At 52.4% G+C, this 69,150-nt stretch overlaps 2 protein-coding genes, 1 long non-coding RNA gene and 1 other non-coding gene across 26 annotated transcripts in view; 1 reads left to right on the forward strand and 3 right to left on the reverse strand.

The window, feature by feature from the left end:
- Nucleotides 1-5,419: 5,419 nt before the first annotated feature.
- MMAB (metabolism of cobalamin associated B) lies at nt 5,420-23,689 on the reverse strand. 2 transcript variants are annotated; one of them, XM_009426213.5, is made up of 10 exons: nt 23,558-23,689; nt 21,864-21,925; nt 18,985-19,078; nt 15,296-15,353; nt 11,958-12,030; nt 11,594-11,695; nt 11,421-11,507; nt 11,218-11,282; nt 9,261-9,320; nt 6,862-7,301 (listed from the first exon to the last, which is right to left on the reverse strand). In XM_009426213.5, exons 1-10 carry the CDS (start codon nt 23,671-23,673, stop codon nt 7,293-7,295), a joined length of 726 nt encoding a protein of 241 aa, XP_009424488.1. In that variant the 5' UTR covers nt 23,674-23,689; the 3' UTR covers nt 6,862-7,292. The 2 variants fall into 2 exon arrangements, with proteins under 2 accessions (XP_509512.1, XP_009424488.1); XM_509512.8 differs by lacking the exon at nt 11,421-11,507 and having other exon boundaries at nt 5,420-7,301; nt 11,598-11,695.
- LOC112205200 (U4 spliceosomal RNA) lies at nt 18,194-18,334 on the reverse strand. Its single transcript, XR_002939038.2, has one exon. It is a non-coding gene; the product is annotated as a U4 spliceosomal RNA (small nuclear RNA).
- On the forward strand, nt 23,478-47,447 carry MVK (mevalonate kinase). Of its 22 annotated transcripts, XR_010147753.1 has the most exons (13): nt 23,508-23,917; nt 24,999-25,090; nt 26,192-26,339; nt 29,992-30,136; nt 31,591-31,746; nt 36,208-36,311; nt 36,942-36,987; nt 40,962-41,052; nt 41,433-41,549; nt 43,201-43,471; nt 44,945-45,089; nt 45,214-45,367; nt 46,609-47,447. XR_010147753.1 is itself a non-coding variant. In XM_009426212.5 (12 exons), the coding sequence occupies exons 3-12, from the start codon at nt 25,013-25,015 to the stop codon at nt 46,758-46,760; spliced, it is 1,191 nt and encodes a 396-aa protein (XP_009424487.2). In that variant the 5' UTR covers nt 23,531-23,911; nt 24,710-24,865; nt 24,999-25,012; the 3' UTR covers nt 46,761-47,447. The 22 variants fall into 22 exon arrangements, 19 of the variants coding, with proteins under 19 accessions (XP_063640967.1, XP_063640965.1, XP_009424487.2 ...); XR_010147752.1 differs by lacking the exon at nt 43,201-43,471; XM_009426212.5 differs by lacking the exons at nt 43,201-43,471; nt 44,945-45,089 and adding an exon at nt 24,710-24,865 and having other exon boundaries at nt 23,531-23,911.
- An 18,173-nt stretch (nt 47,448-65,620) lies between these two features.
- LOC134807508 (uncharacterized) overlaps nt 65,621-69,150 on the reverse strand; it is a 9,816-nt gene continuing 6,286 nt past the window's right edge. The window contains exon 2 of the long non-coding RNA XR_010148153.1: nt 65,621-66,127. This is a non-coding gene — a long non-coding RNA (uncharacterized LOC134807508). The remainder of the gene's footprint in view (nt 66,128-69,150) is intronic.

The raw sequence follows: 69,150 nt of genomic DNA on the forward strand, positions 1-69,150 counted from the left end.
TCTCCACTCCCCGCAACCGTGAGAGTCAACATTTCTCTCTCCCCGCTGAAGTCAGCAGGTGGAAAGCCATAGGCTCAGAACTCTTTCCAGCTGCTGGGATCCTGCAGCTGGACCCCCGAGGGCCATAGAAATACAGTTCTCTCTCTTCCACTCCCCAGTCAAAGCACCTTGAGAGAGTCCCTGGCCGGCCCGGGGCAGGGTCCTGAGGCCACCTGGCATGCCCACTCGCAGACCTTACCTCCTCCCTCTCCCTGTGCACGCCTGGATGTCTTTTCTCAAGGCCTGATGCTCACACCTTGTGGCAGGGTAGCAAGCTTTTGAGTTATAGTGAACCTTATTTCCCTCTACAGCTCCCACGGAGTTAACAGATGTACGCACGTCTGAGGCAGTCATGCGGCAAGAGACTTTGGGCCCAATCCTTTCTGTTTTGACAGTGTGTAATCGAGGTGAAGCCATAAATTTTATAAACAAGAATAAACGACCCTTAGCAACATATGTCTGCTTGACCCTTCCAAGGTGATTGTAAATAAAGGCACCTGCTGACCAGTGAGGGCCATCGGCACTGCAGATGGCCAGTGATGAGGGCCGAAGGACCGGTGCCTTGGGAGCTTGCACTGGGAGGCATTTCGGCAGTGAGGGGCGGGGGGAAGAGGTCACCTTGCCCCCCGCTCCGGTCCTGAGTCAGTTAGACACCTTCATGCTACTTATGCACTCCGTTCTCCAGGGTGCCTTTGCCCCGTGCTGCCTTGAATTGGCATTTGCTTCTTACCCTTCCTTGGAGAGGACACTTGTAGCTGTGGCAACTAAGTTCCTCCTGGGGGTTTGTTTTTGAGACAGGGTCTCGCTTTGTTGCCCGGTCTGGAGTGCAGGGGCACGATCACAGCTCACTCGGCCACAAGCTCCTGGGCTCAAGCGATCTTTTCACCTCAGTCTCGAGTAGCTGGAACTACAGGTGCGCACATCAATCCTGGGCTTTTTTTTTTTTTTTATTAAAGAAACAGGGTCTCACTATGTTGCCCAGGCTGATCTCAAACTCCTGGCCTCAAGTGATCCTCCCGCTTTGGCTTCCTGACATGTCAGGAGTACAGGCAAGAGCCACCGCACCCAGCCTCTTCCAGGTTTTTGGTAGTCCCTTCACTTCCCCAGAGAAGAAGCCCTGACCCACTTGATTGCCAGTCACGCCCTCACTGCCAACTGTGCCAGGGCAGCCACCCCACGGGGACCTGAAGAGTAGGGTCCTTGTCTTGGCTTTGCCGCTGCCCACAGGGAGCATGCTGGAGACAGGCAGATCCGAGTTCAAATCCAAGTTGGACTTCTTCCTCTCTGCGTGACACCAGCCAAGGTGCCGTCTCCCTGTGCCTCGGTTTCTGAGTCTATGACGCAAAGGTACTAACATCCACTTGGTGGGGTTGTTATGGGGAATACATGCCAAGCATGCAAGGAAGGTGCTCTCCAAGGTTAGCTATGCTGAGATGGTTTAAAAAGCTCTGGTGGTAAGGAGAGCTTAGTAAGTGTCAGCTGTTGACAATATCATTATACCCAGTGTCACCCCCGTGGACACTGTGTGACTTTGAGCAAGTGACTTTACCCTTTGAGCCCCCGTTTCTTCACCTGTGAAATGGGGGAGGATAATTATATGTACCTTGTAGGGTTCTGAGAACTAGAAAGACATGAACACCCTGGCACTGTAGTACAATTGAGCATAGAGCTAGGTGTTGAGGAAATGCCTGTCATGGTGCTTTGAGGCACAGAGCCCTGATTTAAAGCCTGGTTCTGCCTCCTAGCTGTCTGACCTTGAGAAACTCCTATCTCCTCTCTGGGCCTCAGTTTCCTCATCTGTAAGTTGGGGGTGATAATAGTTCCACCTCCATGAGCTCTTGACATAATTAAATGAACTATTGAATGTAAGGTTCTTAGCAAGATGCCTGGACATAATCAGTGCTCTATGTGTGGTCCTTATTAAGATTTACTTATTAAGTTCTCTCTGCTGGGCAAGGTGGCTTACACCTATAATCTCAGCACTTTGGGAGGCCAAGGCAGGTGGATCACTTGAGGTCAGGAGTTCGAGACCAGCCTGGCTAACATGGCGAAACCTTGTCTCTACTAAAAATACAAAAAAAAATTAGCCAGGCATCGTGATGCATGCCTATAATCCCAGCTACTCAGGAGGCTGAGGCCGGAGAATCACTTGAACCCAGGAGGTGGAGGTTGCAGTTGAGCCGAGATCACGCCATCGCACTCCAGCCTGGGTGACAGAGCGAGACTCGGTCTCAAAAAAAAAAAAAAAAAGGCCGGGCGCAGTGGCTCACACCTGTAATCCCAGCACTTTGGGAGGCCGAGGTGGGCAGATCACCTGAGGTCAGGAGTTTGAGGCCAGCCTGGCCAACATGGTGAAACCCCATCTCTACTAAAGATACAAAAAATTATCTGGGCATGGTAGCATGGGCCTGTAATCCCAGCTACTCAGGAGGCTGAGGCAGGAGAATCGCTTGAACCCGGGAGGTGGAGGTTGCAGTGAGCTGAGATCATGCCATTGCACTCCAGCCTGGGTGGACAGGGTGAGACTCCATCTCAAAAAAAAAAAAAAAAATAGTTCTCCTCTCCAGGCCTCAGTTTCCTCATTTATAAAATGGGAGCAATGATGTCTGAGACCATGTTCAGCTCTCATTGTTCTGCAAGTCACTCTCACTTTCACTTTGGCCCTGTGTTCCTGGAGCCACATCCCCACCTTCTCATCTGATTGTGCCTGGCCACCTCTGGAGGCCACCTGTCTCCCCCACCCACTCGGCAAGCCTGAGGGGCCAGAGGTGCTGCCATGCTGTCCTCAGCGTCACCTGGGGATGAGCTTTTAGAACGTGCTTTGAAAAGGGTCAAATATGATTGAACAACAATAGCTATTTTTTGGAGCTGCTATCATGTCTGGGGCCTGTGGACTTATTTCTGAACTCTTGGAAATTGGTATTATTATCCTATTATAAAAGATAAAGAGGCTTTGAGTGGTTAAACCATTTGCTTAAGGAGATGCTGGAAGTGACAAAGATGGAATCTGAATTCAAATAGTAGTAGTAATAGCAAACAACTGTAATAACAGGAGCTAATATTTGCCAGGGGGCAATATTACTCTTTTAAGTATTACCTCATTAAACAATCCCAGTGACCCATGGGGTGGATGTTATGATTCCCATTCTATAGGTGGAGGAGCAAGACCGACACAGATGGAATGACTTGCCCAGTCACCAAGGCAGGAGGTGACAAAGCTGGCCTTGAACCTGAGCCTGCCTGGGGCCAGTGCCCAAGCCAGCTGTTTGACAGTCCTTCCCTGCACCCCACAACCCTACAAGCATCAAAGGTCACCCAGCAGCCTCTCCCAGCCAGCCCCAAGTGCATCTTCTCACCCTTCCAGGCTGGGGCTATCTGACCCTGAAACAGGCTGCTGAAGGCAGCCTTGGGAATCCTGACTTAGCTCCCGAAGAGGGTCGCATGGGTTCTCTTAGAAAAGGGATTCTTACCGGGAGGTTCCATGGACTTCCTATGACTGGATGCAAACTTGTGAATATGTGTGTGTGCATTCCAAAGGTGACAAACCACAGCTTGAGAAGTTTCTGATTCTGTGGAATGGGAGAACACGAGGGATGTCCCCAAAGTTTCTAGGTCTCCGCAATCTGCCTGTCCCTGCCTCTGTTGGACTTTAGCACTATCTTCCAGGAGGACTCTGAGAGAAGAAAAGCAATAGGCCAAGGCAAGTTAAAACTGTGCCGCCTTCCTCTAGCTGGACTGACTGCAAAGATGCATTTATTCCAGCTTGTGTCAGTATTGCCAGAAGATTCCCAGGCCCCGCCAGAGGGGAGGGATGAGCCACAAATCCTTCCAGGCACTGATTTATGTAGCATTCATGTGGAATTTATTATACAAAGAATTTTATTCAATTAAACTTGAAATGCATCTGGATTCTTAAAGGTTCAGTAGTGATCACTGGGACAGGGCGATCATAAAACTGAATGGGCTGTCGGAAGGTGTCGAGGCAGCAGCAAGGGTGACATTGCCACTGACGGGGGCTTCCGAACTGGGGACGTTTCTCATTGGGATGTGTTACAAGTTCGGGCTGTGGAAATTACTCGATGAAAAACGCACATTAACGATAGCCATGAAATATTAGTTAAGGGAAACTAGGTTGAGAAATGAGACAGCAGGATCTATCAGAGCCTGGCATTGTAGGCCACAGCCCAGGTAGTGATTAAAACGACTGTCAAGCGGCAGTGGGTGGGAGCTGAGGAGCACGGGGCTGTGAGTGACGAGGCCGCGTCCGGGGCCCACATCTTGGCACTGACTCCCCAGGACAACTCGGTTCCCCACCCAATGCCTCCTTCCAGGGCTGCTATGGGGTTCAAATGAGATAATGTCTGTGGAACACTTGGCTCAGGGCACTGCACATAGCAAGCCCTTCCACAGTGCGGGCTGGTGTCACTGTGACTGTGGGCTTCTCTCTGACGGAAGAGCCAACTGCCAGCTTGTCTCTGGAAATGACACTAAACACCCCATTCCAGGGAGCCTGACCTGGAGGCGGACGAGGCATTTTCATGGGTGCAAAATGTAAGGAAGTGCCCACAAACTCAGGGATCAAGTAGTATTTGTGTGCAATATTTTCCAAAATCAAATTATGAAAAAAATCTACGATAAGCAAGGGATCACGACTTTAAATAAAAACAGGCTGCTGTTTGTTTCAAAACCCCGTGTTCCTGTGCAATGGGACTGATTGTTTCTGAGAGTTGCCAGTGGTGTGCAAACACTGGGGCAGCGGGGGCTTCGCAGTCACGTTTCCTGACTGTAGGGCTTTCATTAACTTTTCCCACCTGGTTCAAAATATGGGAGGACATTTGCTCAGTGTACAGAGGGGTACACATCTTTTCTTTTGCCTCGGGCTCTTGATAGAGCTTTTGAAAGGCACTGCAGAAGAGCAAATGTTTTAAACACCCCATCCTTCCAGCCCCCAAAGCAAGCTTTCTCCATTTTTCCCAGGTTGGTAGCACAGGAGAGAAACACCTGCTGAGTGGTGGCATCTGCCCTGCACCCAGGTGGTTTCTCAGAGAAGTGTTTGCTGGTGAACCGGGAGACAGATACAGAGGCGGGGGTCTGAGAACGCGACTGTTAACATCCAGGCTGTGACACCCGGTCCTGGAAGGACAGGACTTGGCAACAGGTGAACCGCCTTGTTTCAAAGATTGTCACTTTAGGATGTTGTTTTACTCAAAAAGCTTTCCTTATCCTTTGGAGGCTGTGCTTTCCCATGGCTAGGCATGCAGGGCTGCTGTGTTATTTTATATATATATATATTCCAGGAAGATTTTGAGGTGTAGACAGAATTGAGTGATTCGCTGCAAGCTCTTTGAACGTACTCCCTGACCGAGCCTTAGTGATTGCGTTTTCAGGGTTTTTTTTTTTTTTTTTTTTTTTTTTTGTGACGGAGTCTCACTCTATCAGCCAGGCTGGAGTGTCGTGTCACGATCTTGGCTCACTGCAGCCTCTGCCTCGTAGGTTCAAGTGATTCTCCTGCCTCAGCCTCCTGAATAGCTGGGATTACAGGCACCCGCCACCATGCCCAGCTAATTTTTTTTTTTTTTTTTTTTTTTTAGCAGAAATGGGGTTTTACCATGTTGACCAGGCTGGTCTCAAACTCCTGACCTCAGGTGATCTGCCTGCCTCGGCCTCCCAAAGTCCGTTTTCAGCTCTGTTTTGCAAACACTGAGCACCGACTCCATACCAGACCTGGTAGTGACTATGGGGGCAGGGAGGCACAGAACAAAGCCACCTCCTGGAAGGCATTCACACACTCCTGGTCATCTGCACCTCACCCACCCTGCCCAAGGCTCAAGAGGGCCATCACAGCCTGTCAGCAATGAAAGGACCCAGAAGACACAAGTGAATATACCTGGCCCTCCTGCAAACTTTGCAGGCAAGGTGGTAAGAATGAAGGCAAAAATATGCACGTGACTGAGAAGGTAATGTTTGCTGACTTGCCAGCAAGAAAGATGGCCGGAAAGACCAGCTGTCCCGAGCCTAGCGCGGTGGCCCATGCTAAACAGCCACTCAGTCAATATGTGATGGCTGAATGGAGTTCGCCAGGCATTTCAGCCCTGAAACTGGACAAGAGCCTGCCCTTCCAAAGTCATTTCCTGCAATTAGCAGCCTGCAGTCTTTAGGTTCTTGGGGCTGCCTCTTCTGCCCTTCATAAATATTGCCTTTCCCAAGGACACTGCTGGCACTGGCAGTGTCGTTTCATAGCAGGAGGGAGCAGCAGTGACAACTGAAATAAATACAGCCGTGGCACGGATCTCATAGGCATAAGCCAGCCAAGTGCAACATCGGAGAAATCAGTCTGGTGGATGTCAGCCTTGCTGGAAACTGACAACCTCATTTTCTCAAGCTGAAGATGCTGCACCGCAGACCCTTGACTCAGTCCAACCAGACAGGGAATGTTCACCTTCAAGTGGTAGTGTTGTTCTCATCAGCATCTCCATCCCTTTCAGAGGGGGTCCTCTAAGCTGCACCCCTATCACACACACTTCAATCTAAGCCAGGAGTTTCTGAGCCTCGCCTGTCAATCTGCAGCTATCCTTCCCCCACACTTTGGCGGTGATGGGTGGCTCAGAGGTGACTAAACTTCCAAATCTTGTCCGCCTTCCCCTTTACAAATGTGACATTTAAAGCCCCTTTGGCACAGGTAAATCACAATTACATTTTCAAGGGCCTCTGGTCCCATTCCAAATCTGTGAACAACCTGAGCTGGCAGTGGGAGGGCTCTCTCTCTCTCTCTCTCTCTCACACACACACACACACACACACACACACACACACACACACGGCTCCAGCCTTTCCCATTTTTATTCCTTTTCCGCACAGCTCCTTCTCATTGCAGAAATCACTTTACCTGTCTTTCCTGCAATGCCAATTCATTCCCACATCCCTCCAAGACCCAGGAGAGCTTGGGGAAGCAGGGTCAGGGACAGAATCCCCAAAGGGTCACAGTCCCTTGAGGAAGGTGGCAAGAGGTGTAGATCAAAGCTGAGCTGGGACAAAAGGCTGCTTTGAGCCTCTCTGGGTGAGCTCTTCAGGAACCAGGACCCCAGAAGGGCAAGCTCCTCTCTCCACGGCCATCGCCATGGAGGGATCCTCCAAGCTCCCACTTTCTGTGATTTCAGAGTCCCTCAGACTCGGCCGATGGGTCATTTTTCTTGTATATTTTCTCTTGATTCCCCTCCTTCATGGCTGCATATCTGGCTAGCGTGAAGAGATAGTCACTGAGTCTGGAGGGGCAGAGAGAGAGAAGCAAACAGAATGGTTTGAAATGAGAGATCAACGCTAACTGGGTCTTCCCATATCCGCCTACAAGGAGGAGATATAAATGACGCGCTCTGGGCACATTGTGCAGGGAGGGCGGGGGCCCAGCCATCTTGCACTTGATGGATGGCACACGAGGCCAGCTGCTGTGAATGCCAAGGACTCTACTCCAGTGTCAAGGCTGGGGCCATTCCTGCAGGATGAGGCCATTGCCCCGGCCCTACCCCATGGGGCAGATGACTTTGGACTCCTCTCTGAGCCGGTTTTTGCACCTTTGAGTGATCAGGGCTCAGGTGCGTGATCAGTTTGGGCGTTTCCCAAACTACAGTGTGCACAGGCATCACCAGGGGATCTCAGCGACGTGCAGATTCTGACTCAGGAGGGCTGGGCTGGGCTGGGCCCGGGGCTCTGCAGGTCTAGTTCCTGCCCTGGCTGATGCTGACACTGCTGGACTAGGCCCTACTGACATTCTGGATCATTCTGTGTGTTCGGGGCTGTCCTGTGCATCCTGTGCAGTGTAGGATGCTGACAGCACCTTTGGTCTCCACCCACCAGGTGCCAGTGGCACCCCTGCACCCAGTGTGACAACTAGTAATGCCTCCAAACATCGCCAAAGGCACCGGGTGAGAAGCACAGGCTGGAGCACTCTAGAGACCAGAGCCCAGCCCCTTTCCCGCCTCCTCCTTTGAACCAACAGCAATGGTCATCTGTGCATGAGGCCTTCTGCAGGGGCAGCAGTGGAGGGAACTAGAGGACGACGCCACGGGCCCCAGAAGGCGCTTACGCTGTCAGCTCTTCTGCCTTCTGCTGTCCGCACCTTTTGCTGTTTCACTCCCAGCACGAGGCACCACGTTCCTCCCTCTCTCTCTGCCCCAGTCTTGCCCTCAGAGGCCAGCTCCACACCACATCCTCCTGAGTCCTCCCCTGACTCAGGCCCCCTGGGCCCCACGGCTGGCTCTCAGGAAGAGCGAAGGGGAGGTTGTTCAGGGTATTTTACCCCTGGGCCGCATGCTCCTGGAGGGCAGTGGTGTGCCTGTTGCTTGTTGGCTCTGTGAAGCCTCACTGAGGAGATGAAATGGCCTGTCCCGTGCAATGCTATGGGACCGCAGGGTTGCTGCATTGAAGGTGAAGTAGACCTGCTCCTCACTCCCGGCGAAACCCCCCTCCCAGAAGGAAAGGAGCTGCTCAGGACCCGTCAAAGCGCCATGTCTCTGGGAGGAGTGGCCACAGTCAAGGGCCTGAGGTCACTTTCTAGACACCCAGGACAGCTCCTGGGGTGCAGACCTGCTCCCCCAGCTCTCTACCTGCCCCCAGGCTCTGGCCTTGCCCACACTGATGCCACAGAAGCCAGGGCTGGGGCAGGAACCAGCAGAGCAGGCTTTGGGCCAGGTGTGGCTCCAGCCTCATGGGCCGGCCGCGAGGCAGAGGAAGCCCTCCCTGGGCTAGCCTGGCTCACTGGGGCCTGCATGGGGTCCCCTGAGCGCAGCTTGGCCCGGCTCTCTTGTTGGTTCATGCTGCCCCAGGCCCTCTCGGGGACAGGAAACTGGCTGAGAGAGGGCCTGAAGCCTGGCTCCCTGGTCAGTCACCACTGAGAGGCCTCCCCTGAGCACCCAGCCTCTAAGAACGCCCTTTGCCCCCGCAATGCCACTTTGCACTTAGGTTTTTCTTCCTGGTTTTTACAGCAGCCTCTCCCAATAAGATCTAAATCTTATCGGGACAGGCACAGGGCCCACCTTGTTCACCACTGCCTCCCCTGTGCCCGGCGTGGTGCCTGGAACAGAGCAGACGTTCATAAACACTAAGGGAATGAAGGAGGGGGTGCGGGAATGCTGCCCCACACTGCTTCCCGGACCGCTGCACCGCTGCTACTTCCCACAGATGAGCCTCGGCTTTCAGAGAGGAACCCCCAGGTTCCACGCGAGTACCTGTTTAAGAACTTGGCCACGTTCGCATCGGTCTCTCCCATCTGGACAAGAGGCACCACACTAGAAAGGGAGGAGACACTGAGTCACATGACATTATGGGGCTCAACAGGCTCTGACCTGGGGCCTAAACCTTGAGCAGCATTTCACATCCTGCCACCGCTCAACCTGAACCTGCACAGGCTCGGCCGGCAGTGGAGATGACAAATCCATCACAGGTGGCTTTACACAGGCCATCGGCCCCCTTTCCACCAGCACATCGCAGGACGGCCTGGCCAAGGAGGGATCAAGGATGGCTGGTGAGTTGAGGGAGCCACCTGGCCTACACCACACCCCAGCCAGCCAGCTTTTGTACCACTGGACCTGGGTCTGGGTGGGGTGAAGTTGGGGTGGTCTGCCTCTAGCCTTCAAAGGAAGTGGGGGCCTGACCCTTAATTCCCAATGGGCTAAACTCTAAGCCCCTTGTACATCATGACTTAGAACAACTTCACAGGGGAGAAAAAGACCCAGGCAGACCAAGATCCTGATTCCGCAGGATTCTGGATTCCTGGGGTCCATGCCAGTCTATTTGCAGATACATTAGACACTGGACGGCCATCTGCTGGGCACCAGTGTGGTGGCGGGCCCTTGCCGAGCCTTTCCCAGGTATCACCCTGTGGCATACCCCTTGTTGGCAAGCCAGCTACCCAAAGCCCAGCCTCAGGGTTCTCATCCCCACCCAAAGCCATGCACCTGGCTAGCGGCCCAGCAGGGTGTGCACCCAGGCCTGTCACAGAGCTCCAGGCTGTCTCTAGTGGGCACCGCATGCTCAGCGAGGAGCTTCCTCACCCGAGGTGCCCCAGGTGTGTGTCCCCACCTCAGGACAATCTGCACCTTGCCACTGCCATGGCTGCGTAACTCTCTGCTGCATGGAGGACCTATCAGCTGCTCTGCCATGCCTGTTTTTGGGGCCTTTGGGTTGTTTCCAGTTTCTTGCTATTATGAGCACTGCTGATGGATGGCTTTGTACAAATGACAGTTTTTTCTTTTGAAGCCAAAGCTTATTCTGTTACCTGGGATCTCTAAGGAGCTATCTGGGCCCGAGAGCCTTTCATAAAGAACAAAACCTTAGTGGTGTGGGACCGTGGAAGAGCTCAGGCTTGGCCCAGACAGACGTGGACTCCAATCTGGATTCTGCTATCAACCATGTGGGGGACCGTGGCCATGGTGTCATTTCTCTGAGCCACAGCTTCCTGACTCCTGTAAAACAGAGGCCACCACCACCTCTCTCCCAGGGCTATCAACAAGGAGTAAATGAAATTATGAACGTAAAGTGCCGGTCCATTGGATCAAAGTAGGGCTTGCTTTCTCTTCTCTGTAAAGCTGGCTGGCAGCCTGGTCTCTGAGTGGTGTAGATAGAGACTTTGCTCATTTTCTTCTAAAGATTCCTTGAAAAGGCTGTCAGTAGCTTTGGAGGGGGTGGTGGCTAGTCTGCTGACAGCGTCCACCTGGGCTCCCCACAGCCATGCAGGCCTTTCAGGAGCCTTATGCACCCAGCAGCCAGCAGGGTCCTTTCATGTCTACCCCTGTCCCCAAGATGGCTGAGGCTGAGAACCCAGCAATAACTTCCTGCTGTTCTCAGAATACAGGGCTCACAAACAAGGTGCAATTGTGTTGTCTGATAGTCTATTTGGTCACATGTCACTGTCTCCACTCCACAACATGGTGCTCTGAGGACAGGGACTTGGTCTGTCCTGGTCCCCGTCTGGCACAGTGGAGGGGCCCAGACAAGGTCTGTTGATGTGTGGCTGGATGGCTCAGAGATGGCCCTGCTGTACCTGCTTCCTGCCCGCTGTGCAGAGGCCCCTCTCCCTCTCCCCATCTCCATCCTCCTCTCCCTCTCCCTCCTCCCTCCCCCTTCCCCTCCCCCTTGTTCCTCTCCCTCTCCCTCGGGCCCTCTCCCTCTCTCCAGCCCTCTTACCGTCTCTCGGCCCGGCGGCACACGGCCCGGCAGAAATGCAGCGCCGAGCTGATCTTGCCTCCCGACTGAAAGGAGAAAGGGACATTGCCTGAGCAGGGTGGGAAAGGTGTGCCCACTGCGGCCAGGAGCTCCTCTGAAGTCCAGCCCTGCCCCCCAAACCAGGCAGTGTTCTGCCTCCAGGAGCCCTGCCACGGCACACCCACCGGGCACGCTGCTCCAGAGTGGGCAGGGCTGGGAGGGACCGGTGAGGACCTGGAGGGACTTGGGGAACTGGAGGACAGCGTCTGTCACTGTGAAAAGAGGGATTTATTCAGAGCCCATGTGTGTCTGTCACTGAACCTGCCTGCAGCCGCCCCCGGTTAAGCCTGCCCAGTACCTACAGGCAGGATGAAGGCCGTGAGCGGTGGGAGCTGGCTGGTGTACTTGTCGATCCACTGCTCCAGCTCCAGGATGGGCCCCGCCTTGAACGCGGTATACTCTGAGGAGCCAAGGAGCAGAGGGAACTGCCATGAGGCCATCACCCACCAGACCATGGCGGGAACCACCCCCGCCGCCCTTCCACCTGGGTGTCCCGCAGACTGCTTCCACTGGCTCAGAAGGTACCTTCCCTCCCAGGAGCTACGAGCAAGGCTAACTGACCCACCCGTGGGTCCCTGGGGGCCTGGGATCCCAGATGGTGACCCTAGGAGAGTCCCCTGACCCTAGGGCCCTCTGAACACCCACAGGAGTTTGAGAATTACTTAAGTGAGCCTCCCGGGCCGAGGAGCGTGGTGTCGCCAGGGCCGAGCCAACGTCCTGCAATGTGCACTGGATCTGGGGGGCGACAGAAAGTGACAGTCAAGATCTATGTGAGATGGGCTGGACAGAGACAATGTGCAGAGGCGCCACCTAATACGCCGGCAAAGCCTGTGCGAGCTAGCTCATGAAGGGCTGTGATATGGTTTGGCAACGTGTCCCCATCCAAATCTCATGTTAAATTGTGATCCCCAGAGTTGGAGGTGGGGCCTGGTGGGAGGTGATTGGATCATTGGGGTAGTTTTGAATGGTTTAGCACCAGCCCCCTAGTGCTGTCTTGTGATAGAGTTCTCATGAGATGTGGTTGTTTGAAAGTGTGTAGCACCTCCCTCTTCACACTCTCTCTCTCCTATCAGCCATGTGAAGATGTACCTGCTTCCCCTTTGCCTTCCGCCATGACTGTAGGTTTCCTGAGGCCTCCCCAGAAGCAGAAGCCTGTACAGCCCGCAAAACCATGTGCAGATTAAACTTCTTTTCTTTATAAATTATCCGGTCTCAGGTAGTTCTTTATAGCAGTGCGAGAACGGACTAATACAGGCTATCAGACCTTGAATTGGCTGACATTTGAAGGCAAACTCTGAACTTTCAGCACAACATCTTCATTGGACACCCAGCCCTGCTGAGGGGGACCTGGTGTGGCTCTTTTGCAGTCTGAGGGAGGAAAAGGCTCCCATGGGGGCAGCAGCTGGGTTAAGCAGATGACACGCATCACACACCCAGGGACAGTCAAGAGGAACCGTCTGGGCTCTGTCCACGTCTCCTGTGCACCTAGGCCCTGTGAGGTTTTCTTCTTTTCTCAACATTTGACAGCTTTGGTTTTCTAACCTGTAACAGCTGGGCCAAGAGGTCAAATGTGACAGTGCTTTCTAAACTCTAAAGGACAAGGAGCTTGGAGAATGTAGTCAGCTGAGGCGTGTGGGGATTCTGGGAGCAGGAAGCCTGGCTGGGTGAGGCCTGTGCTCTGTCCAGGTGGGGAGTGGGTTTGCTTGGAACAGAAGTGGTCTGTTAAGGTCTGCTGCAGGACTCCAGGCCCCTGCATGACAAATGTCCAACAGCTCTCATGCATGTGAAGACCACAAGTACCACCTCTGACTTTGTGCCCAGCCAGGGTCCACTCAAGCTGGATGGTGGGCTACCAGGAGGGTGAAGGTCTGCGACTTCTGACCTCTCCTAAGATGGCCACTGTGACAGCATTCAAGAAGCAGGCCATGGTGTGTGAGAGCAGAGGCTGCCCATCCAGCACTGGGCTAGAACCTTCCCAGGGCTTCTGACCAGCAGACCTTGGGCAAGCTGCTTCCCTGCTTGGGGTCTCTGCACTTTCACAGTCAAAGCGGGAGTGATAATACTACCCACTTGGTTGGCCACGTGCAGCATGTACCCCAAGGGCTGGGGAGAAATGGCACCAGTTTGGGAATCAGATTCCAGCTCTACTGATGCCTGGCTGTGGGGGCTGGACAAGTCAGCCTTTCTGAGGCTCAGTTTGGCTCCCTATAAGCTGTGGACATTAATTTCCACCTCACGGGTGTCTGTGAGGGTGAAATGGGTGATATGAGGAGAGCAGTGGCATTGCTGCCCGGCCTCATCCACAGGCCCTGCGAGCGGCTACCAGGCCAGGCGGGGCTCCCAGGTGAACCAGACACTGTCCCCGCCCTCACAGTGCCAAGGCTGGGTGGGAGGCGGATGGGTGAACAGGTTAACACCCCTTGTGATGCCTGTGGTTAGAGGATGTGGAAATCCAGGAGCAGTGCCTAACCCAGCTGGAGATTAGGTGGCCAGGGAAGGCCCTTGAGGAGGTGACGTGACAGCTGCGACCCAACGCGTACAGCAGACAGAAATGACCGCTGCTACCGCGGCTCCTCAGGAGGTTGAAAGCCTTCCTCCACCACACAGAATGTTCTGGCAGCTGAGGCTTCCTCCTGCAGCCACAGCCTGTGGCAGCCCCACCTACTCCCCTCCGTCTGCTCCCAGGGGCCTGAGCAGGCTCCAGCCTGGGCTTCAGAACGGAAGTGGGAAGGGCTGACCCTGCGGGGAGCGGTTTCTGGGGACCTGGGTCTGTGTGGAGGTGGAAAGTGCGGCACCCTGGGCATTCTGGGGTGGTGACCCTGTCTCCGTGCTTGAAGTTCTCTGCGTGGGTCAGAGGCCCCCTCCTTCTTAGGGAACAGAACAGTGACACTGTGACACGTGAGTCCCACGGGCTGAGGGCTCACTGCAGCTAGGCTTCCCAGGTTCCCTCTGCATCGGGCACGAGCGAGGCACTTCACACCGGCTTTCTCAGCCTCGGTGCTATTGCCATTCAAGGCCGGGTCATTCTTCGTTGACGGGGGCTGTCCCCTGCATTGCAGGATATTTACATGCCAGCAACACCCCCCACACCCAGATGTGGCAACCAAAAATGTCTCCAGATATTGCTCCGCGGGCCCTGAGGGGCAGAATGGCCCTGGGTTGAGAACCGTTGCATTTTAAATTCCCTCATTTAGTACAATCCTCCCCACTCGCCTGTGAAGGAAGATTATATGTCTCCAGTTGTTTGTTTTGGAGACAGAGGTTTTTTTTTTTTTTTTAAAGACAGGATCCCACTCTGTTGCCCAGGCTACAGTGCAGTGGTGTAATCACATCTCACTGCAGCCTCAACCTCTAAGACTCAAGCGATTCTCCCACCTCAGCCTTGTAAGTTGCTGGGACTATGGGTGCATGCCACCATACTTGGCTAATTTTTAATTTTTTTTTTTTTTTTTTTGTAGAGACAGGGTCTCCCTAAGTTGCCCAGGCTGGTCTTGAACTCCTGGCTCGAAGTGATGCTCCCACCTTGGCCTCCCAAAGTGCTGGGATTACAGGCTTGATTGAACCATGGTGCTCGGCCTGAGACAGGGTCTCAATCTCTTGCCCAGGCAGGAGTGCAGTGGCATGATCACAGCTCACTGCAGCCTTGACCTCCTGGGCTCAAGAGATCCTCCTACCTCAGTTTCCTGAGTAGCTAAGGCTACAGGCATTCACCACTATGCCTGGCTAATTTTCAAATATTTTGTAGAGTCAGGGTCTTATTATGTTACCCAGGCTCCTGGCCTCAAGTGATATTCCTGCCTCAGTCTCCCAAGTAGCTGAGATTGCAGGTGTGAGCCACCATACCTGGCCTGTCCGCATTTTACAGATGAAGAAATGGAGCTCACAGAGGGAGAGTGACTAGCCCCAGGTGACACAAAGAGGAACTGGTGGCTGGATGCTGAGTCCCATGATGGCCACCAGGGATGAAGATTCCCAGCTTGGGTGAGATGGTGTTACTCACTTTCTGAAGCTCTTCGGCAAATGTGTGGCCCTTTTCTGTGACTAATTCCAGAGCAAACCTATGAAGAAAAAGGAAAAAGAATTTGCCTGTAACGTAATGTCCCTAGGCCCTGTCTTGCCATAAACAATAGATTCTCAGGTGGCAGGCCATTTAGTTAATTTAGCTATAATAGCCATGTTATTTTTCTTGCTAACAATAAGAACATTATAGCCTTCCATTTGGGGGGGCGGTGGTATTTGTTTCTTGAAATGCCTTTTCGGATGCTCATTATTTCCAGTCAAGAATTCCTTTTGAACAGCTACTCTGGCCAGGCCCAGGAGAGTCAGTGGTGAACAGAAGCTGACCCAGGCTCTCTCCAGCAAGTTGGTGACAGGGTGAGCAGTGACAGCCTCAAGTGCTGGATCCTGAGCTCTGACCCGCAGCCCTGTGGTGATAGGTGAGTGGGAACCAGACAGACCCAGGTGCAAATTCTGCACCGCTGCTGAGTGTCTCTGGGACTTCAGGCATACCTTACACCTTCATGTTCAGGAGCGTGATATTCAGGAGTGTGATAGGTAATCAGATTAGACATACTCCTGAATGTGAAGGTGCAAACTGAGATCAGTGCTCTGAAGGAAAGAGCAATAGAAGCCTAATCTGACCTTGGCTAGAGAGGCAGGGAGGGCTTCCTGGAGGAGGTGATGCTGGAGGGGAGACTTTGAAGGCTGGGGAGGACTTCCCTCATAAGGCAGAGAAAACGAACTGCCCCCCGACACAGGTCAGGACCCTGGCTCTGCCTCCCTCAGAACCCTGCACTTCCCTCCTGCACCAGTCAGTGCCCCAGCAGGAGACAGTGGCGCGCTGCAGGGATTCCTGGAGGAGGGCTTTGGGAAGGGACAATTCACAGAGGTATGGGCAGAGTTTCAGGGAAATGCAGGAGCCTGAAGGGCAAGGGTCGGGGAAGGTACAACTCACCCTGGAGGGAGCTGAATTCTGGAGTCACTCAGCAGGGAGGGAGTTAGGTAGGGAGCCCAGCTGCCACCAGAGCCATGCACCACTGGGGAACAGGGTCACACACACTCATGAGCTCTCTGCACTCACTCTCCTATCACCTACTGGTGCCTCCCACTGGCTGGACCCACCTGAATGCCAGAAGACCAACGAATCGAGGTGGCACAGCCACCAGGTGATAAGGTCAGCCTCCCATGCATAAAGAGAAGGTGAAGAGAAGGGATTTGAAAGGGCCAATGGAGAATATCCAGCCCATCTTCCTGGCACATCTTACAGTTAGAACTAAACACACCAGTATGTGATTCCCGTCTGGTGTGTCTTCCCCTCTGGACCAAAGGGAGGGCTGTGCAGGCTGGGACACAGTCTGTCTCCATCATAGCGGATGCCCCATGCCTGCCTCACAGGAGGTGTGCAGAAGTACCTGCTTGCCGAGGGACGCCCCGTGACCAGGCCAGTGGCAGGCCCCACCCTGGGCACTTGCCCCAAGCCTGCTCCCACCCTCGTAGCTGCCCAGTGAGTGCTGCCTGCTCCCTGCACTCTGCAGCTCAGGAAGGCGGGGCTAAGGTTCTGCTCCCTGCACTCTGCAGCTCAGGAAGGCGGGGCTAAGGTTCTGCTCCCTGCACTCTGCAGCTCAGGAAGGCGGGGCTGAGGTTCTCTGTTGAGCAGCGCCTCGCACTGCAGATGCTTGGTCAATATCTGACCAAGGAAGAATCCACAACTGAGGTTTCTCCGACCTCCCGCTCCTCCTCAACTGAGAGACGATGGCTCGTGTTTTAGAGCTCATTAGAATAGCTGATGCGAGAACTGGCCTTTTCTCTCTTTGCCCACTTGGTCTTGTGTCTGCCCTCTTCTGGACCCCCTCCCACACACACCAAGGGGTTTGTTTGCCTTCTCTACCCGGCTGGCTGACTATCTGTACCTCCCATTATCTGTCCCGAAAATCTCACCTAGTCAGGCCCGCCATGGAGAAATGGTAGCTAGGAACAGGTAAGTGTTAAGAATAGTAATAATGAGGAGACTCGCTTGAACCCGGGAGGCAGAGGTTGCAGTGAGCCGAGATCACGCCATTGCACTCCAGTCTGGGCAACAAGAGCGAAACTCCGTCTCGAAAAAAAAAAAAAAAGAAGAAGAATAGCTAACATTATTTTTACTTGTGCTAGGCACTGTCCTCAGGGTGAAACATGGAATCATCTCATTCAAGCCCCATAAGAACACAGTGACATGGGAATTATCATGATGACTACTTGACAGAACCGTAAACTGAGGCTCACAGAGGCCACGTGATTTACCTGACGTCCCACAGACAATCAGCAGCGGTGCTGAATTTGCAGCTGGGTCTGTCTGGCTCCCACGCACCTATAACCCCAGGGACCCGGGGTCAGGTTTCAGGATCCAGCACTTGAGACTGTTGCTGCTCCTCCTGTCACCAGCCTGTAGGGCATGCTGGGCAGACTGTGCTCCTGCTTGCAAATATTTGCTGCCCCTCCTACCCCGCTGATGTCAGGCACGTGCACGTGACAGGCTCTGGCCGCTGAAATGTGAATAAATGGAAGGCATCATTCCCAAGAAAGGTTTGTCTTTTGGAGACAGAGTCGTACTCTGTCGCCCAGACTGAAGTGGAGTGGTGCAATCATGGCTCACTGCAGCCTCAACCTCCCAGACTCAAGTGATCCTCCTGCCTCAGCTTTCTGAGTAGCTGGGACTACAGGTGTGCACCACCACGCCTGGCGAATTTTTAAATTTTTCTTTTTAGTAGAGATGAAGTCTTGCTGTGTTGCTCAGGCTGGTCTCAAACTCCTGAGCTCAAGTGATTCTCCCACCTCGGCCTCCCAAAGCGCTGGGATTAGACATGTGAGCCGCTGCACCTAGTCATTTTTTTTTCAACTTTTATTTACCAACAAAGTTTAGTCTCCATAAAGACTGTCAAAAACTGCCAATGTTGACTATATTTCAAGTCATCATGGTGGGGTAGTGGGAAAAGTTTTCAATCAGCAATAATCACATCTTGGGTAAACCTCACTGGCGACAACACTGACACTGCACAATCCCCTGGCAGTGTCAGGAGCCACTGTGAGCTTCACCATGACCTCTTTTCCCTCTGCCACAATGACTGATAATTGCCCCAGGCAGCAGCTGTACTAGCAGCCTGTGTCCCAGAATGAAGGCCACATGGAGCCAAAGAACCCTGTGATGGGTGTGAAGTGGGAGCAGCAAGTCCATCTTTGGTGTCATAAGTCAGGAGATTTTGGGGTTGTCTGTGATCATAGCATGACCTAGCCCATCCTGATCTGGTCCATCCTTGAGTCCACCTTCTAAACTTTGGCTTATGTAAAAAACAACATTCACAAAAGGGATCACATTGGATGTACTGTGCATTATACTAACTCACCTCTTTCACTCAGTATACTAACCTCAGTGGCACACACAGGCTCACCTGAAAAGTGAGGGATGAGAGGGAGGCAGCTTCACATGGCATGGGCCAGAGGCCAGCGCAGGCACAGGCAGGGCCAGAAGGGAAAGGAGTCTGCAGCCCCACAGCCTTGTGGAGCTGACCAGCCTGTGCTTCAGGGCTGAGGAAAGTTCAATAAGGGCTGACAACCTGCGAGGCTGCTGCCCAGCATGCGTGAGAGCTTCACATTCATTACGTTTACTCATACTCGACTCAAACACAACCTCAAGGCCAATCCTGTCCCTCTTACCCAATAGCTGAACTTAATTCATCTGTAGTTCCCACAGCTTCAAACACTTGGTCATCTTTGGGTCTCCTTTCTCCTGTGAAGGTACTAGAAAACCCTGTGGAAAAAAATGTTTAGCCACCCAAATTAAGATTCTGTTTTCCAGATATGCTGTTTTTTTTTTTAAACTTTCAAAGATTTTAAAGAACTTTCTCTTTTTTGAACAGTCACTCTGTCATCCAGGCTGGAGTACAGCGGCGTGATCTTGGCTCACTGCAGCCTCCACCTCCCAGGTTCAAGTGATTCTCGTGCCTCAGTCTCCCAAGTAGCTGTGATTACAAGCATGTAACACCATGCCCGGCTAGTTTTTGTATTTTTAGTAGAGAGGGGTTTTCGCCCATGTTGGCCAAGCTAGTCTTGAACTCCTGGTCTCAAGTGATTCACCCGCCTCAGCCTCCCAAAGTGCTGAGATTACAGGCATGAGCCACCGTACCACCCCTTAAAGAACTTTCAACTTGAAATATAGCATATACACAGAAAAGGGCTCAAATCGTAAGTGTGCAAGTTGGTGAATTACTACTAACTGAATATACCTCCTTGATCAGCACCTAGCTTCATAAACAGAACATGACCAACACCCTGGAAGCCCCCATGTAACCCCTTTTAGTTGCCACTCCCCAAGGGTCAGCCACTATGCTCACTTCTTTCCTGATGTGCTTTTCAACTTAAAAACCACATACTAACCATCCTGATAAAGAAATACAACATGTTCTGTATTTTATATCATATATACATTACCATTATATTTCACATGAAGTCAAAGTCCTCTGTGCCTCTGCCTCGCTCACAGTCCCTGCCTTTCTCCCCCAACCTCTGAGAAAGTGAAAACTGCCTCTGACAGTTTGGAGCTGGCTTTCGCTATCAGGCAGGGTTTGGGGTTGCCAGGTGCCGGCCTGGCACTCACAGGTAGACTGTGGTGTTCTGCTGAACACAAACCATTTCACAGAAAACCATCAGACAGGCCACTCTATGACTATGACGGTTCGAGACCAAGACAAGGCCACTGTGGAAGAACGTCTGAGCACAGACGACTGTGTCCAAACTCCAAAAGATGACCAAACCTCCCCCTTCCCTGGCTAATGTGAGTGACTGCTGCATCTTTATCCATTACAGCGTTAGCACCTCTTTGTCCCTTCTGTCTTCTAGAAACAAATTATTAACATACCCAATTACAGGCCAGGTGCAGTGGCTCACACTGTAATCCCAGGACTTTGGGAGGCCATGGTGGGCAGATCACTTGAGGCCAGAAGTTCGAGACTAGACTGGCCAACATGGCAAAACCCCGTCTCTACTAAAAACAGAAAAAGTTAGTTGGGCATGGTGGTGCATGCCTGTAGTCCCAGCTGTTCGCGAGGCTGAGGCATAAGAATTGCTTGAACCCGGGAGGTTGCAGTGAGCTGAGATCGTGCCACTGCACTCCAGCCTGGGCAACAGAACTAGACCCTGTCTCAAAAAACAAAAAAAGATACCCAGTGACAGAAACAGCCCTGCTTCCTAATAGGATTTAATCCAGAACAAAGCCCCACTTCCTTGTAACCACCCAACACAAGCCCAACCCTACAATAAGTCCTTTCCAACATCCTCTTCCTTCTTTTTAATTGTGGTAACAGATGATACATAACAGAAATTTTACCATTTTGACCCTTCTTAAGTTTACCATTCAGTGGCATTGAGTATGTCCTGTACATGCTTTTATACTTTTACTATACAAGTATATATCCAAAAAACAATACATACTAGTGGTCTGCATGTTTTTGTACTACAAAAAATGGTATACTGGCTTGGTGCGGTAGCTCATGCCTCCTGTAATCCCAGCATTTTGGGAGGCTGAGCTGGGAGGATACCTTGAGCCTAGTAGTTCAAGACCAGCCTGGGCAACACAGCAAGACCTCATCTCTACAAAAAAAATTAAAAAGTATTAGCCAGGTATGGCGATGTGTGCCTGTTGTCCCAGATACTCAGAAGGCTGAGGTGGGAGGATTGCTTGAGTCTGAAAGGTGGAGGCTGTTGTGAGCCATGACTGAGCCACTGCACTCCAGCCGGGGTGACAGAGTAAAACCCTGTATCAAAAAAAAAAAAAAAAAGAATCATAGCAACACATTCTTCTGCATCTTACTTTTTTCCATATAACATGTTCTAGCATTTTAAAAACTATTAAAGTAATATATACTCATTATAAAAAATAATAAAATAGAATAAAAGTATGTAAATAGTGAAAGTCCTTCTGTTTGTTCCCCTCTCACAATTTAATCTCTCTCCCAGAACAGTCCCAGGTGTAACCTTTCAGACTATTCTACACACACCTGAACACACATATATGTACATGCTTATCCAGACAGATTCAGGCTTTTGTCATTTAATATCTCTTGGGTGTTTTTCATTTCACATTACATTTTTGTAATGTATTTTGAGATCTGTCAAATATCATACTTTTTTTTTCTGAGACTTTTTTTTTTTTTCTGAGATGGAGTCTTGCTCTGTCACCCAGGCTGGAGTGCAGTGGCATGATCTTGGCTCACTGCAACCTCTGCCTCCCGAGTCCAAGCAATTCTCCTGCCTCAGCCTCCCAAGTAGCTGCTGGGGTTACAGGCATGGACCACCATACTCAGCTAATTTTTGTATTTTTAGTAGAGATGGGGTTTCACCACATTGGCCAGGCTAGTCTCAAATTCCTGGCCTCAGATGATTAGCCCAACAGGGCCTCCCAAAGTGCCGGGATTACAGGCATGAGCCACCGTGCCTGGTATATTATACTTTAAAGTGGCTGCAAAGAATTTGGAAGAACTTTAAAATGGTGTATGCCATGAGTATTTCTTTGCATTTTTCACCTGTCCCCACCCTACCTTTGTCTCCCGTTTTGGTGTAAATCTTGGGGATCCTGGGTGTCTTCGAGGAAGGCTGTGGCCTAATGAGAAATAAACATCAGTATCTGGTGAGTGGGGATGGCTTACACAGAGGGTCAGCTCCTTCAGAGGGTCCCAGCTTGCTGCTTGTAACCTCAGAGGCAGCACTTACCCCTTACTGCTTAGATGGTCATCTCTTGTTGATTTCTTTCCCCTAGATCCTTTCTAATAGCAAACATTTTGTGGGCAAGACCAGAGCTGGATGACAGAGTGTGTAGAGTAGCTGATGTAATGCCTTGCTCAACAAAGATGCTCAATAAATATTTGCTGAAGGACTTGATTGATCCTTTGCCATTGTCCCTGCACTGTGCCAAGTAGTTTACAGGCATTATCTTCTGGAATTATCCTGGAATCTTTCCACAACCCCAAAGGTAGCCACCACCTATTCTCTTCATTTTACTGAGGAGGAAACTATGGCTCAGATGAGACACCTTCCTAGACCATCCAAGAAGAGGCAGGAGTGGGATGCCCAAAAATGTCCTAGACCAGAGCACAAACTGTAACTTCTATCCTACCAAAATTATTTATTTATTAATTATTATTATTATTATTTTGAGATGGGGTCTCACTCTGTCACCCAGGCTGAAATGCAGTTGCACGATCTAGGCTCACTGCAACCTCTGCCTCCCGGGCTCAAGCAATCCTCCCACCTCAGCCTCCCGAGCAGCTGGGAGCACGGGTGTATACCACCACACCCAGCTAATTTTTTTTTTTTTTTTGGTAGAGACGGGTTTCACCATGTTGCTCAGGCTGGTTTTGAACTCCTGAGCTCAAGCAATACGTATTGCCTGCCTCAAACTCCCAAAGTGTTGTGATTACAGGCGTGAGCCACCGTATCTGGCCTATGATTATTTTGTTCACAGACAGGGTCTTGCTCTGTTGCCTAAGCTGGAATGCAGTGCAGTGGCATGATCATAGCTCACTGCAGCCTTGAACTCCTGGGCTCAAGTGATCCTCTGCCTCAGCCTCCCAAGTAGCTAGGACTCTTAACTCTATCCTACCCAAATTCTTATCTTATACTCCAACTCAGGGCCTCTTGCAGGAAAAGAAACCTGAGCCACTTCCATACTATGAGGCTTCGAGTGTACTCAGAGATGAAGAATTGCCAAAATACAGCTCAAAAAGTGGCATTTTCAAATAACAATGTAAACAACTCAAGGACATAGCTCAAAATTAAAATGTGACATTACAAGCCCATTCGAAGGTTAATTTCCTGGATCTGTGAACTAAATTAATGCATTATTAATCCACGGTACTCTAGAGGTTCTGAGGTCTGGGTTGGGGTGCAAGTTTCAAGGAATATGAGGAAAGCCATCTTTAGAAGGTGCTGGTGTATCTGGGACCTGGGGGATAAACTGCTTTGGAGATTGGTCACAATCTGAGTCGAGAGCCCTCCTGGCCCACATGGGATATGCCCTGCCCTGCCCGATGATAGCGGGGCTTCATTGGGACTTAGGCAAAGACTACCTGGTCTCTGGCGCCCACGTGGCCCACGTTGCCATGGTGACGTCAGAACAGCGTGGGACGTCACCTGACGGTTGCCGCGGTGACCTCACGGCGGTGTGACGTACCCATGGCGACGACACCACGATTCACGGCAGGTGTTCGAGTTACCCTTCCCGCCAGCCACTCACCTGTCCCCGTCTTCCACGCCCTGAGGGCCGCGGCTCTGGAAACGGGGATACAGGAGCCTGGCGGCGCCGAAGCACCCGCGCAGGCCAAGACGGCTCCCCAGGCCCCACACAGCCATGAGCCAGGCTGCTTGACGGGAGCTGACCCCGCCAGGTTCCCGTCCAGTCCCCGGGGTGACTCCACCCACAGCTGGCCGCGCCACCGCTCAGCTTTCAATTTTTATTGGTTCGCAGTTCTCACCCCAGGGCGGGACACTCCCAGGGACTTGTTTCCCATTGGTTTAACGGAAGGAGCGGGGCGGGAAAACCCGTGTCGGCTTGGCTGCAACACCTATTGACCAATGTTCAAGCCTATTGGTAAAGGTACTCCGGGCTCGCGCGCTCTGATTGGCTGGCCTGAAGTACAAAGCCTCCTCCCCTTGAGGCACGGGCGCTCTGGGTTGTGGGAGTTGGGGAGGTGCTCCGGCTTCGGCACGGAGGGGCGGCGGCCGGGGAGGCGGCGGCGGCAGGTGAGAGGCCGGGGTCGGGCGGCCGGGTAGCGCGAGGTCCTAGACCCAGGACGACGCTGAGCCAGGCGTCCAGCTTCTGTGGCTCAGTTTCTCCAGCTCTGAAAGTCTTGCCCCGAGGGGTCGGCGACCTCAATCTGACAGTCGTGATTTTGAGCTTGACAAGCAAGGGGATTCCCCGCTCTGAGCCTCAGTTTTTCTAAGAAATGGGGATCACGATAGTCTTAGCTCATAGTACACCTGAATCTTAGCGTAAGGTAATCTACGTAAAGCCTTAAGAGGAGGATAATTTTGCGTTATTTATAAAAGTGTAAATTGCACACACCTATAGACCCTGCAAGCTCCTTTCTAGGACTCTGTCCTGCAGAAATACTCATTTAAGTGTGCAAAACGAGGCGTACTGGGTGTTTTCTGCAGCCTTGTTTATAATTGTGACACATTGGAAACAGCCTAAATGTCCAGCAAAGAGTTCTTTCTGCTCCATGATTTCATGTAAATTTCTACCTTTAATAGTAGTAGTTGTAAAAGCTGAAACGAAGAACAGGGCCAGTAATAAGTAGCTCTCAGTAATTGAATGATTAGTAGGTGCCAGACACCGCCAAGTGTTTCCCTTGCGTTAATTTAACCTTCCTAACATCCACCGAGGTAGGTACGGTTATTTTCTCTCCATATAACGTGTGGGGAAACCGAGGTTCTTAGCCATTTAAGTGAGTTAACTAAGATGACATCACTGGGGAGTGGAAGAGCTGGCATTTGAACCCAGATCTGTTGGATGTGTCCAGTTGACTCCTGCATTGCCTTTCTGGTACGTAGCAAGTGCTGGACGGTAACTACCTTTTTTGTTATTATGATGGGCTTGAACTAGGTGTTCTAAGATCTCTTCCTGCTGGTTCTGACATCTAGAGATCTTTGCTCTTCTCATTGGCTTTCCCTTTTAGGATTCCCAGGAGCCATGTTGTCAGAAGTCCTACTGGTGTCTGCTCCGGGGAAAGTCATCCTTCATGGAGAACATGCCGTGGTACATGGCAAGGTACAAAGCCGTTAGAGCCTTTAAGGATTGGGTACCCCTTCTCCCTGATGCTAATTTTGTAAGAAGGTAAAAGGACACCCCTAGGCACAGCTTGGGAGCAGATCAGAGAGATCAGGTTCTCCCCAGCCAGGCAAGGAAAAGATTTCTTATGCCCACTGAAGGGATTCTTGGGCCTCGCTCGGTATGATAGCAAAAAGATGATTATAATATAAAGCCCTGTGAGTGGAATGAGATCACCTAGGAGTGAGCTTTGATGCAGAAGGAAAGAGGTTTGAGAACTGAGCTCCGGGGCACTAAGACATTTAGAAGTTGGAAGGATGATCTGGCAAAGGAGTTGAAAACATCCATTATCTCATTTTACCCTTACAACTACCCCCAAGGCATACCCTTTTATTATCCTATTTTACAAATGTGCAAACTGAGGCTTAGGAGAGAAGTGGTAACTTGATCCAAGTCCTATATACCTTGGTAGAGCTTGGTGTGAACCTAAGTCTGTCTGAAACCACCTCTGCTGCACTCTGCTTTTTTTTTTTTTTTTTTCCTGAGACAGTCTTGCTCTGTCACCGGAGTGCAATCTTGCGATCATGGCTCACTGCAGCCTCCAACCTCAGCCTCCCAAGTAGCTGGGACCACAGGTGTGTACCACCATGCCCCACTAATTTTTTTCTTTTATTTTTCTGTAGAGACGTGGTCTGACACCACGCTGGTCTCGAACTCCTGGGCTCAAGTGATCCTCTTGCCTTGGCCTCCCAAAGTGCTGGGATTACGGATATGAGCCACCACACCTGGCTTCTCACTGCTATTCTTTATGTTCTTATATTTCTCATTGAAAACATGGTGATTATGGGGAAGTGATTCCTTGGTGTTGAGAACCTCTGAAATTTTGCAGGCAGAAGGCAAAGTGGATTTTAACTTTTAGCTGATCGATGGTGGCTGTGCCCAGGCTTAGTGGGAGAGCATGCCAAGGTTGATTAGCAGTGTCTGGCAAGGGCATGGCTAGGAGTGGCCTCTGTGCTTATGTTTGCTCTCTTCTTAGCACGTGGGTCCTGGCCCCTTTGCCACTCACCCTCAGGCTTATTGCTTTTGTCATTTATTCTATAGGTAGCACTGGCTGTATCCTTGAACTTGAGAACATTCCTCCGGCTTCAACCCCACAGCAATGGGAAAGTGGACCTCAGCTTACCCAACATTGGTATCAAGCGGGCCTGGGATGTGGCCAGGCTTCAGTCACTGGACGCAAGCTTTCTGGGTGAGTGCAAGGAGGAGAAACCAGGTGTGGTAAGAGCCTACAGAGAGGGCAGCTGGCCAGGTATTCTGGGCTGTCCCCAAGGGAGCCAGGGGCCAGCTATTTCCCGGGTGTTTTCTACCCTGACCTCATAAAATTAGCTTCACTCATTTTATTTTTTTAAAATTTATAAGTGTAAAACAATGCATTGGATCTCTGTGGGCTGTTGTGGACAGATCATCAAGGCCTATTGTTGAGTGAAAAAAATGCAAAACAGCAAACATACGTATTTAAGTATAAATATGTGTATAAATGATAGAAAAGGTCTCGGGGGCATAGACATCAGATTGGCAGTGGTGATTAGTTCTCCTGGGAGAGACCTAGGGCCAGAGAGTAGACAAAGTGACACATGTTTTAAATAAGGAGAATATATTGGCATTTTGTATAATTAAAAATTGATAAAAGTAGGCCAGGCACAGTGGCTCATGCCTGTAATTCCAGCACTTTGGGAGGCCAAGGCGGGCGGATCATCTGAGGTCAGGAGTTCAAGACCAGCCTGGCCAACATGTCGAAACCCTGTCTCTACTAAAAATACAAAAATTAGCTGGGTGTGGTGGCACGCACCTGTAATCTCAGCTACTCAGGAGGCTGAGGTAGGAGAATCGCTTGAACCTGGGAGGCAGAGGTTGCAGTGAGCCAAGATTGCACCATTGCACTCCAGCCTAGGGGACAGGGCAAGACTCCTTCTCAAAAAAAAAAAAAATTTAATAAAAGTACAAGTTACCTATGCTTATTATTGGAAAATATAGTCAATACTGGGACATTGTAATTTTAAAAATCACCTATTATTTCCCTTCTCCTTTCCCTGACCCCAGTAATGACTCCAAGCATTTAGGCATTAATCTTTCTGGGTGATTTTCTGTAGATTGATAGAAAAATTGATAGAGACAGGGAGATATCTTGGTTTTTTAACCAAAATTGGGTCAGGCCATATAAACCATTCAGAAGTGCCGATTTTTTCTTTGTGTGTCAGGTGTGTGTGCTGATTTTTGACAGCACTGTGAAGATTTCATCCACTCATAAGCAGGCCAGCTTTTTCCATCAGTGGAGTCCCCTGCACCTGCCCCAGAGCTGACATGTGTTTTCTCTGTTGTCAGTTTACTGTCTGCTCCCTGGGCTGAATGAAGCCTTGCTCTTTGGAACAGTGTTTCTCAGCCAGGATGGGGTAAATGAGAATCTTTTTGGGTTTTTTCCTTACACTGCACCTGAACCCTTGACACCTGCTTCCCATTCCCCACGAGAAACCACAGTCACTCCCATATGCCGTATGGGGATGGAGGAAGAGTTGAAAATTCTCATTTCACTTGTTGAGATGGGGTCTCGCTGTGTTGCCCAGGCTGGTCTGGAACTCCTGGGCTCAAGCAGTTTTCCACTTTCCCACCTTGGGCTCCCAAAGTGCTGGGGTTACAGGTGAGAGCCACTGTGCCCAGCCAAAATCCTCATTTTAGAGCAGCCCTTTTTAACTTCATCATATCTTGGAATCACCCAGGAGTTTTTTGTGATGGTGGTGGTGGTTTTTTTTAACCAATACAGATGGATAGGCTCCTGGCTCCGCCCCTCTCTTATTGGGAGTTGGTAGTGGTGGTAGGAGTTTTTGAAAGGGGTTCCTTGGGTGATTCTGGGGACACCTCAGTTAAAAGCCACTCCTTTGGAGCGTGCATCTGAAAACAACCAGCCAGAGCACATGGAACTTGCTTTCCAAGGTGCACAGGGCCACCCAGCCAGACCAGAAATGTCTCCTGAGAACCAGCTGCAACTTGTGTATGTCAGTAGCTTGGGGTGGAAGCAGCCAGGTATGGGGGAACATGTCTCAGACCACTCCAACTCCCTCAGTGAACCTGGGGCAGGTCACTTCATCCTCTGGGCCTCGGAGCAGAGACATGTTTCCTGACTGAGGGCTGCCGTGAGGATCCGACGACACTGGAGGCAGGCATTAGGGGTGCGACACAGAGTGCATTATGTAGGGAAGGGCTTGTTAGTTCTGGAGCTCTGGGAGACATACTATCTTCTAGGTTGCAAAGATCTACCATCTTTCTTTCAGTGTCCTTTTGCTCCTCCTGATAGTAATAAACATTGAACTTTTTTTTTTTTTTTAAGAGGCAGGGTCTTACTATGTTGCCCAGGCTGGTCCCAAATTCCTGGGCTCAAGTGTTCTTCTGCCTTAGCCTCCCGAGTAGCTGGGAATATAAGCACATACCACTGCACCGTGCTACTACAGTGAACACTTACTGGGCACTTACGTGTGCCAGGCACTAAGTGTGTTCACATATGTTAGCACTCTTAGAATTTGCCAGCATTCCCTGGAAGTAGGTGGTGGTATTCATCCCCATTGTACAGATCTGAAAATTAAAGTTCAGAGGTCAAGTGGCTCAGGTTACACTTGTTGGTGACACTGAAAGGATTCAGACCCAGGTTTCTCCTAGCCCCAAAGTCCAGGCTCTTAACAGCTGTTCCATCTCGATTACAAAGCTCTGAAATACCTGGGTTCTCAATGATGCCATGACTTGGCCATTTGAGTGTATCATTAATCCATTCAACACATATTTACCCAGTACTTAACCGGTGCCCGAAGTTTCCTAACACACGCATGCCCAATTCCATTTCCCAGTCCCTTGAGAATGTGACCTGAGGCTCAGCGAGTGATTTGTAAAGGTGAGCTGGCCAGAAAGGCTCTGCCTTCTCAGTGTCTCAGAGGAAAGTGGCCCAGGTTCCTGTACATCCCTGGGAACAACCTGCCTCACCTTCCCCTTCTGCCCAGGCACCGCCTCGCATTTACACTGTCCTATTCCTGATGATTATCTTTTGGAGGAGGGAAATATTTTGGGGGTTAACTTAACACTCTTTTGATTTTGGTTTTATACAATGGAAGGTGAAACCTAGGCCCTTGTGCGATTGAGCCAGCATTCTCTGTGTGTGTCTGTGTGTCTCTGTGTGTTTGTTTTAAGACTACAATTTTTTTTTTTTTTTTTTTTGAGACAGGGTCTCACTCTGTTATGCAGCCTGGAGTGCAGTGGTGCGACCACAGCTCACTGTTTCTTCAACCTCCTGGGCTCAAGCGATCCTCCTGCCTCAGCCTTCTGAGTAGCTGGGACCACAGGTGTGCGCCACCATGCCTGGCTAGTTTTTGTACTTTCTGTAGAGTTGGGGTTTCGCCATGTTACCTAGGCTGGTCTCAAACTCCTAGGCACAAGTGATCTGCCCACCTCAGCCTCCCAAAGTACTGGGGTTACAGGCATAAGCGCCTGCACCCAACCTTAAAACTACTGTTAATTAGCACTTACTACATGCCAGGTGCCGTGCTAAAAAGTTTACACCCCTTATTTAACTTTACGTTCCTGACAACCATAAGAAGAGGCACTGTTGTTATCCCTGTTTTACCAAGGTGGGAAACAGGTTCAGGGAGGTTAAGTCACATGGCCAGTAAATGGCACAGTTGGGACTCAAACCCAAGTCTGCCTAAAGCCAATGAACAGACTTGGGTGTGGGGTTCAGACTATAAATTTGTGTCCATCCATGTTCCAATTCCAGTGACTAGTCGATTTTCTGTGTTCTGTTGTTTATAAAGCACCAAAGTCCCTCTCACCCACTTGTGTTTGCTTGTTTGCCTGTGGAACAGAGCAAGGTGATGTCACAACACCCACCTCAGAGCAAGTGGAGAAGCTAAAGGAGGTTGCAGGCTTGCCTGACGACTGTGCTGTCACCGAGCGCCTGGCTGTGCAGGCCTTTCTTTACTTATACCTGTCCATCTGCCGGAAGCAGAGGTGTGTGCGTGGTCTGGGGAAGGAGTCCAGATTCAGCCTCCCATGGAGAAAAAGGAAGAGTTTCTGTCATTGCTGCTGGAGAATGCACATGCTCTCTTCTAGAGCAGCAGCCATTGGCTGTCCTCATCATGTGCCAGGCACCCTGCCAGAACGGTATATATGGCGTGCCTTTTTTTTGAGACAGGGTCTCTGTTGCTCAGGCTGGAACGCAGTGGTATGATCTCAGCTGACTCCAGCCTCGACCTCCCAGGCTCAAGTGATCCTTCCGCCTCAGCCTTCCAAGTAGCTGGGACTACAGGTGCGCACCACCATGCCTGGCTAATTTTTAAATTTTTGTAGAGATGGAGTCTCACTGTGTTGCCCAGGCTGGTCTCAAACTCCTGGGCTCATGTGATCCAACTGCCTTGGCCTCTGAAAGTGCTGGGATTAGAGGCATGAGCGACTGCACCCGGCCCCAGCCTCTCTGTTGTTGTTGTTTTTGTTGTTTTTGTTGTTTTTGTTTTTGTCCAGAACCCAAAGGGAAAACCTCAAGGGGCAGCCATTTCCTTGAGCAGCAGATGCTGGCTCAGTGGCCAGGCTATATGCTGAGGACACATTCGGAAACAGCCTGATACTTGCTGTCCGAAGCAGAATTTCAACTTGAGAGAGGCATGTCCCCTTAAGTGGGTGAGGGGCATTCCAGAATCTTCCAGGCTGGGTGGGGTGGGTACGTGGAATTTGAAGACGCACATTATTACAATTTTTCTATTTGGGAAATGGGAAAAGCACTTCGTGGAAATTACCAAACACGAAGTTTGACAGTTCTCGCTTGGGGGAAATACATGTAAGATATAGCGATTCGGACCTTTCTGGTGATCAAAAGCAGACCCGTGTTACACATGGTTGGGGAGCACCGTCTGGCGGGAGAGGCCCCGGTGAACACACAATCCTAGTGTGCGGTGGTGAGGCAGTGGTGGAGGGAGGGAGAGCAGGCGGGGGTCCTAGAAGGGGAGCCAGGAGGGTCTTTGTGGGTAGCTACGGAAAGTGTCACAGTGGAAGCGACATTTGATAAGGCCTTGAGAGATGGGTAGGGATTTCTCTGGGGGATAAGGAGGTGCACGGCTATTGCAGGCAGAGGGGCCAGCCTGTGCTCAGAGCAGGCCCACAGAAAAGCCTAGCATGTGGGCACAGGAAGGAGGTGGGAGAAAGGGGTTGACAGCTTGCCAGGTGCTTCTGGGAAGGGCTCTGGTTGGATGACCCAGGGATTTAAATGAACCTGATACCTGTTTTCTAGTTGTCTGATTCAGCATGAGTTCCTGATGTTCAATAGGGATACATTTGGGGTCAGGAATTCTCCCCCAATTGAGAAAACTGGACCAGATGCTTGGAGTCAGGCCTGGGCCTGGCCCCTGGTTCAGTGCTGGCACCCCACTGCCCTGCGGGAGAGTCACGTTTCATACCCTGGTGTGTTTCAGGGCCCTGCCGAGCCTGGATATCGTAGTGTGGTCGGAGCTGCCCCCCGGGGCGGGCTTGGGCTCCAGCGCCGCCTACTCGGTGTGTCTGGCAGCAGCCCTCCTGACTGTGTGCGAGGAGATCCCAAACCCGCTGAAGGACGGGGATTGCGTCAACAGGTAACCATGGTCCTTACCTGGCCAGTGTCCCTCCCGCACGGCAGGACAGGGACGTGGCTTCTCTCACTGAGACTTCACCACCTCCCTGTGAGGTGAGAGGTGTCATAGTGGCCATTTTAACATGAGGAAGCTGAGTCCCGAGAGGTCAAATGGCTGGCCCAGGGCCACACAGCTAGTGCTGGCAGAGTGGGATTTGAACTCAGAGTCTGAGCTTTTCTCTCCTGCTCTCCACCACCTCTGCTCACCCCCATCTTGGCTCTGTTGGGTTCAAGCGCCCATGGTATGGTAGAAAGAGCTGGAGTCTAGATCTAGAGGGCAGCGGGTTAGATGAACCCTCCCACCTCTGCATTGACTCAGGCTAGGACAGTGTTCTCCTCCGTATGGTAATGACAGTGCCCTAGGGGTGATTGTCCAGTTTTACCACACGGTTATGAAAGAAACTAAGAGTTTGCTGAGAAATCCACATTAGGGGGTGTGCCCATTAGACTAGGGCGTCTCTCCTCCTGCGGGGCCGTCTCCACGGAGGGCATGTCACCTCTCTGCGTTCCTATTGACCACGTGAGTCAGTGAGGCCTGTCCAGACAGGCTTGACCACAAACCATTTCTATCATTAGGAGAATGTTCCTTGAGAAACCACCCAGTGCGCAGAGGTTATGCAGTTTGTCCCAGGACCAGGAGTTGTGGATGAGGCCCCCAAATGCAGAGCTCTGTCCTCTTCCTGGGCTTGTTTTTGTTTTGTTTTGTTTTGTTTTCTGAGCTTGGTTTTTTTGTTTGTTTGTTTGTTTTTTTGAGACGGAGTCTCGCTCTGTCACCCAGGCTGGAGTGCAGTGGTGTGATCTTGGCTCACTGCAACCTCTGCCTCCAGGTTCAAGTGATTTTCCACGGGCCAACGGACTGGCCCTGTCTTTCAAAAGGTGGAGGGTGACTGTGTGTGTGCACTTGCATGTGTGTGTGTTCTTATGCTGCTTCTAACCATTTCTCCCACCTTCCCCTGAAGGCCAGTCATTCCTTCTCAGAGCCCTTAGGGAGAGTAGACCTCCCACCCCACCACACCCCACCCATCATGTGTTTCTGAGTCGGAAAGGACTGGAGCCCAGTCTCCTTTGAAGACTCAAATCTGAGCCCCCTAAAAAACAAACTGTGTAGAGCAGGAGGAAGACTCACATTTGTTGAGAGGGCCAGGCCCTGGGCTAGGTCAGCTGCCTGAGTTACCTTCCCCCGCCTCCATCACTCACTTCATCCCAGGCACGCTGCCACCTGTTGGTCCCTGGGAAGGGCCAGCCAGCTCTGGTGTGGTTCCAGTGCTGCACAAGTGGTGTGTCTGGAATGCACCCCACACACACACCTTGCTCAGCTGGCTCCCCTTGTCCTTCAGGCACCACCACCCTGCCCCAGCCCCCGGCAATTCAGCCCATCGTACTCTTACAGAAACACCTGGTTTGTTTTTGTTTTTTTAACTGTATTATCATTTATTAAATGTAATTAGGTAGCTCTGGATCCTTGGTCTGTTTTTTTTTTTTCTTTTATTATTATTATACTTTAAGTTTTAGGGTACAAGTGCACAATGTGCAGGTTAGTTACATATGTATACATGTGCCATGCTGGTGTGCTGCACCCATTAGCTCATCATTTAGCATTAGGTATATCTCCTAATGCTATCCTTCCCCTCTCCCCCCATCCCACAACAGTCCCCAGAGTGTGATGTTCCCCTTCCTGTGTCCATGTGATCTCATTGTTCAATTCCCACCTATGAGTGAGAATATGCGGTGTTTGGTTTTTTGTTCTTGCGATAGTTTACTGAGAATGATGGTTTCCAGCTTCATCCATGTCCCTACAAAGGACATGAAGTCATCATTTTTTATGGCTGCATAGTATTCCATGGTGTATATGTGCCACATTTTCTTAATCCAGTCTATCATTGTTGGACATTTGGGTTGGTTCCAAGTCTTTGCTATTGTGAATAGTGCTGCAATAAACACACGTGTGCATGTGTCTTTATAGCAGCAGGATTTATAGTCCTTTGGGTATATACCCAGTAATGGGATGGCTGGGTCAAATGGTATTTCTAGTTCTACATCCTTGAGGAATCGCAACACCAACTTCCACAATGGTTGAACTAGTTTACAGTCCCACCAACAGTGTAAAAGTGTTCCTATTTCTCCACATCCTCTCCAGCACCTGTTGAGAAACACCTGCTTTGAAGTCATATATTGCAGTGTCATGGATTTGTTTGTATTTGAATACTGATCGCTTTCTGACCTTCACTTTCTCCATTAGACTCTAAGCTCCGAGAAGTCAGGGACCTTGTCTGTTTTGCTCCCTACTAGGAGCTTAGTCACAGGCACATAGCAGTTGCTCAATAAATGCTGAATGAATAAGTGAGTGTATCTTGTTGGCACCATTAAGTTAGTAGCTAAGAGCTTGGGCTCCAAGTCAGCAGATGTGGTCCTGACCCAGCAGTGAGTAGCACTGTGATCTCCAGGATGCTGTTTGACCCATCCAAGCCTCAGTTTCCGTTTCTGTAAGAAACAGGATAATTATTATACCTTCCCTGTAGGGCACAATTGGGAGGATTATGAACCATTTCTCAATGGTCCATTTCAGAAAGCATTTAGCACAATGTTTGGCACATGCTAATCAATAGTATGTTAACTGATGTTAACTCATTATTAATCATAGTCTCACAGCTACCACGTGAGTTGCCAAGTCCGTAAAAATCCTTATTTGGCAGTCCTTCCAAATCCTTATTTGGAAGAAAGAGACTCAGAGCAGGTAATTGACTTGCTCAGGGCTCACAGCAAGTAAGTGATTGAACCAAGCCCCCAGGCGCTGTGACCCCAGATGGCCTGTTTTGAGGGGAGCACATCCTATCTCCTGGGCATTACACAAAGCACTTGTGTATTTTTTCCATCTCAATATCCTCCGTGAGATAGACACTATTATCCCTGTTTTATGGATGAGAAAACAGGGTTTAAGGTGAAGCAGTTGCTCACAGATGCCCAGTGAGTCAGTGGTAGGATGGGCTCCAAATAGGGCTCACTGGCTGGGCACGGTGGCTCACGCCTGTAATCCCAGCACTTTGGGAGGCTGAGGTAGGCAGATCGCTTCAGGTCAGGAGTTCGAGACCAGCCTGGCCAACACAGCAAAAACCCATCTCTACTAAAAATACAAACATTAGCCAGGCGTGGTGGCAGGCGCCTGTAATCCCAGCTACTCGGGAGGCTGAGGTAGGAGAATCGCTTGAACCCAGGAGGCAGAGGTTGCAGTGAGCTGAGATCGTGCCACAGCACTCCAGCCTGGGGGACAAGAGCGAAACTCCATCTCAAAAAAACAAAACTAGGCTAACTGCTTACTCCATAACTCTGCCACTGAGCCACATCATTCTCAGAGGTCAGAAAACCACCTTTAGCTTCTGCTGTTTCATGAGGAAGGGAATCTGCAGAAAGGAAACAAAAGCTGAGAGAAAAGAGTGGGGAAGTGGGGTTGATCATTTTGTCTTGTTCCATACTCATGTGTTTTGGGTCTGTTCATTTAAACTGTGTGTGAGCCCACACCTGGTCCATGGAAGGCAGTGAGGCCACGTGCTTGGGAGAGATCCAGACATGGTTGGGATGAGCCTGGCCCCCCCAGGGGTCTCTGGGGCTCCTGGGATTTGAATTCATAATGATCGTGCTTTTGATCTACTTGCAGGGCCCTGGGAAAGAGTCACACCTCTGCCGGTTCTTCTTAAAGGCAGGCTTGGTTCAGGTGTGGACGCTTATGCAGAGGTCTGTTATAGTGGCAGTTGCCACCTGCTGCTTGTGGACATCTTGCCATCATTAGACACACATGCAGCTAGCCTCTGAGGAGGGTGGGGTTCCAATTCTCCAGGGAAGGATAGTGAGGCTCAGAGAGGTTAGATAACAGGCCCAGAGTCACTCAGCTAGTAAGAGGCAAAGTAGGGGCCAGGTGCGGTGGCTCATGCCTGTAATCCCAGCACTTTGGGAGGCCAAAGCGGGCGTTTGAGACCAGCCTGTCCAATATGGTGAAACCCCGTCTCTACTAAAAAATACAAAAATTAGCTGGGCGTGCTGGTGTGCACCTGTTGTCCCAGCTGCTCGGGAGGCTGAGGCAGGAGAATTGCTTGAACCCGGGAGAAAGTGAGCTGAGATTGCACCACTGCACTCCAGCCTGGGTGACAGAGTGAGACTCCGTCTCAAAAAAAAAAAGAAAAAAAAAGAGGCAAAGTAGGACCACGGGAGTCCAAAGCCCAGGCTGTTTTGACTGCGCCAGGTGGGCTTCAGAGGGAAGGGCGCACACTTGGCACGCTCCGTAGCTGGAGAGGTTCAGAGTGGACTTATTCTTTCTGAGCTCAAGGGCCCAAGCTCCTATGCCCCTTGGCCTGCCCAGCACAGCTCCAGGTGACCCCTCCCCAGCCCCACTCCTCACTGCCACAGTAAAGATGAACATCTGTGTCTTCAGGTGGACCAAGGAGGATTTGGAGCTAATTAACAAGTGGGCCTTCCAAGGGGAGAGAATGATTCATGGGAACCCCTCCGGAGTGGACAATGCTGTCAGCACCTGGGGTAGGTGTGGCCTCAGGTTTATTTTATTGTTGTTATTTTAAAAATTCTTATTACAGTGGTAGGTGCCCAAGAGTCTGTGCTGGTTTGGGAGGAATCGAATCAATGGATTCTGGAAAAAATAGCATTTTCCTATTTTGGGGGGAATGGGGAGAAAAATCTTGGGGCCCTGTCTCACACCCCCTGAATCAGAATCTCCGGGGGTGGAACTGGGGCCTGGGAAGCTGCAGCTTCCACGAGCTCCCCAAGGGAGTTGTAGGTTCAGGATGCAGAGCCGTTGCCGTGGAGTTTGCACACCATCTAGGTGGCCTCCCCTCTGGCAAGAACTCTTGCTTACAGGGCCCAGATGCTGTGTCCCGGGCCCCACCTTCACCATGTGGCCTGTCGGGGGAAGCTGGACAATCTGGAGGGAGGGGGACCCAGGAATCCAAAGCCTGGCAAGAGCTTCCTGGTGGGGCTTGGAGGACCTTTTGCCCTCCTGCACCTTTTGTAACTGAAGCTGGGCTGACTCATTACTTAGCCTCTTTCCTGAATGGGGCAAAATGAACCCAACCCAAAGTTCAACCTCTCTCCCAAGTAGCACAGATATGTTAGCTTTTCCCACAGCTCTGACCCACTGGTTTTTCTCTTTAGGAGGAGCCCTCCGATACCATCAAGGGAAGATTTCATCCTTAAAGAGGTAACCTGGGGGTGGAGCAGCACATTCAGCCATGGCTGCATCGATGTGTGCAGGGGGCAGAGCTCTGCACCTTTGGGAAGTACCATAGGAGGCAGGTGTCCCTGGCTCTTCATCCCCCAATGTGGCCCTCACAGTCCACTAGCTGCAAGGAAGCAGGGGTGGTGGGGAAGACCTGGTCTTTCCTTCTCCCCTTCAGCTCTTAAATTGCAGAGATATCAGAAAGGGAAAGTCATGCATGGCTGTGCCCGTAGACTCTCAGCTGCTCATTCATTCATTCCTGTATTTGCTTAGTAAACAAGAATCCATTACTTCCTGTGTTCCCGATGATGCTGCACTGGGGCGTAGGAATGGAGAGATGAAGCTTGGGTACAGTTTCCAAGGACTCTCAGTGTGCTTGTGGGGGTGGGGCCAGACACACACAAAAGCCGCCACAGGACAATGTGAGATTCACCATGATGGAGGCACACAGGGCAGAGGCAGGATGGAAGCCGGAGGGAGGTTTGGGAGGGGCTTGGAGCAGAAGTGACATTTGGAGACTCTCAGCCTGTTTTATGTTTCTGTGTCCCTCCCGCTGGAATCATTGGAATCACAAACGTGCATGTGCGATTTCAGCATTCTCTGTTCTGTTTGCGATTTCAGCATCCTCTGTTCTGTTTGCACCCACGGCGGAATTGTCGGGTGCCTGGAATGAAACACATGGCAGAGGGGAGCCAGGTGCCTTTTTGACTGTTCCCTAAGCCCTTGATCAAGTTGTGGGGTGGTGTTTGTCCCAGGGCACTTTGCCACCATGGGCCTTTTCGCATCAGTAAGGGTCCTGGGGCTCTCTCTTCTTTACTCAGGGCGGTCTTCATGGATGAGTGGCAGGTCCTGGCCTGCAGCCCCCGCCAGCTGGGCCACTCCATTAGTGGCTCAGTAACCTGGCCTGCCACAGCGCCACACCTGGGCCCCCAGCTAGTTCTCTGGGATCTTTCTGTCCCAGCTCAGCCACGCCTCCCTTTCCAAGGCCGTACGTCAGGGTTGTCAGCGTTGGCACTATTGAGATTTGGGGCTGGGTTATTCTTTGTGGTGGGGCCGCCCTGTGCATTGTAGCCATCCCCAGCCCCTACCCACTAGATGCCAGTAGCACCTTCGGCGTGGCAATCAAAAACATCTCCAGACATTGCTCAGTGTCCCCTGGGAGGCAGAATCACCCTTGCCGCCGACCTTTGCACTCCGCAGAAGCCAGTAGGAGCGTGGAACAGCTTCCTCGGGTTGCTCCAGCAGTCGTCAGGAGAGCCTCGGGTGCCAAGGTGAAGCTGGTCTGCCACTGCCCCGGATCCATGTGGAACCAGAGCTGGATCATGTGGAGGAGTCTCAAATGCCCGGGCCCCGGCCTGTCTTTAGGAGCCCACGGTCTGATGGGGAAGGCGGTCACTGTAATCGTCAGAGAGAAGACACCTGAAGGGTTGTGAAGCTGCTGTGGGTGACAGTGACAGGCGTCTTAGATCTGGCTGCGAGCCTGGGGAATCATTCATGGAAGTGGTGGCGTTTCATTCCTTCAATGTCTCCTGAGAGCCACTTGTGGCCTAAGCACTGGACTAGGCCCTGGAGCTAGAAAACTTATGAAGACGTGGGCTGGGCACTGAGTGTACGGTCTACTGGGGGCATCAGGAGATGAATGAGGAGGCCTTCCAAGGGGGCCGGGCAGGGGAACGGCCAGGGGAATGGCCAGGCGTTGCTGGTGTGCTGGGCGGAGGCGCTGGGTCCACAGGCCTAGGTTTGAGTCCAGCTCTCCCACTTGCCAGCTGGTGCCCTCGGGTGAGTCACTTCTCCCAGACCTCCAGCTCCTCGTTTACTTAGGGGGATCTTGAACATACAATCAGAAGCGGTGGCTCTGAAGTGCTTACCTGTTTGCTGGCCGAGTTCATTCATCCTTTCCACAAGTATCATTAAGCACCTACTGCGTGCTGAGTACTGTGGCCTCCGCAGGGAACAAAACAAAGCCCCGCCTCCATGGAACTCATACTTTGTTGGGAGAGGAGAAAAAAATCAGTTGTCTGTGAGAGCATATCAGGCAGTCTTAAGCACCTTTAGGAAACAAGGCAGGGTCAGAGGCTACAAAGAGAAGGAGGGGTCCGATTGGATGGGGGGTCGGGGGCTGCTGATGAAGGAACATTGAGCAGAAACCTGAATGAGTTACGCCGCTATGGGGCGGGGCTGGTCCCTGGCAGAGGAAGCGCGATGCAAAGGTCCTGAGACAAGAGCACGCTGCCTGCCGTGTGACACAGTAGCTGGGAGGTCAGAGTGGCTGAGTGGAGTGAGCAGCCTGGGGAGCGAGGAGGGAAGAAGAGGCTGGGGCAGTGGCCAAGCCCGGATCACAGGAGCACTTACCAGGCTTACCCCCTGCATGGTGGCCACTGGATGGGTATGAGCCCTGGATCTGGTGGGGCTGGTGACAGGCCTGTCTGCAGAGGACTTGTCTAAGAAAGATGAAGATGCAACACCCAAACTCCTCCCGCCTGGCTAGATGGGAGCATGGAGCAAACCAACCTTTGCTGCCTGCTGTGGGGTGCCACGGGAGCAGATGGTGGCTTCACGGAGAAGCTGGGGGCCAGACTCCACGTTAATCCCATGGATGGCTTAAGGAGCTTCCCCCCACCAACCATGCGTGGTGCCTCTCTGTAAAGAAAAAATGCATTGTTTGTGAAGTGGATCAAGATGCGGCCTCCCAGAACGCTGCCCTTTTGAGGAATGGCTTGTCTTAGAAGGGAAGAGAAAAGCCAAATAGAATGTTCATCTTTTGTAAAGTTTAAAAAAAAAAAAAGCCAGCCTCCAAGGCTGAGAATCGATATTAATTTCATGGGCTTATGGGCAGTGAGATAAAGCAGGCTTCTGGCAGCCCTTTCCAGCCCTATTGGATTTTACAATCTTGAACTGTGAAGACAGCGAATAAAGGTATCAAGGGCTCTGCCCGTCTCCAGCTGTCTCGGGCCAGAGCTCATCCAAATCCCCCACCCTCCATCCCGGCCTGCAGCCCTCTGAAAGGCAGGTTGGATGGCAAGAAATGTCAGCTTGAGCCCTCGAAGACGGCTCACTACAAGGACAATTGGGATTGTGGCTTTAGGAGGGATTTACGCAGCTCCTCCGGGGCAGGTGAGGACCACGGGGTCATGCTAGAGAGTCAGCTCAACGTGGCTGCCTGGGACACGTCTATGTGCCAGAGGGCAGCCAAGGGGATGACTGACTCTACATCTGGTTTTAGACCAGGGCTGCTCATCCGGGCACCATTGAGGTAAGGCAAGAATGGGCTCAGCGTGCTGGGGACCATCCTCCTCTGCAACCCTGCCCTCCCTGCATTTACCGAGCCCGTGCATGGCGCTGCCCGCACCAGCTAGCCTGGGCATCTTCCCTCTGTGTGATCCATTTCAGGGCCTGTTGCTTGGTCTTTCTAAAACTCCAGCTTCGTGGGGGTGACCCACACAAGTGAACCTTCGCCCCCTCCTTGTACTCTGCCATAGCCACTTTGAATTTCTCACTGGATGACTGTGCCAGGTTCCGCCACCTCCAGGCTCACACAGGCTGCTCCAACTGCCAGAAATCCTCACCCTTCTAGCTTTGCTTGGTGGCTTCTTACCCTTCCTCAGTTCTCAGTGTCCACGTCATGCCAGGAAAACCTTCTCGGCCCTTCTCCCCTATCCCCTCTCTGGCCCCGGCCCCAAGGCCACGCTGTGCCTAGCATGTTGTAGGTCCCAGTTGAAGTTGAATGAATAAATGAGTGAAAAGCCAAGGGAGAATGGCCACCCAACCGGTGCCTGGGATGGAGGCGCAGCTGTGGCCGGCAGCAGGAGCCCCATGCTCCCCCAATCCAGTGTCACCTCTTGTGCCTCCCTTCTTCCTCCGTATCAGGGTGGGGCGGCTTCCCGGACTGCTTCCAGTCCTGTCCCAGCTCCTCCATCTTGAGTTCAGTGTGGACCTGCCTCCTCTTCACCCTGCAGGTCGCCAGCTCTCCAGATCCTGCTGACCAACACCAAAGTCCCTCGCAATACCAGAGCCCTTGTGGCTGGTGTCAGAAACAGGCTGCTCAAGGTGACTCTTGTTCCCTTCTTGGGTAGGTTTCAGGAAGGCCAGGACACAATTACATCTGGATTTTCGAGGTCTCCCTCTGGCTGATGGGTTATAGGGGGTGTGGTGGGTGGTGGGGGCCCTTAGGGAGGTGGTTTTGGCAGAAAAGAAGGTACCGTCCGTGCCCGTAGCCTGGCCAGGAAAGTGACAAGTGGTCGGGCTTGTTAGACACACTGACTTTGCAGCTGGGAAGGCAAAAAAACAGGCTCAGAATAGAGGTGGTTTCCCCAGAGGATGGGCACGGGCTGTGTGAACACCTCCTCCCTCCACCCCACTGCTGGGGCAGCTGTCCTGCATCTGCCTGCCCCCAGGCCTCACCAGCCGTTCCTTCTTTTTTTCTCCAGTTCCCAGAGATCGTGGCCCCCCTCCTGACCTCAATAGATGCCATCTCCCTGGAGTGTGAGCGCGTGCTGGGAGAGATGGGGGAAGCCCCAGCCCCGGAGCAGTACGTTGTGCTGGAAGTAAGAGCCTGTCTGCAGGAACCGGGGTTACTGAGTCCACACCACTGTCCAAGGCAGTGGCTCTGCAATCTGGCTGTGCTCAGAATCCCCCGGAAGCTAGCACACAGAGGTCAGGACCTGCCTCTGGCCTATGCTGTCAGCTGGGCCCAGGTCTGTGTGTGCCATATAAGCGTATCTTATTTTCAGGCCTCTTCCCGGGTGATTCCGAGTAATTGGGAGAGTGCAAGGGAGGCCAGGGCCTGGCTTGTCCTAAGTGCAATGGAACAGGTTTGGGGTCACTTCTAAGGAGCTCCGGCCCACGTAGGTAGATGGGGATGTGGCTGATGCAGAGTACTCTGTCGGTGCAGGGGTGACTTCTTGGTCACTCTCCTGCTATTGCTAACTTCATGGGTGCATTCAACAACTACTTGTCAACTGCCTGCTTTGGGTCAGACAGATCCTAACATTGTTTTTTCATCATCACAACCCCATCCACTGCCATTTGCATAATTCTAGTGTAGAGGTTGTGACCTCGTACTTTGGGTATGATCAGGCCTGTGTGTGAATCCCAGCTCCACTTCTGCTGGACGTGTGGCCTCGCTAGAGTGTCTTAAGAATGCTCAGATTAGACGGGCGCAGTGGCTCACCTGTAGTATTAGCACTTTGGGAGGCCAAGGCAGGTGGATTGCTTGAGCCCAGGAGTTCGAGACCAGGCTGGGCAATGTGGTGAAACTCTGTCTCTACAAAAAATACAAAAGTTAGCCAGACATGATGGTACGTGTCGGTAGTCCCAGCTACTCGAGAGGCTGAGGCAGGAGGATCACTTGAGCCCAGGAGGTCAAGTTTGTAGCCTGGGCGACAGAATGAGACCTTGTCTCACACACAAAAAAAGAATGCTTGGAGTCTCATGGGTGACAGCAAGCACAATGTCTGGTGTGCTATGAGCTTAGGGAACCAAAGAGCCCAGGCTCCCCCTGGACACAGTCCACTTGGCCTGGTGAATATGGGCTGTTAGCCATCTGGCTGCCCTTGCAGAATGAGAGGATCGGGTGGCCCCTAGCTGCCGTGGCTGTGCAGCAGCCATCAGTGAAGGGACAGGAGAAGGGCGTGCGGTCTCCATGTCACCACAGTCCCTCCCCGCGCCCCGCACTCTGTAGTCATTGCCTGGTGTCTCCCGGTCCCCCTGTGGGCATTCGAGTCTGTAGCCCCTGTGCTGAGTGGAAGCTGCCACTAAAGCAAGCCTTTTACAAATGATTTTCACTTGATCCTCACACCCACCTCCCTGTGAAGTAGGTGTCTTATCCCTATTTTACAGATGTAAAAACTGAGGCCTGAAGAGAGACTTCGCCCAAGGCTATCCAGCTAGTGAGTGGCCGAGCCAGGGGTCCAGCCGACGGACTGGTCTGTCCCTTTATTCAACAGATCTGTCATGAGCACCTACTATGTGCCAGGGCAGAGCCTCCATCGAATTCCTGTGTTTCTGCCCTAATTCCCTCAGTCTTTGTCTTCCTAGCTCTCGATTCCTTCCACGTAGAAAGGAGGGAACACAGTCCCCCCGAGTAGGAAATTAATAATGATAGAATACTGCCTAAAATACACCCTGTCGAGCCCCTGGAGAATGCCACAGAACAGCACGTTGATTATACATTGTGTGTATTTTTGTCTGTGGCAGCCGCTGAAATGTGCAACTCGGCTCCTGGACAGCTTTGCACTCAAACCAGCGAACTGTTCTCCTGTGTCACAACCTGTCATCTGATCCTTGACAGATTTTGGATCAGAATGTGACAGGTGTCTGGAACCTGCCTCGGCAACGTGACACCTGGTGCTCAGGCGCAGAGAGCGGCCCCCAGAAGTCTTCTCTCACATCCAGCCCATCAGGCTGGTGAGAGGCACCCGGGGCTGCCACCAGGCCATCATGCCTGTCTGCTCATTTGTCAAAAATGGTGAGCTTGGCGCAGAGCGAGGTATGAGGCAGGCTGTCGGGGAGGGCCACTCCAACCCTGCCCGACCGGCCATCCCCATGCGGGAGAGCTAGGTGGGCCTCCGCAGAGATGCCTCAGTGATTGGCAACTCCTGGTATACAGGCAATCCAGGTGCCCCGGAACAGAGCTTCACACGGAAGTGAGGAATGTCAGGGGGTGCTCTCAGAGGCAGGGTAGACAGGAGCTTCATGTCAGGCAGACCCGCCTTCCAGTGCCAGCTTGGTACCTACTAGCTCAGTGATCGTGGGCAAGTCACTTCTTCTCTGAGCCTCTGTTTCCCCTTTTGTAAAGTGGGGATGATGCTAATGTACCCATAAAAATACTAATAGCACATATCTCGTGCCAGGCATTGAACAGAAAACTCACCTTGTTTTGTCTCAGGGCAAAGAAGCAGATTTTTTTTTTTTTTTTTTTTGAGACAGAGTCATCTTGCTCTGTCGCCCAGGCTGGAGTGCAGTGGCACAATCTTGGCTCATTGCATCCTCCCAGGTTCAAATGATCCTCGTGCTGCAGCCTCCTGAGTAGCTGGGATTACAGGCACACGCCAACATACGTGGCTGATTTTTGTATATTTAGTAGAGATGGGGTTTCACCATGTTGGCCAGGCTGGTCTCAAACTCCTGACCTCAAGTGATCCACCCGCCTCGATCTCCCAAAGTGCTGGGATTAAAGACGTGAGCCACCACACCCTGCTGAGGCAGATACTCTTATGACCCCGGTTTACAAGCAGGAGACAGACCCAGTGCAGAAGACCTTGCTCAAGGACACACGACCAAAAAGGGGCAGAGCAGAGACTCGAACACAGGCCTACTTGATTCCAAATCCCGTGGTTTTTACTTCCTGATGGCTGGGACCGTGGCTGGGCACCCATCCTTAGAGCCCCAGCACGTTGTGGGTGTTTGGTAAATGAAATCTAACTACTGGGTGCCTGGGCAGTGGAAGCTGTGAGTTTTATTTTTTCATCCATATGCATCTTGTTGGATCCTTAAAGAGCAGGAAGTTTATCCTGCATAACTGAAGAAACCTAGACAAACAGCTGTTTCCCTGCTTATGGCCTTGCTGGAGTTACACCTAGTTCTTATTCTGAAACCAGTCCCCAAGGCAGCTGTAGGGAGGCATGTTATTTGAAAATTTTTCTCTTGCAAATGGCAGAAATCCATTTCAACCAGACTTTTGTAGAAAGGGAATGTATTGGCTCTCAACTGAGAAGACCAGAGGTAAATGGCTTCAGGTATAGCTCGATCCAGGGGCTGAAACAATGTGTTGGGAATCTGTCCATCTGCCACGTAATATCTGATCATGTGGCAAGATAGGTCATCTTGGCGACTTGTGTCTGAAGTTAATTATTTTAGCAGCTCTAGTGGGAAGGGGCAGAGGAAACCCTGGGAGGACTGTGATTGGCCCAGCTTGGACCACATGCCCATCCCTGATCAGTCACCAGTGCCAGAGGCTTCTGTGACCAGCCCTAGGATATGTGCTCACTGCTGTGGTGAAGGTATGCTCAGCTCTACCCAAGCTCCGTGAGAAACGCTGCAGGGCAGAAGGATTCTTTTACAAGTGGAGAGGGCCAGGGTGCCAGGTAGGCAAAGCCGTTGGCTGTCTCCAGCCAACAACTGTCAGATGGACGAGGCAGGCTCAGGGGTGGGCATAGGACCTTGGCCTCAGGCAGGCCAAGTGGGAACAGATGGAACCTTCTCCCCTAGGAGCTCATTGACATGAACCAGCACCATCTGAATGCCCTCGGCGTGGGCCACGCCTCTCTGGACCAGCTCTGCCAGGTGACCAGGGCCCGCGGACTTCACAGCAAGCTGACTGGCGCAGGCGGTGGTGGCTGTGGCATCACACTCCTCAAGCCAGGTATCCCGGGGGTAGGTGGGCCAGGCTGCCAGCCTGGGCTCCTAAGAGGGGTCCACCTGGAGAATTCCCTTGAAAGGAAAAAGAGACCTGGAAACAGGTCTCAGCTCTGCTGTGTGGCCTTGGGCAAGTTAGTTAACCTCTGGTCTTTGCTTCCTCATTGGTAAAATAAGGATGAGAGTATCTAGCTTGCAAGATCATTGCCCAGATTCAAGCAGGAAAGTGCACCTAGAGAGCCTGGTGCAGGGCTGGGCTGTGGCTGGGGCTCCTGTCATCGGGGCTGTCCCCACAAGCTTGGGAAGTAACCAGGGCATTGTCACTCTCCACGTCTGCCTAACCTTGCCCCACTTGTACCCCTTGATGTGGTCAGGATGCGGTTGATTTTGCTACAAAACGAAAGGGTTTCCTTCCCGTTGGTCTGGGGAAAGAGGAAGACTGAGTAATGGGCTTGGCTTAGGAAGCTCCCTGGTGCCTGGGGGCCTGGCAAGGGGCTTCTGCTAGTGTTTAACCACCTGACACCTACCTCTGCCCTCAGGCTCGCTCCTGGCCTACAGTAGGCACTAACCGGTCCCACCTGCCTCCATTTCCCTCTGTGCTCCTTGTCCCCTCCTTCCTTCCTTCTCTTTCTATCTTTATCTCCTCCTCTCTGTTCTTCATCCTTCCTTTCCCCTCTGCTTTGCACTGAGCCCCCTTAGGCTCCAGACATCCCCTCACACTCCATGATGGCTCCCAGGCCTCAGGAGGTGGCCACATCCTCACTCCAGCCAACCCCAACTGTTGGTTCCTAGTTCAGAGCCCATGGCGATGGTGGGACTTGACATTTCTGGAGTGTGCCCGCTGTGCCAGGTGTTGTGCCAGGCACTTTACCTGCGTTATTTCCTTTAAGCCTCCCTGAGGTCTGCACGGGGAGTCATCATTAGCCCCATTCCCAGATGAGGAGACTGAGACTGAGAGAGGGGAAGTCACTTGTCTGAGGCCACACGGCCAGTACAAGGCAAGGCCAAGTCCTGTGACTTGAGAGCCCATGTTTTTAACTCTTGCTCCCTAAACCCCTGGGGGTGCAAGGCTGGGCATTCCAGTGCACGGAGGGGCTGCAGGTAACCTTGGGCTTTATGGCCTGTTGGCTCAGGTGGGTCACAGCCAGGAAGGCACAGCAGGAAGGCCTGGGCTTTTGCCTTGAATATGATGAGCTTCTCCCACGGAGCGGAGAGTTGTCAAGGGTGACCTGCCTTCCCTCCCCGCAGGGCTGGAGCAGCCAGAAGTGGAGGCCACGAAGCAGGCCCTGACCAGCTGTGGCTTTGACTGCTTGGAAACCAGCATCGGTGCCCCCGGCGTCTCCATCCACTCAGCCACCTCCCTGGACAGCCGAGTCCAGCAAGCCCTGGATGGCCTCTGAGAGGAGCCCACGACACTGCAGCCCCACCCAGATGCCCCTTTCTGGATTATTCTGGGGGCTGCAGTTCGACTCTGTGCTGGCCAGCGAGCGCCCAGCTCCTGACACTGCTGGAGAGGCCCCAGCCGCTTGGCGATGCCAGCCGAGCTCTGCAGTCCCAGCGGTGGGACCTAGGGAGGCATGGTCTGCCCTCTGCATCCTCTGGAGCCAGCCGAGCAGGAGGCCTAGGAGGTCCTCTGAGACTCCAGACCTGAGGCGAGAAGGGCTGCTTCCCTGAAGCTCCCACAGTCCCATCTGCTTCAGGCCCCCGCCTTGGCCTGTGTTCTTCCTGGCCGCCTGGGTCCGATGCTCAGATGCTGGGGCCTGGTTCCCGGAGAAGTGTGCCTTCTCTCTCCCTTTTCAGGGACCGCCCCCTGTCTCTCAGGGCCAGGCCTCTTCCTCCTCCTCCAGGAAGCCTTCCCCTACCCCTTGTCGCCCCTCCCTCCCAGAGCACCTGCTGTCTGGGTGGCTCACTCAGCACTTGGTGTGGCCTTCCCTTCTACCTAGCGGGATGGGGCTCCCCAGGGGCTGTCCCGGAGGCGGTGGGCCTGGTTAAATAAGGCAGGGTTTATATGCACTTTCTTCCAATCTGTACCTGAGAGGTTTGTGGAAAAGATGGCAAATGGGGAATAAAAAGATTTTGTGTCAACAGTAGAGACTCCAGGCCACCAGCACCTCCCTCTGTCCCTGTCCCCTCTCCAGCTGTTTCCTCCATGGAGCTCTTCAGCAATGGAGGGAAATAGGGTTTGGGGTCACTTTGTTGTGTGTCTTGGGGATGAGGTGGCTTTTCCCAGATGGCCCTTGCTGGAGAGGGACTGGGACACGGCTCTCAGTCCATCAGCACAACTCCAGGCTGCTGCTGCGGAGGGAGAAGTTGAGCTTCCTAGCTCCAGAATCACAAGCACCCACGAGAGCACAGACCTGTGTAAGACAGGAAAGCAGAACCTGCCATCGCTCCTGGGGCGCGCCTTCCTTTCTGAAATGAACTGGCTGGATAGAGAAAACAGACTCAAATGTTCTGGCCCGGGTGCCTGGCACTCCCCACCCCCACCCCCCACCGGCCCTATTTGAACTTTATATTGCAGTCAGCTTGGTGCTTTCCGAAATGCCATTAGCCATCAGGAAACCCTTGTAGTTGGTGCCTTGCCAGCCAGAACCTCTGGGACCCACGGACCTGCAAAGAGGCCGAGTGGAAAGGTGGGGGCCGGCGCAGGGATTTCAGGATGAGGTGAAAGCGATTCAGTGCGCGTCTGCCCTTGGCCACTAGGGGGCAGCTGGCAGCCTTCCCTGCTGTTGTCTTCCTGCAGGGTGAGAGGAGCAGGAGCCGAGCTCCACCCCCACGCCAGCCTTGGGCCCGGCCTGGGATCACTGCTGGGAACGTGAGAGTGAAGGGAGGACGCCTACCCCAGCTTAACTTGTAGAAATGGCCCCAGATCACTGATGGCTGTTCCCTGCCCCTTCCCTTCAAAACACAACGCATAAAGCAGTAATACTAATTAATACTGAACGCTCACTGTGGACTAGGCGTGTTTACGCATCGCCCCTTCTCATCTCTGCCCCGACCTCGGTGTCATTGCTAGTCTCATCCCCGCTTTACAGACCAGGAAACCAAAGGTCAGAGAGATCGAGTAACTGGTGCAAGTCCACACAGCTCATCAGCATCTGAGGCCGGATTCAAATGGACTCCAGAGCCTGCTCTTAGCCCCTACGCTGGGTGCGGCTCTGTGTGCAGGCTCACTGCGATTTTTTAGCTTTCTGTGCTCAGGCTTGTTTTTCTGGATTCGGATGTATTTGACCGGGGTGGGGCTCGGACCTGCATGTTTTCCTCCCCACGCGATTTTAATGAACAACCAGGCCAGAGGCTGCTGTGCCCTCAGTGATGGCGCTGGCTGACAGCCAGCCTCCAGCCTTTAGGAGGTGGGCCTGGGAGCCTCCCCAGGCTTCCATAGATGTCCACGGCAGCTGTGAGATGGGTGCAGGGGACAGAGGCTGAGACCCCCAGAGCCCGTCTGCTCCTTGAGGCCCTCTCTCTCTCATTCCCTGGGGACAGGATGTCACTCCTGGGGCAGGGGCCAGTTTAACACTCTTGCTCCAGTGAAGCAGCTGCCGGTGCGCTTTGGCCAGAGCAACCTTTCAACCCAGCCACCCCTGCGGCCACCATATGGGCCTGGTGTCACACTCCTGGCTACCTTGTAGACAGTTGGCACTTGCGGCTGTCACCCCTTCTCATTGCCTATTGCAGTGCTTCTCGCTCTCAGAGCTGCACCTCGGAACCACCTAAGGACCCACGAATTCCTGACTCCACCCCAGATATTCTGAGTTAATCTGTCTCAGCGGTATCTTTTTAAAAAGACATCTTTTAAAAGCTCCCAGGTGATTCTAACGTGTGACCAAGCACCACATGGTGCTGCACACCTGTAGTCCCAGCTACTCAGGACGCTGAGGCAGGAGGATCGCCTGAGCCCAGGAGTTGGAGGCTGCAGTGAGCTATGATGGTGCCCCTGCACTCCAGCCTGGATGACAGAGTGAGACCCCGTCTCAAAAATATTTTTAAAAAATAATAAAATGCAGCCAGGGCTGAAGATACCGAACTGGATGACCCCAGGGTCATCTCTGCACGCCACTGTGGTGGTTGAGCACTTCAGCCCTGCCCACCCCCTGGCCATGTGACCTTGGGCAAGACAGCTTACCTCTGGAGGCCACAGCTTCCTCATCGGGAAAGTGGGACTCACTAATACCCACCTTATGGAGGTTTCGTGGGGATCAATGAGAAAATATACAGAAGGCCCTTGACACAGTGCGTGGCACATGGTAAGTGCTCAATAAATACTCATTATTATAACTGTCTTATGCTGAAAGACAAGGGTGTCTTCCAGAGCCCCAAAACTTCAGAATGGTGCACAGAGCTGGCTCAAGGCGCCCTGCCCAGATGGTCCAAAGCCCCTAGGTTGAGATCCCTTGGGTCGCTGTTGGAGAAACACACCTAATGCCCACCGGCTTTCCCACCTCCCTGCTTCCTCTGCAAAGAGGCAGTCACATAGCACTGACACCCTCTTTGCGAGGGGAACAGCAGTGCCTTTCAGGTCATAAGCTGGAGCCGCTCCCAGGGTCTGCAGCCTGAAGTTCTCAGAGAATTTCCCTGGTTCTGGCAAGGGTCTCACTTTGGGAGGCAGGCAGGAAATACTGTGGTTCTTTCCAGACAGAGTAGCTGCTATGGTTGCACTGATGTCGTCTCTGTCAGTGAGGAGTCCTTTTATTTATTTTTAGACAGTCTCACTCTGTTGCCCAGGCTGGAGTGCAGTGGCGCCATCTTGGCTCGCTGCAACCTCTGCCACCCAGGTTCAAGTGATTCTCCCGCCTCAGCCTCCCAAGTAGCTGGGATTACAGGTGTGTGCCACCACGCCTGGGTAATTTTTGTATTTTTAGTAGAGACAGGGTTTCCGCCACGTTGGCCAGGCTGGTCTCGAACTCCTGACCTCAAATGATCTGCCCACCTCGGCCTCCCAAAGTGCTGGGATTACAGGCATGAGCCACCACACTTGGCCTGGTGAGGAGTCTTTCCTCACCAAGGTTTCTGTGGCCTGCTGGCAGCCAGTCGCGTTGGTGGCTGGCTCCAGGTCAGCAAGCGTGGTGGGGGGCCGGCCCTGCCCTTCGCTTGTGCTTGGCCCAGCCAGCTCCTTTCTCCTCCACGGCTGTTTTCCTCCTTGTTTCCTCAGCTAGCGCCCTTTGGAAGACACCTGGCTCAGGGGCCCGCACCTCGCAGGTGCTTCCTTCCCCAGCCCTTCCTGGTTTCCAGCTAATTTTGGACAAGTTCTTTGGCTGTCTCTTAGCACCTACTGTCTTCTAGGAAGGGGCAGACAGCTGGATTTGAGGCCAGGCGCTCTGGTTCCTAGTCTGAGCTCTTTAGTTCTCAAATTATAATATTTTTACTATTACAGAAACAGTGTAAATACACTGTAGAAAGAAAATACAGATTAGCAAAATCACATCAAAGGACTGTGTTTTTACCATACAGAGATTACCCCTATGGACAGCTGCCACCTTTCCCTCTGTGTGTGTGTGTGTGTATGTGTGTGTGTGTGTTCATGCTGTTCGATAAAGTGAGATCATACTGTACATGCTGTTTTGTTACCTACCTTTTTGGTTTCCAGTCACCTTTCTCTGTCAATATGTTTCATCTCTAATGCCCAGGCTATAGTCACACTTCCTCCAGTTGGGCCAGGTGTCCGGCACCCTGTCTAATACCACACACCTGGCTGTTACAGCCCTGGCTTCCCTTTTAGTCTAGCACAGCAGCCCTACACACACACACACACACACACTCACACACTCACACCTATTTTTCTCCATGATATGACTTGCTTAAGAGACCCAGCGGATCATCCTGCAGAATGCTGTGTCTTCTACACTGGTCATTCAGAATCCAGCCCTCCACATGGCTTTGGGAGGTCTTGAACCCTTTACTGAGCACCTACGATGTGCTCAGCATGGTGCTAAGTGCTTTGTGTGCTTTATCCCTGTGAATCATTTCAGTCCATTGAGCTAATTACCGTGCTTATCCCCATTCTGTTGGTGAGTAAACTGAGGCCCAGAGTAGGGAAGTGACTTGCCCAGGGTCACGTGGCAGAGTGGGATTTGCACGCAGTTCTGTGTAACTTCAGGGCCCTGCTCTTAGCCCGTGTCTAGACTCTCCCCGGGGAGGTGACTGGTGACCTCTCCGAGCTCCCTCTCCCCACCATACCTAATTGACAGAACTGAGTTGTCACATCTGCCCCAGCGGTGCTGGCCCAGCTCACCCCTGCTGCCCGCTTGGCCCTGGCTGTGAACACCTCAGACCTTCAACCTACACAACAAACAGGCAAAGGGAGCAACCTGCCAAAGAACATGATGTGTGGTCTCGCAGCACTGTGCCCGGAGCCCCCACCTCCCCATATCCAAGGAAAACCTGGCACTGGGCCGAACCTCACACCTCACACCTCGTGTCCTCAAAACCGAAACAGACAAGGGCAATGGTCTCCCAATGAATGCGTCAGTTGCTTGAATCCAAAAGTGTCAGGGTCAGGAGGACTCTTGGAGATCACACAGTCCATCACCTCGTTTGCTGTGAATGGGGAGACCAAGACTCAGAGAGGGCAAGAGATTGCCTAAGGTCACACAGTCAGCCACCTTGTCCTCTTCCTTGCCATTTGGTTTTCTCCATGCGGCAGGGTTGTCACAGGAAAAGCACTTGCAATCCAGAGACCCGTCTTCGGGCCCAGCTTCTGCAGCTGCTGGCTGCGTGACTTCCAGCCGGGACTCCTCTGTACCCCCAACTCGGCCTCAGTTTCCTCAAATGTAACATCCCAGGCAGGGTGCTAAACCCTTCAGGCATCATTCCACTTACTTCCCACAGCAACCCTGCAGACCAGGTACAACAGAACCACAATTCCTTGTCCAAAATCCTGGGGCCAGATGTGATGTGGAATGGAGGATTTTGCAGGTTTTAGGGAGACCCCCTCCCGGCCCATGTTTCATTCCACGTGGCATCTGGGGCAGCACCACCAACCCCTGACTCTATATGAAAGGTACGAAGAGTCCCACTAAGTGGAGTGAAGGCCATAAATAATATGTGAGCCTATGTGGCACTGGCCTTTTTTTTTTTTTTTTTTTTTTTTGAGACAGGGTCTTGCTCTGTTGCCCAGGCTGTACTGCAGTGGCAAGATCACAGCTCACTGCAGCCTCGACCTCCCAAGCTCAAGCAATCCTCCCACCTCAGCCTCCTGAATAGCTGAGACTACAGGCATGCGCCACCACCCCCTGCTTCTTTTTCTACTTTTTGTAGAGATGGGGTTTTGCTATGTTGCCCAGGCTGGTTTCCAGTTCCTGGGCTCAAGCAATCCTCCCACCTCAGCCTCCCAAGGTGCTGGGATTACAGGCATGAGCCACCATGCCCAGCCTGCTGCATTTGCTGACAAATGAATTTTGATGCCAAGGCCCTGGGTTTCAGAGTGTCTTGGGTTGTGGGCCTGAATTATTTCCCCATTTTGCAGAGAAGCAGACAGATGCTCTCAGACAGGCTCAGTGGCTCACCTGAGGGAGTGTGCTCAGGTTTGAACCCTGTCAGTCTAGCTGGACGAGACCTCCTGCACCGCAGGGTCTGACCAGGGTCCTTCTTTGTCGCTCAGGGTGAAAGGGCTCTGTACTGGCCAGTGGGGGGTGAGACGCCGTTCTGCCTGGTGCAGGGTGAGGGCAAGGGGCCCCGGGTCCCAGGTACACTGGCTCAAGCTATTAAGTCAAACCAGAGTCTTCTGTCTTATTTTTTTTCCACCATAAACCTTGTAATGTGACAAACGAGGCTGCAGAAAAGTGGCCAAGTGACAGGTCCGTGACATAGCTGCCGGACTCTCTTGGGGTTTCTGTTTCCTCCCAAAAACCAGGGAAGCAATGAGGGAGCCACAGCCCGAGGGAGAGGGAGGGGGCTCCTTCTCCTCCCAGACCAGCCCCTGCCTCCCTCCAGACCTAGGGAGGGCATGGGGGAGGCCTGAGCGCGTTGATTCTCACCACACTCAGGCTCACAGAGCAGGGAGCCACTTACTTGCACAGAGAGGATAAGAGATGGAATGCTAACTGAGCCTCTTTTACAGGCATCTGAGCCCAAACCTCCATGCTCCCTCACTCAGATTAACAGGGTCTGTTATACGTGGTTTTTCGTTTGTTTTTTAATCTCTCTCTCTCTTTTTTTTTTTTTTTTTTTAGAGAAAGGGTCTCCCTCTGTCACCCAGACTGGAGTGCAGTGGCGTGATCACAGCTCATTGTAGCCTTGAACTCCTGGGCTCAAGCAATTCTCCCATCTCAGCTTCCTGAGTAGCTAGAACCACAGGCTCATGCCACCATGCCTGGCTATGTGTTTTATTTTTTTGTAGAGACAGGGTCTCTATGTTGCCCAGGCTGGCATGTTGTCCTGGGCTCAAGCGATCCTCCCACCTCGGCCTCCCAAAGTGTTGGGATTACAGGCGTGAGCCACTGCACCCAAGCTGTTATACATATTTTAAATCTGATCAGGAAAATATCCATTTTGAGGCATTTGGGTAATGCACTGGCTGAGGCCACGGTGGCCCCCTTGGATGCTGAAGGGGCACCGAAGCTGTCCTAGGCACATGGGCATCCTCCCTGCCCAGAGAAAGAAGCTACCAGACTCCACAGCCACTGCAGGCAGGATCCAGCCCCTTCTTCATGAGCACTATCCATTCAGCAAATGTTAAATGCACACGTTCTATATGCCAGGAACTGGGCCAGGCCCCAGGGAAGTGAGGTGACTGACCAGAGCTGCTCCTGCCCCGCTTCGGCATGCTGGCCGTGGTTCCGGAGGCTTTCATGTCACTTCCTCCGCCCATACTCATGGCGAGCCCAGGAGGAAAGTGTGGTGAACCCCATTTTACATAGCAGGAAACTGAGGCCCAGAGAGGAAGTCCCTGCTCCAAGTCATGCAGTCATCAGGTGCAGAAGCTCGGCCCTGAGACAGGTCTCTAGATTCCAAGCACAGTGCTCTCCTGTGTCACCCTGGCTGTCTTGGCCCCAGATGTGGAGGTGAGCATTTGTGGGAGAAGGGAGGTGAGCAGGATGTGGAGAGGGGAAGGCAAGGAGAAAACCAAATGAAAGAGGACAAGGTGGCTTGCTGGGTGACTTTCGGCAGGTCTCTTGCCCTCTCTGGGCCTCATTGTCCCCATCCATTGAAATAATGCTGTCTGTTTACTCTGCCAGAAGCTCCGATGCTCTCATTGAATCCTCCTAGCAATCAGTATTTTGTGGACTCTGGGCTCAGACAGATCTGGCCTTTGATCTGTGGCCTGACTACTTCCAGCTCTGGGGCCTTAGGCAGGTCACATTATTTCTCTGAGCCTCAGGTGCCTCATCAGTAAAGTAGAAATACTAGGAAATAATGCACATCTAAAACGTAGCTCAGGCTGGGCGCGGTGGCTCATGCTGTAATCCCAGCACTTTGGGAGGTCGAGGCGTGCAGATCCCTTGAGCCCAGGAGTTGGAGACCAGCCTGGACAACATGGCAAAACCCCGTCTCTACCAAAAATACAAAAAAATTAGCCGGACATGGTGGCACATGCCTGTAGTCCCAGCTACCTGGAAAGCTGAAGTGGGAGGACTGCTTGAGCCCGGAGGTCAAGGCTGCAGTGAGCTGAGATCGCGCCATTGCACTCCAGCCTGGGCGAAGGAGCGAGACTTCATCTTAAATAAATAAATAAATAAATAAAACGTAGCCTGGCACCTAGTACTTAGACTCAGCACCCGGGGGATAGGAACTATTGTTATTATCAGAGAGGGGGAAACTGAGGCTCAGAGAGGCGACGTGACAGCTCAGAAGTGGCCAAGCCAGGATTTGAATCCAGTAGGACTGACTCTAAAGCCTGGGGCCTCCTCCCCTTTCATCACTAGGCAAGGCTAGGTTTTGCTGACATGTCCTGTCCCCAGAGGGAGATTAGAGGGAAGAGCCACCCCTTTCAGCCCTGAGGGACTTAAGCAACTAGTTGGATCTGGCTGGGCTGCCTGAGACCACAATGTGAGCCAGTGATGATCACAGGTCTGGAAGTTGGAGGACACAACCTTGGAGGAAGAGACTCCCCTCGAACCGAGCACCTGCCTTCTGTTGTCAAGACAGCCACATCTGCTCCATTTCCCCTTTGACTTCACTGGGCAAGGGATGTTTTGTGCACACAGCTGGCCTTGTCCTTGGCAGGCATCAGAGCGGCTCTCACTCGCCCCACGTTACCATCTCCTACCATCTGCCTCAAAGAGACACATCCACCACTTGATGGACGTTGGTCCATCAAGATCATTCCCCGATAGAGCTACAAGGACCTACACTCTGCAGATGAGGAAACTGAGGCACAGAGATGGGTCACGCAGTATGGTTGTGGCAGAGCTGGGACTCAAAACCAGGCTCTGAATGGCTGAGGGTGCTGGGTCAAGGTGGGGCATCCCAAGGTCAGGAAAAAGAGCAAGAGAGCTGCTAACGTGTCCTCACTGGCCCTGGGAGATGCTAGTACCTCTGCTGATGCCAGTAGTCAGTTTTGACCAGAGTTGGCTCCATGGAGGGCTGAGGGCACGTGGATGCAAGAGTCACGGCTTTGACGAGGAGTAGGGTGAAGGTGTGTGGCGAGGCCAGGATCGGGACTCCCCACCTCCCCACCTGCCTTGTGTGGTTGAGGAGAGCACTGTGCAGGGAGCCAGCATTTCTAAATGCTGTGTGACTTAGGTGAGTGGCTTCCCCTTTCTGGATCTCGGTCTCCTTTTCATATCTGAGATGTTATTCCCAGACCCATGAGAAGCCCCCGGGGGCCGTGGCCTGGTCTTGTTCCCCGCCTGCATCTCAGCATCACTCTGATAACCTCTCCCTGCTCAGGGGTCTCAAACTCACAAGCCTCCAGGGACCAGGCAGGCAGCCACCAAGCCAGGCTTGGGGAGGACGCAGCAGGCCCCCGGCCCCAGCTCCAGCCAGCTGTTGCCCTGCAGGGTGGTGAACCCACCATCCAAACCTTTCTATTTAATTTTTAAAGAGAATTCAGAAATCTGGAGTTGTGGATAAAATTTGATTTTTAAATACCGTTCAGTAATAAAACCAAATTTTAAACAATAACAAATGATTATGTCAAGCCCGGGTGCAAAATGGAAACCACCCCAGGGTTGAGACCTTCAGAAGCCAGGCCCCCCTGGCTCTGGGGAGTGAGCTGGGGCATGAGGGTCACCCCCAGGGGTGGGGCCCCCCTGGAATCTGATTACCCCTCAGTGCCCCACGAAGCAGCAGGCCTGCGGGTGGCGGGGCGGCGGGGGCACCGGCGGCTGGGTTGCGAGCTCATCCCCGGGAGGCACAGATGGTATTTTTTTTTATCAGTGTCAGCACGGACTTCTTTCTGCTCTGATGACTAGATTCTAAAGAGGCAGTGACATTATTTGAGATAACAGAGGGAGCAGAAAAAGGGTCAGCGATGGAGAGAAAACGGCAGAGCCAGCAGATAAAGGGGAGGCCGGAGGGGGCGGAGCACCCTCGCTGGGGGTGCACCCCCACCATTCTTGTGATTCCTGCTCCCTAAGCCTGGCTCCCTGTGGTGGGGGCTGGAATGCCGCCCGGCCCAGGGCAGCGGAGAGGCCCAGACAGCTGCGCCGAGCCGCCCGCTCTGCTCCCCGGCAGCCCTCCTTGGCTGCCCGGCCGCCCATTCCGCCTTTTCAATTCGATTCAATTAGGCCGCCCCGCTCGGAAGCTTGTCTCCTCTGATATCCAGTTTAACTGACAGGGGATTAGTGCTGTTTGTATTACACACACACTCTCTCTCCGGCTGCCAAACTGCTGGCAGGGCCCTGGGACCCGGGTTATTTATGGAGCTGGCTGGCCATACCTTCCCTCTCGGACCTGCTTCCTTTGGAAGCAGGGGGCTGGGGGCCCTGCTCTGTGCTCCCCCTCCATCCCAACCCCACCACTTCCTGATCCAGGGGCCTGAGGGCCTGGGCAATGGAGCAGAAGAGCCCAGATAGAACTGGGTTCGAATCTCAGCTCTGCCACTTGCTGGCTGTGTGACCTTGGGTGAGCAACATTGCCTCTCAGCCTCAGTTTCTTTATGTGGAAAATGGAGACGAGGAACCGGCTTATCAGGTGGTTGTGGGGATAAAGCGAGGAGGCAGGGGCAGGGCACTGAACACAGGGCCTGCGTATTCACTGTGCATGTTCACTCAGCACATGGGACGGGGTGACGATTCTGCACTGGGTGCTGTGCTGAGTCACAGAGGAGGTAGTGGTGGGCCATGCTGATCCAGCCTGCCTTCCAGAAGCCCACACTCAGGTGCAGGAGAGAAAAATGAACATGGAGTCCCTCCCGGTGCTCACACAGGGAGCCCTGGCTAGATGGGAGCATTGATGACAGTGATGATGATGGAGATGGAAACAAGTGCCACCCCAGGCCCTTTGCCTCTGCTGTTCCCTCTGCCTGGAACATCCCCCCGACCCCCCCACCCCCGCCACACACACACGCCTCCTCCGCACCCTCACACTTCACCTGGCTGGCATGTGGCCTCAGTTTACCACTCACCTCCTCCAAAAGCCTTCCCTGACCCACCCTCCTCCTAATGCAGTTCTCCCCTCTTGCCCTCCATCTCTCCCTTTGCTTTATGTCCAAATGTGCCATCTGTTGTTGACTTGTTGCATCGCCTGTCTCCTCAGGAAACTGCGCCTTCCTGAGGGCACACATAGGAGCCCACTCACCGGTCCCCCTGAGTCTAGCACAGTGCCTGGCTCATGCTAAGAGCTTGAGTCTTTCTGGATGAATGGATGCATAAAGGAATGAATGAATGAACAGAGAAGTAGACAGACAAAGGCCCCCTTGCCTGCAACATGGCCATCCTGCTCAGCTCAGTACATCTGGCTTCCCTAGGCCACCTGCCCAGCCCTCCAAAGGGGTTTGCTGGGTCTTGGAATAGGTGGAGGTCAGGTGTTGGTCCAAAGCAGGTGTGGATGCTTCTCTTCTTATCCTTGCTTTACTCAAAGGGAAGGAAGGGCCTCTATAGACCTTTCCTCTCAGCATCCAGGGGACTAGTGAGTACTTTGAGGTGATGGGCTGGAAGGCCCCAGGCCTAGGAAATGTCCTTATTTTGGGGAAGGGCCTCATGCTGCCAGGTCCCATCTGCATCTTCTCCCTCACTCCGTTTCACAGATCTTGGGTGTGGGGGCACTGGCCCTGACATGCAGGTCTGAACATTTCTACAATTCAGTGCAGTGAAATAGTAGCCATTACTTACTGCACACACTGGTGCCAGGCTTAACACCCATGACCTCATTTCATTCTCACAAGAGCTCTCCATTCCCCAGAAGAGAAACCTGACAGTCAGAGTTGTGGTGGGGTGTGCCTGACATCACCCAGCCAGGAAGGGGTGAAGCTGAGATCAACCCCAGGACTCTGAGGTTCAATATCTGCTCATTCATCTAACATCTGCTATGTGCCAGACACTTTGGTGTGCGCTGTCTCCCGATGTCCTGAGAAGTAGGTATTCTATGCCCCACTTTGCAGAAGGGAAATTTGAGACTCAGAAAGGTGAAGTGGCTGAAACTCAGTCTCACAGCCTGCTAGGGGCAGAGCTGGCTGGAAACAAGGGTCTGCTTGAGCTCTCATCCAGTTTGTAACCTCTACCCTGTGGTTTCTTCCTCAACTCAAGGCCCTGGCCCTGGGGTGTTTCAGATCGATATAGGGCGTGGGTGGGCAGGGAGGGCACACATCTATCAAGTAGCAGGTGCTGAGTTTCTCAAGAGCCCCTGAAATATGACACAGTCCCTGCTGGTAAGGGAGATGTCATCCAGTTACAAGAATATCAAATAAATATGTAAAGAGTTACAAGAATTCAATGACATATAGGAATGTTGAGTACTCTCCCAGGGTGCATGCGTGACTCACAAGTCTGAGCAGTTGGGCAGGGAAGGCAACCTTGAAAGATACATGGATTTGGAAACAGAAGCCCACAAAATAATCATTACAATTGCAATAAACTGATCATTATGATGATGATAATAATCATTAATAATGACTACAATTCAGCCCCATATTTGTAGGTCTTGCTGTTCCCATTTCACAGACAAAGATAATGAAGCTCAGAGACAGGAAGCAGCATGCCTAAGGCCAGCCAGCAGGTAGATGGGGCTCAAGCCCAGAGCCTTTGATCCCAAAGTCAGTTCTTCTTCTCCAGCCCTGGACTTGCAGAGTGTCACACTCACAGAGTGTCACAAGTAGCAGGTGGTCTGGCCTGGGTCTTGATGGTTGAGCCAGCATTTGTTTCAAGGGCCAGCTTCTTAGCCAAGGGCCAAGTGTGGCTGGGCGGAGCTATCCAGTGGAGGTACTGCCTGAGCTCAGATGAACCCTTCCCTGCCCTCCAGGGCTTACAGGGCAGAGCAAGCTAAGCAAACTGATGATGACAGTGAAGAGCAGTGGATTCTGAGTTACCATGGGAACAGGGAAGAAGAGGGGTGCATATCCTAGCCTGGCATGGGGTCAAGGAAGGCTTCCTGGAGGAAGAGGTACCTTGGTGGAATTTTGGCTGGGCTAGAAGGTGAGAGAGGGCATTTGAGGCAGCAAAGGCACTGAAGTGAGCAATACCGTGGTGTGCGCAGAGAATCCAAATGCTGTTCTGTGTTCAGTTGGAACCTACAGTAAGTATGAGGCCAACATAAAGCAAGTTTTATCCTGAGGGCTCTGGGGAGCCAGGGTGGGTGTTAGGCAGGGATGGTGGGGTCATAATGATGCTTTATAAAGTTCTCTGGCTGTGGCATGATAAATGGAGGGGGCAGGGGGAAAGGAGTCAGGTGAGAGGTACAATGGCTGGAGAGGGGCAGTGGCATTAGGGACAGATGGAGAGGAGGTGACAGATGGGAAGATTTGGTAGGTGCCTGGAGCAGCCTTTCAGTTTTGGAGTCCACCTTGTCACTCTGTTCAAGGAGCAGGTATACCCTGCTCCCTTCTTTTGAGACTGGTTCTCACTCTGTCACCCAGGCTGCTGTGTGGTGGCACAATCACAGCTCACTGCAGCCTTGAACTCATGAGCTCAAGCCATCCTCCCACCTCAATATCTCAAGTAGCTGGAACTACAGTCAAGTACTAGTATGCCTGGCTAATTTTTTACTTTTTTTTTTTTTTTTTTTTTTGTAGAGATGGGGTTCTTGCTATGTTGCCCAGGGTGGTCTCGAACTTCTGGGCTCAAGCAATCCCCCACCCCTCGGCCTCCCAAAGTGCTGGGATAACAGGCATGAGCCACTGTGCCCGGCCATATACCCCTCTTTTGATAGTCTCCAGCTGGAGGTGGGGCCTCTTTTGCTGATGCCCTAGTTGGCATGGAAGCCCTTTATATCGGTGTTCTAATTAGGGCTCCCATAACAAAGTACCACAAATGTGGTGGCTTAAAACAACAGAGATTTACTCTGTCATGGTTCGGGAGGCCAGAAGTCTAGAATGAAGGTGTCGACAGGACCAGGGACCCTCTGAGACACTGGGTCCTCTGAGAACCCTCCCTTGCCTCTTCCTAGCTTCTGGTGGTGGCTGGCAGTCCTGGGCTTGCGGTTGCATCACTCCAGCCTTGGCTGTTGCTGACACATGGCCTTCTCCCTGTGTGTCTGGCTTCACATGGCATTCCCTCTTATAAGGACAGCAGCCCACCCTCGTGACCTCATCTTAACTTGATTACATCTGCAAAGACCTCATTTTCAAATAAAGTCACATTCATGGGGATCCAGGGTTAGGACTTCAAAATCTCTTTGTGGGGGACACGATTCCACTCCCAATAACCCCTAAGGGGCTGGGCATGGTGGCTCATGTGGGTAATCCTAGCACTTTGGGAGGCTGAGGTGGGAGGATTGCTTGAGCTCATGAGTTTGAGACCAGCCTAGGCAACAGGGTGAAACCCCATCTATACAAAAAATACAAAAATTAGCCAGGCATTGTGGTAAGCGCTTATAGTTCCAGCTACTTGGGAGGCCAAGATGGGAGGATGGCAGGATGGCTCGAGCTCAAGAGTTCAAGACCAGCCTGAGCAACATGTCGAAACCCCATCTCTACAATAAAATACAAAAATTAGCTGGGTGTCGTGGTGAATGCTTGTAGTCCCAGCTATTCGAGAGGCTGAGGTGGGAGGATGGCTTGAGCCCAGGAGGTAGAGGTTACAGTGAGCCGAGATTGCACCACTGCACTCCAGCCTGAGTGACAGAGCCAGACCTTGTCTCAAAAAAACAAAACAAACCCTAAGGGCAGGGGTTTTGCTGGTTGTTTCTGCCTCTGTGGTCTCCAGCCAGAGCCTGGCATATGTCTGTGCCAGAGGGGAGTTGTGGATAGAGTCAGAGTGTCCAGTCTCTCCTCGTGGGTGACCGCAGCCCCTGCTGCCAACAGCAGCAGCCACAGCCCGCTTGGCATCTGGGCAAGGCAGGTCTCCCGGGAAGCCCCCTCCCACGGGCTGTTCTCCGAAAGAAGTGGTGTTGATGTCGGCAGGTGCCTGTCACTTCCCTTCCCCAGCAAAGTCTCAAACTGTCAGAATAAGTGAAATAGTCATTGCCTATCTCTGCGTTTGAGATTTTATTGGCAGTTTCATTGTCACCCAAAACAACCTCCTTTTCTCCGTTGGCGTTTTCATCAGATGGGTCTGTGGGCAGGAGGAGGAGGCAGGGCTGGCTCCTAAAAACAGGCCTGGGCAGGTCATGGTGCTGGCTCCACTGGGCTGGAGTCAGCAGGGGCAAAAGACCCCCCCGTGGTGGGCTCTGCCATGCCTTGGCTCCTGCAGAAAGCTGCTGGGCACTCTCTCCAGGGAGCAAAAAGGAAGTGAGAGACAGAAGGTAAAAACACCCTGAGAGCCCCTGGAGATGGTCACAATGGCCAGATGGGGCAGCCCAGACCGCACAGTGGGTCCTCAGGCCCTTCCCCAGTCCTCCCTGGTGGGAATTAGGGAGGCATTATGGTGGTGGGGTAGGAGCATGGGCTGTGGCATCAGACCCACCTGGCGGCAGGCACCTTAGAGCAAGCACTTCTCCCTGCAGAGCCTCAACATGCCTGTCTGTCAAATGGGGTGGTAACAGGTACCTTCCATCAGCTGAGGGCTTGATCTGGGCCACACACCCAATTATCCTGTTCAGTCCTCCCCAGAACCGAGAGAGGTGGGTGTGCTCAAGCTCTTCATTTTCTTGATGTGGAAACTGAGGCAGCCCGACCAAGGTTACCACAGCAGGCAAATTGCAGGGGTTGGGTTTGAATCCAGGCTGTGAGACTCCAAGCCTGGTTGTAAATCCACTTCGGAGGGTTAGTGGAAGGAGTGTAGGTGATATATATATATATATTTTTTTTTTTTGAGACAGGGTCTCACTCTGTTGCCCAGGCCGGAGTTCAGTGGTGCTATCATGGCTCACTGCAGCCTCTACCTCCCAGGCTCAATTGATTCTCCTACCTCAGCCTCCCAAGCAGCTGGGACTACAGGTGTACACCACCACACTCAGCTAAGTTTTAATTTTTCCTAGAGGCGGGATCTCTCTGTTGCTCAGGCTGGCCTCGGACTTCTGGGCTCAAGTGGTCCTCCCACCTTGGCCTCCTGAAGTGCCAGGATTACAGGTGTGAGCCATTGCGCCCGCTGGTAATAAAGTGTCAACAGAGTACTAGGCACATGGGACAAAAAGCCATCTGTTATTGTTGTCTGGGCATGGGGTAGAATCTGGGCCCCTTGGCAGTCACTCTCTGTCCTGGGACTTTCTGGACATCACTGGGTAGTTTCACCCACAGGGTGGCCTAAGGAACCTCCAAGGGAATGGGGTGAGCTCAGGAGTTCTACTAAGTCTGGGGGTCCCTGTGTGGGGTTCAATCCTGCTTCATGCTGTGATCCTGCTGGTGTACTCTGTCCCTGGCCCCCAGCAGGGCTGGGTGCCACTCTACCACATCCAAGCATCACAGAAGGGAATCTGAGGCCCAGAGAGCTGTCCCTTGCTCAGGGCTCCTGAGCCAGGGAGGCGGATACAGTGGTTAGAACCACAGATTCTGGAGTCAGTGAACTCCATGTTTGAGTTCTGGTGTGGCCACCTGCTGGTTGGTTAACAAGTTGCTGAGTCTCAGAGTCTCAGTTGCATCCTCTGCACATTGGGATAATAAAGGATTCCTCTGGAGACTGGGTGCTGTGGCTCTCACCTGTAACCCAGCTACTCAGCAGGGAGGCTGGCTTGAGCAGGGGAGTTCGAACCTGTAACCCCGGTACCACTCAGCAGGGAGGCTTGCTTGAGCCCGGGAGTTTGAGGCTGCAGTGAGCTATGATCACACCACTGCACTCCAGCTTGGGTTACAGAGTGAGACAGTCTCTAAAAAAAATCACATCCCCCTGGTAAGGCCGAGGGGACAAATGATGCTACACAGAAGACATTAGCACACAGAGAAAAGAAGACAGGGTTTTGGCATCTACAGGCTCCTTGAAGATCTCAGACTCCAGCCCATTCTTGGTGCAGAGGAGGAAACTGAGGCCCAGAGATTAAGGAGGGTTTCCACTTAGCCACCCCGCAGAACAGGGGCTTGTTCCTTGGCCCTGTAACTCCCGATCCAGAACGTCAGCCACCTCCCCAGCTGGCGTCGTCCCGGGAGTCCCCTCCGCCCCTCACCTGCCCTTCTCCCCGTGTCTCTGCCTTCGAGAGCCCAAGCCTCGGGCCCGCAGTGAGGAATGCCATTCTCCCTCTCCCCGGCACACTGAAGGTTTTGAAAGTTAAAGTATTACCGTCGGCTTTGTTGTTGCCTAACTACGACAGACAAATTGAGAACCAGTTGTCAAAATGTCAGTGCACAACAAATCAACATGCAGAACGAGTCTCAGCGCTCTGCGGTGTATAATTAAACAAAAAATCCCTTTTAGAAATTTCAGCGAGCGTTGGTTCCACTTTATATTTGTCTGTGTGATTAATAAAGGCAGCTAATTTTCAGACTTTAAAAACAGCTAGAAAATAGCTCCTAATTACATATTAGGTTCCTCGCGGCCCCCGCTGCGCTCCGCCGGCATTGGTGGGCCGAAGAATTTGGCAGAGTCTTAATTGCATTCTGAGCATCATCTAATTTTAGTTAAATGTAATGTAATCAGCAGCAGATGTCTGAAATAAAATATGAATTATGAATATGATGAAATTTCATTCTTGAATAAAAAAGTAATTTGCTATTTAGTTCATTAAAGTCATAGAGGTTTATTAGGAGCAGGTATATATGGCCTGATGAGGGTATATATTAAGTGATATCTGGGAGACAGAAACCCCAAAGGGATGGGAAACTTCATCCAGGAGAGTTCAGTTATGATTAATGACTGTGGGGGCTGGAGAGGCTCCTGGGGACCCTGAGTTTACCCAGCCGGAGAATTCCCTCGGGCTCTTTGAGGAAGGCCCTGAGTTTTGGGACAAGAGGACTTAGAGAGGAAAGCCCTGGGTGCTGCCTCTGAGCCCTGTCCCACCCCTGACACCCACCCCCACCTCCTTGCCGCTTCCAAGATGGGCACAGTGGAGAGCTGGCTCCTTGGACATTGCTCTATGCAGGACACTCACCTGGGCCTGGTGACACAGCATGAGGTGGTGATCAGCTTCTTACACACTGAGCAGAGATTGGGGCTCTGCCTCTCGCTGTGTGACCTCAGGCCAGAACCTCAGTTTCCCTTTCTATACAAGGGGACTAATCATAGTACCTATCAGACACTCTGAACAGTACCTGGAATGTGGCAAAGCCCTCGTTTAGCGTTAGCTGCTGGAGTTGCTGTTATTAGCTGTAGAGGTCATATTTTAAATTAGTATTAAAATGCCTTCTTTTGTTTTCAGTGTGTGTGTGTGTGTGTGTGTGTGTGTGTGTGTGTGTGTGTGTGTGATGGAATCTCACTCTGTTGCCCAGGCTGGAGTGCAGTGGCACGATCTTGACTCACTGCAACCTCTGCTTCCCGGGTTCCAGTTATTCTCCTGCCTCAGCCTCCCGAGTAGCTGGGATTACAGGTGTGAGCCACCACACCTGGCTAATTTTTGTATTTTTAGTAGAAATGGGTTTCACCATGTTGGCCAGGCTGGTTTGGGACTCCTGACCTCAGGTGATCCACCTGTCTCGGCCTCCCAAAGTGCCGGGATTACAGGCATGAGCCACCGCACCCGGCATGTTTTCATCTTTTTTGTTTGCTGTTTAGAGATAGGGTCTCACTCTGTCACCCAAGATGGAGTGCAGTGGTACCATCATAGCCCACTGCAGCCTCCCAGCTTTGGGCTCAAGCAATCCTCCTGCCTCAGCCTCCCAAGTAACTGGAACTACAGGGCACACACTACCACACCTGGCTAATTTTGTATTTTTTATTGTTTTGTAGAGGCAGGGTCTCACTATGTTGCCCAGGCTGGTCTTGAACTCCTGGCTTCAAGTGATCCTCCTGACTTGGCCTCCCAAAGTGCTGGGATTATAGGAGTAAGCCATGGCACCTGGTCTGTTTTGTCTTGTAAGCAGCCTGTGATGCAGATCATAAGTTCTAGTCTGTTTTTTTTAGCTGAGGCTGAGGGAGGTTAAATGATGTGTCTGCAGTAGCACAGTGAATAATTGCCAAAGTCGAGATTTGACCCAGAACCGTCCTGCTCCCGGTGTTCCCTGCTACATCCAGAGCAGTGCCAGGACAGCTGGCGGGAGTCCTGGCTGAGGATTCTGGAGGGGGTGGCTCATCAGCCCCAGAAGGAGACAGAGAAGAGTGAGGGACAGGCGGGTAGGATCTGCCAGAAGATGCTCTGGTCAGGTCGGGGACAGAGGCTGCCTCTCCAACCTCCCACTTCACACCAACCAATGATTTCCTGCAATTATCTGGAAAAGATTAATTAGTAAAGTGCACCATATTGACTGAAGGCCGCCCCGGCGATCGATAACTTGGGAAAGTCTCCCAGGTGCCCAGAGAAAAAAACCGAACTGGAAAGTGTGGGAGGAGGCTCAGCTGTGGCGGGTCTGAGACTCATTTTGCAACCCTGGGGTTGTCCACTCGGCTCTCTGGGTCGGGGCCAGCTCTGCGTGACTCCCTCTTGGCTTCAAGCAAGACCTTTTTGCCTCTCTGAACCTGTTTCCCCACATGTAAAGTTGGGGGCTGGACTGACCCCTATCCAGGGATCTTCCTTCTACTGGAGGAAGTTCTGGGAGGAGAGCAGGCCCTCTGGGGGTACTGGGGGCTGATGGGGTGGCTGCTGTGGAGGGAGCCCCCTTCTCTAGGGCTTGACTTTCCGCTGCTGATGTGGAAGACAGCTGGAGGCCAAGGCAGCCTCAGGGACCCATGGTGGCTGCCATCTGAGGGTGAAAGAGAGTGTCTGGTCTAAGGAAGACCAACGTCTGCGGGCTACGGTTTCTGGCAGGGCAAAGAGTCAAGTGTGTGCATCATATGGGTTCAGATGATAAGCCAGGGAGACAGGGGAATAATAACCCCAAGCCCCCACTTCCCCAAGCATCGCCCTAAGGGTCTCCTTGCCTCTTTGAACCTCAGTATCCTTCTCTGTAAATAGTACGGTCCTGTTGAGCTGCTGGGAGTCTCTGAAGGGTTGGTGTGAGCCCATGGCCCAGCCCGGTGCCTGCACAGAGCAGGTGCAGGCTCAACAGAAGCTGCTGTCACAGTGAGCTGCTATAGTCTCCCCCAAGCCCCAGTCAGTATCCCAGCAGGACATGGCATTCCACTGGGATGGTACCAGCGAAGAGAGTTTAGTAAAGGGAGTTCTGTAAACAGAGTTGCAAACCAAACAGGGATGGTGAGACCCTCAGGGTCAGGAAACAGCAAGGACCCCCCTTCTCATTTCCAAGGTCTGATGGGGCAGAAACGGAGTTACCAGATCCCACAAGGAGCTGGAGCGATGGAGAGGGGTGCCACCAGGTGAGCAGGAGCCTTCGTCACAAAGGGACAGATTATTGCCAGGAATGCAGCACTTAAGCCAGCTGAGCTGGGCAGAGACACCCCAAACTCTCCCTCTGCCCGCTCCCAGCTTCCCATTGGATGATTCCACCTGAAACTTAGAGGACAAGTCGCCCCCGGATGCTCTCTATGGAGGTCAGCTTCCCAGGGTAAAGAGCCAGGCAGGGAACAGGAGAACGGACCAATGGTAAAAGGGAAAAGCCTACTGCAGCCCTACTTCCCAGAAATTTGGAGAAGTGTTTTATGGGAGGAGTCTTCTGGGTGGCAGTGGGCAAGAGGGGGTCTTCACCAGGCAGAGACTTCACCCCATGTTGCAGACCCTGAGTCCCATGAGGCCTCACCCTGCCCATGAGAAGAATCTCACTTCACGCCCAGCACTCCCGAAACAGAGCTCCTTGGGAGTTGCAAGGATGTCAGACACGCCTGGGTTTGCCAATTTCCAACTTATTTGCTTATGCCCTGGATGTAGCGGCTTCACCTCTCTGAGATGAAATGACACCGCATCAGCAGCGTCCCCAGCACGGTGCTTGATGCGTAGTGGGGGCTCACAAAGCACTCCCTCCCTCCCTTTTCCACCTTCTTTCTAATAAGCCACCCGTACCACCAGCCATTTGTCTAATAGTGATTGGGCTCCTGCCACGTGCCAGGCCTGCACCGGGCCCTGGCCCAAGCTGCTGCAGAACTGAGAATCATTTGTCCTGCAACAAACACTGTCTAAGCATCTCCTCCGAGCCAGACTCTGGGGACACAGCGGCCACAAGACAGCTCTGGCCCCTGCTCCTGTGAGGTCCACAGTGTCTCAGGGAAGCAGTCTGGAAGCTGGTGTTTGGGTGTTTGGGGTTTTAATGGGGTGTTGGGAGGGCCTGGATGCCAGTCAGCAGCATCCATCAAGGAAAGAACCCCTCCAGTATTCTCAGCCTGACATCTGGGAAGGAGTCCTAGATGGGGTTCTCAGTATGCAAGACCCCAGCACACAAGTCCAAGCAGCCCTCAAATCCTGGGCCTGGAGAGGTCTGGGAGGGCTGGACCACTCAGGTACTTTCCCTCCACTCACCCCCAGGACCACCGCCCACCACCTCACCTCCCACCAGGACCTGAGGGCGCTGGCCTGCTGCCCCCTGGCCACTCCCTGGCCCAGGTCAGCCGCCTGCCCCTGCTCTATTCATCAAGGGCATGACAACTGAAATTCATTTGAAGATGAAGAAAGTGCCCGCTAATCCGTTCTGCAAGACATTGATAGACTAGCAGCTCAGGGAGAATTGCACGGCAGTAATGAAATTAGGCTAAAACTGCTGGCGGATTGCAGATAATTGCCCTTGTCTGTCACTAGGAATAACATCTCCCAAATCCAACACAATGATTGTTCAAGTTGCAGGAATTTCTTTTCTTTTCCTTTTTTTTTTTTTTAAAGGCAGGAGAGGCAAGGCCAATCCGGGTCTTGGAAGCTTTGCCTGGGCAGCAGCCTGGGGTGTGGGAAGTGGGCATCTGTATACTCACCACCTTCCCTGCCCAGCCTCAGCCAGTAGGGATGGGGGTACAGGGCAGGAGGAGGAGGTCAGGACATTTTTCCCTGGATGCCCTCCACTCGCATATTCTAGCCAGTAAGGTCCTGGGTGGAAAGCAGAGAGGGAGCAGGGAATCTTGGGGAGTGGGGCCTAAGCAGTGACAGCTCTGGATTTGTTTTTGTTTTTGTTTTGAGACAGGGTGTCACTCTGTCACCCAGGCTGGAGTGCAGTGGTGGGATCATAGCTCCCAGCAGCCTCGAACTCCTGGGGCCAAAGCGGTCCTCCTGCCTCAGCCTCCCAAGTGGCTGGGACTACAGACACATGCCACCAGACCGAATTGACAGCTCTGGATTTTTATGAGATTGAGTCTGCCTGGAAGAAGAGTCATAAAGTCCCACTTCCATTATGTTGAGGCAACATCCATTCCGCACATA

Source organism: Pan troglodytes, chromosome 10, assembly GCF_028858775.2.
Source record: "Pan troglodytes isolate AG18354 chromosome 10, NHGRI_mPanTro3-v2.0_pri, whole genome shotgun sequence".
Lineage (NCBI taxonomy): Eukaryota > Metazoa > Chordata > Mammalia > Primates > Hominidae > Pan > Pan troglodytes.

Bases quoted from the DNA above. Each gene is read 5' to 3' on its own strand.
- MMAB (XM_509512.8), bottom strand. From the start codon at position 23,673: ATGGCTGTGTGGGGCCTGGGGAGCCGTCTTGGCCTGCGCGGGTGCTTC. The intron at 12,031-15,295 runs GTGAGTAACACC...GTCGCCCCCCAG, and splicing joins TTGCCGAAGAGCTTCAGAAA to ATCCAGTGCACATTGCAGGA. The intron at 7,302-9,260 runs GTACTCGCGTGG...CTGCCCCTCCAG, and splicing joins GTGGCCAAGTTCTTAAACAG to ACTCAGTGACTATCTCTTCA.
- MVK (XM_063784895.1), top strand. From the start codon at position 23,896: ATGTTCAAGCCTATTGGTAAAG. The intron at 25,091-26,191 runs GTACAAAGCCGT...TTTATTCTATAG, and splicing joins ATGCCGTGGTACATGGCAAG to GTAGCACTGGCTGTATCCTT. The intron at 30,137-31,590 runs GTGTGTGCGTGG...GGTGTGTTTCAG, and splicing joins TCCATCTGCCGGAAGCAGAG to GGCCCTGCCGAGCCTGGATA.